Genomic DNA, 72,089 nt, shown 5'->3' with positions numbered 1-72,089 from the left:
CCAGATTTAATCTGATGCAATAGTTTCTTTACTACACAAGTATTAATAGTTGCTTTTCTGTTTTCTGAGTAGTTTAAAGGTCAGAAACACAGCAGTTTTTTGTCCTTCTGGAGAAAAGAAAACTTGTCTGATTTAACTTTAATTTGCAGCTTTAATGTGCTAGGATTTCATTTAAATTTGCTTTGCTAGGTTTCAGTCAGTTCCCACGTTTGAGTTAAAATACTGTACAAACATGCAGATGCTCGTCTTACAACACGTCTGAGCTGCTCTGACTCCTCTCTGCTCGGATCATGACCCGACTCGTGTTCACTGAACTGAGGAGCAGGCGAAATAAACATTAAAATGTATCTGGAGTTTAATGTATAATGTCTTTAAACAAAATAAAACAAAACATGAAACAGAATGAGTCTTTTTAAATACTTTTTTGACAATAATTACGGTGACGGTAAGAACACCATGAATAAAACGAGATTTACTGCTCATTGGAACGGCTTCACTGAGATCTAAAGTGTCTACTGTTTCAGTGGTGTCCAAACTGGGGCTGAGGGACTCTCAGGGGTCTCGGCGGGGCTATACATCCAACACGATGCTGACAAACAAAACAATAACAAACTGGTCCCAAAAAGAAAAAAAAACATAGCTGCAGATTGAGAAATATTAATTTTGTCAATTGAGTTAATTTCATTTCTGAAACACAGCTGGATTACTTGTGATCATAAATTGAAACCATGAATGTTTTCATAAAGAGCGTCTCTCTCAGCTCTTGTGTAAATGTGTGTGATTGGCTGAAATCAGCCTGAATTCATAACACGTACTGTTCTTGTGCCTGCAGTCCTTGAAATGGTTGAACAAATATTTTGGGGTAAAAAATGACCTCTTATAATTGCGTTTAGTTCCCGTTTGTGAAGACTGTTTTCAAAGGTTACTGTATTGTACTGGTGTGTGTGTGTGTGTGTGTGTGTGTGAGACACAGAGAGAGAGATCTTTGAAAAATATAAACAGCAGCCTGATTTTCTTGAGCTCGGTAAATCATTTCAGACAAATTGAAAGTGTAATTTGTCTGCAGCCACTGAGCTGTTGGATGCAAAACTCTTGTTCTACATCTCATATTCTGCAGCAGCGTCTCTAAATCACCTTTTATGTCCTCCTGGAGATGCAGCTCTGAACCGTATGGACGTTCCTGAGCAGATAATTGTTTCACGTTCCCTCAGTTTTATTGAGATGTTATTGAAATTGAAGAGTATTCGCAGTGGAGCCCACAGTAATAACTGTGGTAGTCATATTCTAATGATCAGGGTAGAGTGAGTGTATTCTCCTTTATCTGCATTAATGCTTTAAATGGTTCACACAGAGTTCATTCACATCAATGGCCAAAATATATTTATTTTACTTGGGGCACCTATGTCAACAGTAGTTACAGGAATTACTCTGGATGCGATCCCATTATAGGATGTCAAATATTTTGATGCCATTGGTAAATGGCAGAATGGTGCGCGGGACAACAACTGGATGGCAATTCTGCAATTCCTGGATCAGAATAAAAAATATACAGCCTGTCTGCTCACCTTTGCAATCTCAGGGCTCGCCCCAGCCGGCAATGTAATACTGAACAATGAATTTTAAATAAAGTCAAACATTTGCTTCATGCTCCTCCACAGTTTAAACAAGACATTTCTGATGGAGACGTGTGGATTTATTGTAAGTAAGAGATATAAGAGATAACTTAATCCCCAATTGGATTGTAAACCCCACCTCCACTTCACATGGCTCCACCCCGCCACACCGCTTCCTTGACCTTTTGTCTCATTTCTTGGTGGGTAATGAATGTTTTCAGACTATTTCGGACGAAAAGATCTTGCACATAGTCCTGAGCATTGGAATGTCATATCAGAAAATCACCCAATCAGCATGCTGGTGTTGAGAGCAAACAGAGAGCGAGGCCGCAGCACGCACTGAGCAGTGGTGGACTGGGTCGTCTGGATGTCAATATAATAGACTGGCTTATGATGTGTAAATAACACACCACTTAATGGTCCTCTCCCACTCTGTCAGAGCATTTTGATTCACATGGAGGGCAGCGTCCTCCTCTCCACAGGGTCTCGTCGTCCACTGTTCATCCGGCTCGCCTCCTTCATCCACAGGATATTAGATCAATAGCTAGGAGACAGAGTTTTTACAAACACGATGGCTATGTGAGTTTACAGTGATATTACAACATGTTCTGAGAGTATATATTTATTTTTTACGGTGGTGGGATGGAGGTGAAATATCCTTCTTTTGTGCTCTAATGTGAGAATAAAATCCATACTATAATTATTTCTACTACAGTTTCACCTATTCCTCTTTCTTTTTATCTTTTCTCGTCTCTCGTCCTTTATGACACAACAGTATAAAAACTAAATTATAAGATACATCAAGAAAACAAAGAAAAAAAAGGGAAAAAAACCTGTTTTGACTTGAAACTGTTGTATTAGTAATTTACATGTTACAAAAAAAATTCTAAATGAACTTTTTACAGCTTTTATGCATCTTTAAATGATTGTTTGTGAATTCATTTATGAAATAAACTGGAATATTCAATGTTGTGTCAGTGTTTAAAATACAATTAGCATTTGTGCTCTTTCCTTTTCCACATTTTGCATAATTCATGTTTAAATGTAAATGTGTTAAACGCCGTTAAAAACTGAGTAAAAGCACTTTTATTATTCACTTCTTGTTTTGCTTCTGTACTTTTCTATTTGTTGTTTAAGAAGAATAAATGCACCTATAAATAAATAAATTCCAACTCCCTGAATGTAAACATTAAAATCCAGCATTTACTAAACATCATAATTAATTCTGTCAGATGAATGAAAACAGGATGGCAGACACATTTAAAAAATATTTACAAAACAAATATGCCCCAGAGACATGATATGACACATAAGGTAACATTTTTGTGAATTAATAATTACAATACACTTTTTTTTTTTTTTTTTTGCAAGTGTTTGATGTTGGGTGAACTTACAATGGTGGAAAACACCATGACATTTATTACAATAGCCTTGAAATTACAAGACGAAGTCAATGACACTCTCTCACTATGTATTTGCTTTATTTGTTTACAAATTTGAACAATTTTGACATTAATACAATGCAATGCTTTCTGTGCTAATTTCACACTCTGCAGCATAGAAATGAGCCGCCGCTCTCTGTAGTTAAAAGTTAGAGGAGGGCGTCTTCTGCTGTCCTGTTTACTCACACTAGAATAAAAGTATGACACACACACACACACACACACACACACAGATGATGCTAAGGTGCTGCAGAGTTAATACACACAGGTTTAAGTCAGTAGTTTAAGATGTAGTCACTTGCATAATAACTTCCACGGTGACAAGTCATTCTCACCTGCTGATGACATATATCAAGCGTTATTGCTGTCTCTTCCATAATAGACCTGCTGTGTATGTGTGTATGTGACCCCCCCCTTCCCCGCTGTAATAAATAGATGTGACCTCAGTGAACGTATCACTCATGAGCGCTCTTTGATTTGGTCACTATTTCCGTCAGACCCAGGAGACAGCAGCAGTTCCCACATCCACTGACCTTGGAGTCTCTTTAGAGCTCTTTCCAAACCCGCTGCTCAAGGTTGCATCCAATCTGTCTGTTGTTTTTCTACATTAGTGAGCCTCAGCCCTCCTTCCCCCCAGAGCCCCCTCTGGAAAACTAACACCTGAGCATGAGGGATGTACTGAGAGGTGGCGTGGGAGTGCAGGTTGAGGGTGGGTCAGATAAGGTGATCAAAAACAAAGCAGAAGGATAAAAAATATAATTTTACCTCCCCCATAATCCCGGGCTTCCAAGAGTGACCTTTGATCTCGCAGCATGTGTGGTATGTTGAGCCGCCTGCTCGTGCTGCATGCCGCTCTGATCCTGGGAAGCAATCACCAAGCGCGCTGCTATCAGAAAGGCTGCTGGGGAAACACTCTAAGCCCGAGTCTGGAGGTGAGCGCCGAGCAAAAAGCAAATGTGCAGGGATGGAAAAAATAACCAAGTGCAGCCAACCACAGAGAAAGCCTGATGGGCCAGAGCGCTGCATGATAAAGGTAAAGTGGATACTGTATCTACAACACAGCCTGAGGCCAACTGTGATTCAACACCATACAAAAATGGAACAATCTTAACTGCTGAAATATTGGCTAAGAGAAGAGAATTATTTCCCACTTATTTCAATTACAAACCACATTACTACACTATTTGTAAAACTCGAAATGGCGACAAAAATCTCACTTATTAGCATGTTTTACTTATAATGTTTGTTGTGGTTGAAATAACTTTAAAATATGTTTTTTTTTTATTTATATTACCTATATGATTAACTGCGAGATATAATTCTTCAGTGTTTTATATGTTTTCAAAGGTGTCAAGTCCAACCAGTGAATCTGTTATCACCGCTTCACCATCTCGGTGCCTTGGGCATGGCAAATTCCCTGCATGTGCGTTTATTTGATTGTTTAAGAGCGATTTCCGGAAACCAAGTTTCGGACGGGCAGGAGCTGCCTTGTAACAATTATGGGGTTAAATGGCAGTTGGCCACACAGGAGGGCATTTGCCTGCTGGCAACCCCTTCCTGCTCAGTAGGGTCAGAGGTCATAGACTTTTCAGGAAAAGTCCATTTCTCAAACACCCTGAAACAGGTGGAGGCCCAGACGGCCCTGTTTACTCAAACAGCACAGGCAAAATGGGCAAGATTAAACCAACATATACGTATACTCTCTGAGACCAACTGTACTGCCGACTTTTTTTTTCTTTTTTTTAAGGCTGTTTTGCTCACTTATATGTAACGACAGACCTGATACTGACACTGATTCATCAACATCATCTCTTCACAATCTCTGAATCTCAGGAAATGGTTTTCAAACTTTCCACAAGCCGTGGTTTCATCTGCGTTCAGACTGACTGAGATGGATTCACTTGGAAAATGAAGACATAGCTGTGAGGATACGAGCGCCAGTAGCAGAGTAATAAAGACTGTGAAGTGTTTGATAAATCAAAATAAAATCAAACCTGTGTTTTTACAACTGCATCTATAGATGTTCAATCAATGGGAAAGGGTTAATACACTGAATTAAAAGAAAAAAAGGGCAAAAGGCAACTCTGTCGAACTCGACCCTTCAGTGCTCTCACTATTTGGATTGGTTAAATCGCTGGGACCTGGAGCTGAACCCATCAGGAAGGGCTTAAGTGTTTAGGATTAGGGATCTAAAAGGCATTTGGAGGCCCTGAATCAAACCCGCAGGACCGGGTGGAGGGGAGCCTTGGTGTTTGGCCTGTGCTGTAATCAAACAGGGGGAGCTAGGACCTTAGCACACCTGCAGGAAGGGCCCACAGCAAAGAAAAAGGTCCCAGCAAGAGGGGCAGACGAGGCTGGGGCAGGGGCTTTTTTCCCCGGCTGCAGAGTGACAACAGCTGGGGCGGTGTACGGTGGTGTGGCCCAAGGGCAAGGTCAGCCCCGCAGACCGGGGGGAACAGCAGGCGGATTGTTTTCACTCCACTAGTGAAAACAGCAACCGTGGAGATGCTGAATGTGCCAGCTGTGGTTGTGGATTTCTAGTCCACAGCCTGACCCCATATTAACACTATGAAGGGAAGCTGGATCGCTAATGACCAGTGGCCTCTGGCCTCACCTGAGCTCCTCCCATGCAGCAACCAGACCTGTGGACACACTGTGAGTGCACATAGGCAGATTCACGGCATTTAATGCATCAGACTTGTATTTATAAATTAGACATAGATAACTTTAATTGTAGGATTATTCTAACGTATGTTTATTTTGATAATTCCTCAAACGCTCCCTGTACTTTAAACTAGAAAGTACTATTACTCTACACTTTTAATCCCACTACTGCTGCTGCTAATTCTACTAATAAAAATAATTTCATGTTTTTAAAAATCGTGGTAAAAAAAATGTGATTTAATTTCTAATTTTCTAACTACATTTCTGGGACAGGCTGGTGTGTGGTGGCAGCACACAGAGAGTCAACCTGAATCCATCCATGAAAGCGTCAGGATTCACACATGTCCTCGGGCCTAATTGGTCTGGACAGTTAACATCAAAGAAGCCGGGCTTTATATGTAATCTGCTCGCTCCTCTGCCACATTCTCATGCCAGCGCTTTTTTATATGTTCAAACATTGTAATGAAGGTCATTCTCCATCAATTCACTTTGATCTAAAATGACAAAAAATTTAGCATTTTAATAAAAAAATTTCCTCAGCGCCTGGTTTGCTGTCCTCTCACACGCTCCTTCCTCTTCACTTTTAGATTATTTTTTTCCTCCCTGTTTCTTCTGCTCTTTATTTTTCCCTCCCACAGTGTGTGAAAACAACTCGTGCAGCCTATATAGGGTAAATGAGACGATTTTGAAAAATAGATCACAATAAAAATATGCTGCGAGTCTCATAACGCGGCCTCTGACATGCCCTAACACCTGCAGCAAGTATGTAATTAAACTGTGAGAAACTGCCATGCTTTATAATGATTAACTACTTTTATGGCTAGTACAGAGTCAATTATGTGTAAAGTATAAAACTTTTTTTATTCACCTCTGTGGAATTTCCCTCATAGCAGACTAAAGATTATCATTTAGCCTTCTCAAATTGGGGGGGAGGTTTGTTGACTCTGTTTATTGTCACGCCAATCTAAATCAGTGAAAAATGACTGTAATAGTCTTTTGGAATTCCCTCATAAATAACACATTTGCTCGGAGATGAAAGTTGCACTTCGTGGCATGCTCAGGCACCGTCTGCTGCAGCTGTGTGTTTCTATCAGTCTGCTATAATGAGAAATCAACTGTCTGCAGATCAGCTGCTGAAATGCTGTAACGAGCCATGAGAGCTAATACTTGAGGATCAGTTGCACTGGATGAGGCGGCTTTATCCAGTTATTAGGGTAATGTAATGGAGTCTCCTAATCCAAACCCACCAAACCCTTCCACTGTAGGGGGCACAATAGTGAGGCAACACGTTATTCCGGCACAAAGCCGACTTCCCCGCTAATATAGCAGGACACTGAGGCTCGCGGCCTGTTCAAACAAGTCCTTCACAGTATCTCCCATAAAATGATTTTCTCTCGTCTTTCTCTCTCTCCCCCCTTTTTGCCTGCTAACAGTCTCCCTCCAACAAACGCTCTGCTGGCAAGGCATATTCTACGCTCCTTAATGCCAAATTAAACCCCAACTCTTTTATTTTAAATGAGAAAAAGCAAAAGAGAGCACTGACAATCTTGATTAGGTCAAAGAGAAGGAGGGGAGAGAAGAGGAGCAAAAATTAAACGGTATTAAAAAATATGGAACATTACATTAATGCCGTCCGGCACAATTGGTGCTAATTGGCAGATAATCCAGGAGCTCTGGGCTTCCTAATGCCGGGCTGAGTGCAGGAACAAGCCGGGCCTCTTGTCCTCTCCCACCACAGAGTCCTAGAAGCCATGGGATGGGGTCAGAGCGCGGTGGAGGGGGAGGGATTAGCACTGGCATTGTTGGCTCTTTCCAATGGAACATGACCTTGACAAGAGTTTGGTTCACCCCCCTCCTCCTTCTTCTTCTTCCCAATATTCCAGCAACATGAACTTTAATAGGAGCATAATGGGCAGTTTCAGGGTGCCAAGAGAAACACGTGAAACACAGCGACACCCCAAATAAAACCTGACATTCCAACACCTTTGAAATTGAAGCCACTTGGGAAAGACCTCTCGGAACAGAGTTCGCACTATACTTACGCAACCCCATGCTGCAAATAGCTCCTCAAATTAGGATTATGTGTGGATTTGAGCGGAGTAAAAAGGAAGATATAATTTATGCACGCACACAAGCTTATAAAAGAAAGAAACTAAATTCTGTTAAAATGGAATGAAAACAGTTTATCCTGGATGCTACTAGCATTAGAGCAACAATTTTAATAACACTTTGTGCTCAGAAACAGCTGTTCCATCTGTAACAATAAAGTTAAAGTGTGCCAAAACAAGAGTGCTGATCCAAAGTGCTGTGGGAAAGCCAGTAAATGTTATGTGTTTTGAAAATGGTTCTGATAATCTTTATCCTAATCCCTTAATTGGGAGTCAATGTGGTCTCCAGTGAACATACAAAGCCGCCGGCTGGAGGGAACGCGGGACAGAAAGAAGCCCTTAAAGGAGACCATCTACACCTGGGCGCTGAGCGTTGCTTTTCACTACTCTGAGGAGGCTTTCAAGCAAGTCCTTGGCTGTGAAAGTTCCCATGTTAAAAGCACTACCTATTAAGGTACATCCGAAAGAGATGTATTTCCGCGCAGTGTTTGAAGATTTCCCATTTGCATTAAAAAAGGGCCTCGGCAAAACTGTAACTTGTGAACTGATCAAAAGCCAGAGGCCGTTCTTGAGTTGAATGGCTTTCCCCCTTTGACACGAAAGAGGCTCTCTTGAGGCGCCTTCGCGGCGGTGGCCTTGGAGGTTAGGAAAATGTACCCTCTCAGACCATACGGGCCTATTCTCTGGAGTCTGGACAACACTTGAGGCTGCAGCAACATAAGAGAGCCGGTTTGCCGCGGTGGATCAGTGCTACAATGGGCCTCACTAACATTCCACAAGAGGGCTTTTGCTATTCCTATAGACGGCCTTTCATGTCGAGAGGAGCGCGTCTGTGTCTGCATGAGTTTACATATGCATATCTATGCATGCTTATGGCCGTGTTGTTCTTAACGTGCTAATATTATTTCAAAATTATAATAAATCACACAGCAAATGCCAAATTTTAAAACTATGAACAATTTAAAAATTTTAAGATTGCTTGTGTTGGAAAAGTCTTTGCTAAACCTCTTGTTAAGAGGTTTGAAACACAAGAAAGTGGAGCCATGCAAAGGAAAATAAATGTCTTAATAGGGGTCTTTCAGGTCACTCACACACACACACACACACACACACACACACACACACACACACACATCCTCAGCTGAATGTATGTTGGCACAATCCTCTCTTGCAAACATCTTCAAAGTGGAGAGGAGAGCGATAAGAAGCCGGGGCATTTGTTATTCTTTCCAGGTCTATTGAGTGTGTTTTGACTGGATGCTTTGCCTGGGAGAGGAGCTGCAGAGCCGCTGAGCTCCGAGGCGTCTGGGTGAGGGCGGCGTGTCCACTGGACGCCGCTCCAGACTGATGGGTAAGTGAAGCTCAGCGATTGTCAGGCCAATCCAGCCTCAACACCGAGACCCCACTCCACTCCCCTCCAGCCCTCTCCCGCTCTGTGACTCAGCTGGTTTCACTTAGAGAACATGGAGAGAGAGGGGTGGGGGGGGTCACAGGGTCACACCATGACCTCATCAAATTAGCCCCAACCGAGTGAGGTGTTTAGCACGAGTTAAAACAAGTAATCTGAAGGACATTAAATGCAAATGCGACGACCATATGCCCACTTCAAACACGGACAGCTCCCATCCAGCCGTGCTCCCCCCTCTGCCCTCTCACACACACACACACAGCAGAACCATTCACATGTCTCACAGAGTGGGGGGCTGTTAAGATGACAATGGGTTTCTGTCATGCCGACCAGGTGCAACACATTTCAACCTTAAGCTGTTTGATATCTGTTAAAAGAACATTCGCAACCAAAAGTCTGCAACTGAATTACTCTTTGCCTTTGAGAATAGATATCTCTTACACTTATATATTATGTGCATCGATATCACTTTTCATCTTGACCTTAAACTTGGAGTATGGAAATAAAGGGGGAGATGCTCACAGAGGTTATCCTGCAGTTCAGGCAGGAGTGATGAAAAAAAAAAGGGGGAGAGAAAACGGCGGGGTTATACCTCCGCTGTGCTTCATAAACGCTACGCCATGTGGCCCTGTTAGTGGGAGCGAGGGTCCTGGTCAGGCTGTGAAGATTATGGGTGAAGCCTGATTTTGCCCCCTCGGGCGGTGGCTGGGCTGGGAACATGTGGCAGCTCATATGTGCTAATAAGCACCTGTGGAGAAGGGGGGAAAGGGAGCAGAAAACCCCCGCCGGGCTCTACAGCCGTGCCACCTGCACAGGCCTCCACTGAGGGCTGAGAAACCTGACAAACATAACCACCGCTCAGACACAGCGCCGGAGAGCTGGAAAAGTTAGCAAATAAACTCCACTGATGATAAATTGAAGCGGTAATCTGGGTTTTATTTGTAAGATTTCTTTGGCGTTTGCATGTCCTTGTCGTTTCTTTTCCTTTTATACTTTTGACTTTCAACAGGTGGAGTTGTTTTCTTTTGGCTGCCACGGCTAATGCTAACAGGTTCTGGCTTTGTCTAACGTGTGCAAACATGACGCAGCAGCAGGAAAAGTAAGTCACATCACTTCCTGTGCGACGTTCTGCAGAAACGCCACTGTCCATTGAGCAAAACTCAACTGGACTTAAACGAATCTGTCACTGATTGATTTAAACATTTGCAGCATTTTGGACTCAAAAACATGGTCGACTGACACTGATGTGACTGTAGCATGTGCTGTGCGCCGACACAAAATAACACGTCTGAAATGTGTCATGAGTAGCACATTCAGTCCTGTGGAGACTTATATAAAAGTCCCACTTGTTCCAAGTCGATAGTGTGTGTGTGTGTGTGTGTGTGTGTGTGCAGCACAGATTTTCAGCCTTCATCTCATTCAAAAACGGTGCACAGCTGCTGACGAGGAATGTGAGAGCAAAAAGAAGACATTGTGGGAGAGCGCTCTCCTGTCACTCAGAAGAAGTCTTATTAAATTTGTTTAAGCTGTGAAAGCATTTTGGAGAAAAGACAACAATGTTCTTCATGTGTTCTTCATGACCACCAATCTTCCTCTGTAAAGTTTCCAATCAGACAAATTTTTCTTCAAATTAAGGTGGAAAGAGGATTAGATTTATTTTTTTCCACTTAAAAAAAAAGAGAGTGTAGTACATCACCAACACAACCTAAGTCCACATGAATGGATTCTTTCTTTTTCCAGCCTTGAAAACTGATAAATAGATATGACTGTGCAGGAAACGGAGTTCACACAAATGAGTTCTTCACATGCTGCGTCTCATGTCAGTGATGTATCTCAGCAGCACATGTTTATATGTGCGAGAAACAAGGCAAATACCTAAATGTCGACTTAAAGAATCAGCCGTCGGTGTCTCCGCTTTATGAATCCTGAGCGCTCTGTGAACCACATTGGAAGCTGTCACTGTTTAGAAAATATGCAACTCTGTAATCTACAGAAATCTGCTTTGAGCCGTGAGTGATGTACTTATGCATTTTTTCAGTGACCAAATGTAAAGAGCTCATCAGCCTGCAGTGATTTATGGGATTTCATATTTTTCACATCTGGATATCATTTATAAAAAAAAATATATATATATATTTAAAGCACCACTTCACTGCGCTCTGCATACTTTATTGACAATTGGGCTGCATCGCCACAAATTTCCTCCTCTTTACGACTCAGGAGGAAGTAGAAGACGGGCTGTTCACTGAGAGCAGCCGCTACTGAGGAGGCGACTATCACCGACGTGAAGAAATAACACACTGGAAATGACTCTGAGCTCCTCAGGCCATTTCAGACGAGCTTTATAAGCAAATGGAAAACATTTCTATTCAACATTAGAAAGACACTTTAGACTTTTATCCAGAAACTATAACTTTGCCAATTCTTGTTATTCTTAAAGTCAGTTAAAACATCATTAAAACAATTTTTAATTTGAATTTTAATTGAACAACAGAGCACTTGAGAGTGAAGCTGATGTTAATTTCTTCTCCGGTTGAGGATGTTTGAGGAAATTAGCCTGTGTCAGCACAAGAGTTTATCACCCATGCACATTATAAGATACTGCACATTGGAGCTGATGCTTCTCAGCTCTTAACTTCCACAGTTCAAGTGGGAAACATTACAAATACACACACAGACACACACACACATCATTACTGGGATGAATTCACATCATCAGGAAATTACATAGTTTAATTCTCAGTTTGGCCTTAATCATTAACATGAGTTCTTTTTTTTTTTTTCAAAGAACCGTAAACTTAACAATTTATCAAATAATTTATAGTCACTCCATCCTCCTTCTCTCCTCGAGTTATTGCTGACTTTGTCAAACTCAAATTGTTCCTGCTACTTGATGGAAAACTGCAGCGAAGCTTCTGCTTCTGCTTCTGCTGTTTTGCACCTAAGAGATACTGATGCAATTAACTGCATGAACACATTTTACCTTTTAATAGATACAATGAGAAAACATTAAGATTTTAATTTGGCATGAGTGTAACCCTGCTTGTACAAACTTTACAGAGTGCAGGGAATTTTTCCCCCCGAGATGGTGCATTGGAAAATTACCAGAAATAAATAATAAATGGCACAGAGCATGTGAACATATGCACATGTGCCGTAAGCTGAATTATTATGTGTACTGTCAAAGATGCTCCAGCTAAGAAAAGCACTCTTTGATATTTGCATCATTATATTTTGTTATTAAACTGATTTCACACATTTTCCAACAGTGTCAGGTCCTCAGGTGAAAACAGAAAACAGAGTTTTTTCTCCTCTCACATTATAAAGTATTAAACACTGATCTCACACTAATTGAGAAGTTTACATTCTAAGCAACCACTAATAAGAGCCCTTTGCTTCCAAAATAATCCCTCCTGAGCCACCGTTTAATAACATTTCTACAAGTCTTTCATTAACTAAACAAAAGGACAGACGTCCCTGGTTTACATGATGCTGCTGTATTTCTGTGAGAACCACTGAGTTTATACTGTGGACTGTATTTGCTGTTGGCTCTAAAACATAATAAGCCTCACACATCTCAAATCCCTTCACTGAGTGTCTGTGGGCTTTTGCCCCTTCAAGGAGCAGAAGTCTTTGATAGCGACTACATGTTTTAGACTAGAGGCCCCCCCCCCCCCCCCCCCCCCCCCCAACTTTTAATAAATAGCTTCAAGTAAGGGATGCTGATCAGCGCTTTGAGCAAAGGAAGCATTGCAAGCGCATGAGATCAACCCCTGGATTATTCTGCCCTCCACTGAAAAGCAGCCCTCTCCAGCTCTTGGCCCGGGTATAATACCCATTGGTTGCTACTATTCGGATTAAGTGGTGCCCCTTTCACATCAGCAACAAGTGACAAAGGAGGAGATTGGGCAACTAACCTGCTGTTTAGATAAATAAAGGTACTCTATCAGCTCTAATAATTGCTAACCCCCTCTCCTCTTGCCCCATTGTCCACGGACAAGTGCTGCTTGGCCTCCGTCTAATTGCTGACAGATTTGATTTTTCAGCGACAGCAGGAGCTCTGTTTGTGGCCTTTGCATGGAGTAATTACTCTCTCCCTCTCTCCCCACTGCCACCTATTTTCTTCTGTCCTTTTCCCAAATCCTCCTCTTCCTTTGCCTCCTTGTGAAGCTAAATTTCCCGCTCCCTCAAATCCCTTTAATAGTTTCCTTCCATGTGAATAAATTTCAGTTACATTTAGAGATATTTTCAATAACTGGTTCTAATTATCCAGCATGAGCATGCGCAACCTGGACCCGGTCTTTATTAACAGATGTGATCCTTAAAATATAAACCTGATGGAGGAGAACTTTAGCTTGGAAAGAAGCACAATTAGAAATGATGCTGAATATCATCTGCAGGTATTTATAAGCAAAATCAATCAGCACTTCTAAATATGAGTTTTGCATTAGTTAAAAACTGCAAAATTATTATGGACAAACTACACTGACAAAGAAAAACAAACAGCAGTGTGACATGCAGTGTTAGAGTGGGCTGATAATGCTGCTACATGGCATTTAAAATAACAGCAGTTTGTCTGGGTTTGTAGCGATTCATTGTTAACTTATTTAAATGCACATCCTTTCTAGTCTATTGAGTCCTGATTTTAAACAGAACTGACTTTTGTTGTCTGGGGTGGGAGCTGATGAAATTGTGCATTTATATACGGAAAATTATAAAAAATGTACTTTAAAAGTGTAAAATAGTGAAATAAGCTGCTGAAAGGGGCTCGAATAACCACATTTAACAAGTAGGAGCAACTTGAAAATGATGCTGTGCAATTTACTTTTAGCTTTGGCCAAAACAACACTTTGTCTGGCAGCAGGAGCTGTTACTCCTGTACACGCTAGTCTCTTAATAAGTGTCACCCCCCCCCCCCCTTTCCTCTGGACTGCAGGCTGCGGTGTAACAAGCGCCACTACCCCGTGGGAGAGCTAGAGGGCTCACTCCAAAAGCAGTGGAGCCCAGGAGAGCCTCCACAATCACCCTCGCAACATTAAAAAGCTAATTATCCCAGGAACAAAAGTGCACTTTATTTTCACTTAACACAATTAGTCATAAACTGCGTTTCTGAGTTCTACATCTACACAGGCTCCCATTCTCTGCCAATTATTCATAGTTTCATGTTCATATCACATTCAGAGTTTCAAAGCAAACATATTTTCAGTGCTGGTGTCTGTGTTAATCATCCCACCCACACATTTCATGGATTAGTCATTCACATTGCATGAAATATGAACCAGAGTGCAGCTCTGCCAACTATATACATACGTATTATCCTGAATATTTCTATTGGGGAGTTTGAAAGGGTTAGGTAGACACTATATATACACTGAGAGACAGAGAGAATCAATGATTCCTAATCCACTCAAGAGGCGGCTGAGATAATTATGCATTTCATAAATGATTAGCAAAATACAGGAATATTTAATCCCTCTTTGCATTGATGTTCTTTAAACAGCTCTTAGGTACACCAGGGCACATGATGAGCATCAAATTGGCCTTTCTGCTGGAAAATAGCATATTTGTAGCAAAAGCCATGTTTGAATGTGACTGTTTTTTTTTGTTTGTTTGTTTGTTTTTTTGCAGGCATTAGAATGAGGTTTTTAACATATTCATAATTGAAAACTATTTACAAACAGATGGAAAAGCACGGCACCGTTATCACAATCAATACAAATGTGAGGGATCAGCTGCCAGGTGAGGCAGGGTTCATGCATCATCGGTGGTCCCAGTGGGGCCAAACTGGAATTTTTGGCTGAGTACATTGATTAACTATCTCACCAGGGGTCCTGGGTGGTGACGTGAAAGCCGTTAGTAACCGTGTCTGTGTGGGGGTTTTTGTGAATCACGCACCTCAGCTGACGTGAATAAAAAATGTCTCGCGCAACCTTAGATGCTTAAAAACTCACGCTGCACGTACAAAACCAGTCAGTGTGACACCAAGACATCACAGTACAGTACAGACTGTGTACATCACAAAAGGTCATGAGCCTCAAATTGCCAATCACAGATGGCAGCGCTGCTTAATGTCATCTGTGTAACCTTTTGTTACCAAAAAAAAATTAGACAATACTTCAGCATTTTTCCATCAGAGACCTTGACCTTTGTTGTCACAGTAACAATGTAAGAATGATTTCCACAATTATCAGTATGCCATCACCCCTCAGAAGTAATATCAGTATAAAATACACTTCCCCTCTCACTGGTGATAAAACATAAATGAATATAGGCTAAAAACAAACAGCAAGCGAACGTGCAGGTGAATGTGCTAAAGCTGCAACATCTGGCAGACACGTTAACCCATGCGAGGATGTTGTGTGTGGAGATTAGAAAGTGTCAGTGATGTGTCCCGGAGAAGAGGAGGAAGAAGAGGAAGAAGAGCAGGAGGGATGATGACAGAGCAGCAGTGTGTCTGACCTGAGCGAGGAACGACTCCGGGGAACAATGACCAGATACCTTCAGCAGACTCCAGTGACTCCACATAACATGTTTTACTGGGATCATGATTCTGCTGCAAAAAAAAAAGACATAAAAACCCAAAAACAGGCATTGAAATGTGTCTTTATCTGCTTCTTCCTGTTGGAACTCTCGATCACCAGGGCACTGGCAGCCATGATGGCAGATCATGGCAGCTATTATCTGACCTGACAAGTCATCCATAGTGTAATCTGTGAAATGTGTCATTCCAGGATGTGGATGCTCTCACTTTCTTGGCCTTTAGCAGAGTCAATACAAAGGTCATCTATTTGGACATTTGTTAGCCAGAGATGGAGCGACATTATCTCTTTGTTCACGACCTTCCTGACTCCTGCACTGCCAGGGAAGCATTTAGGGCAATACTGCAGCTTTTTGACATCATTTGTTTGAGCTATTAGGACGTAATGATGCACCTGAAATGTCTCACTGCACACATACACACAATAGCTAAGAAAAGTTTCATTAACACGTCTCTGATAGATTAATCATTCAGGTGCAACATGATACATTTGCATGGACTGTGTTTAGTAAAAGAGGCTCAACAAGATGATCCACAACAACTGGATTTTAATTTGTTTACTACAAACACACACACACACACACACACACACACACACACACACACACACACACACATATATATATATATATATATTAATATAAAAAATATAACAACTGCAGAGCAAGAGCACAGCAAGTCCACATTTACAGTGACTTCTAGCTGCACAGTCTCAGTCTGTGAATTATGTAATTACTTAATTAAACAACATACTCACTGCTGCACACTCACTTTACTAATTTGATTAACAGTTAACCTGGACTGTTATTAATGCACATGTCTTAATTGCCCCTATCTCTGTGTTATCCACATCTGTAAAGGTGGCAGGTGGTTTCACAGTGCAGCTTTTAAAGCAGCTGTTTGTGTGTTTGTTAGCAATACACATTCTTACAAAAATGTTGCATAATTATTTTTGGATCAGCCCCCCGCCCAAATAGTTTTTCACATCGTGTGTGACATGTCATAATGTAATTAGTAACCAATATGCAGCCTATTTAATATGAATTCCCATTATCTGTTTCATTCATTGTGCTCTTGCAATCAGATTTAGATGACATGTTAATCTTAAATTAATTCAGAGTTCGGTGAGCTAGTGGTCATGTGTCTGAGTTAGAGCAAACGTCATCATGAATGTCAACCACTTTGAGATCCAGACCCAGATGCACATTACAAACATATTTCACAAGCAAATTTATATTCTATTTTTAGATATTGATGAATTGTCTTCTCATTCGGTAAATGCTACCACTATTTACATCTGTTTATTCATACATATTTATACAAACCGTCATTAATTGTGTTTTTTTTTTCCAGCTGCACAGGCCCAGTGTCCCTACAGGAAGTTTCATCTTATCTATACACCGGTCTGACTTTGACACGTTGTGTTGAATGTGTATTTGTGTGTAGAGGAAAATGTTAATTCGATACTTAATATAGGCAAATTGCTACAAAACTGTGCAGTCTGAGTAGCTGTGTGGGATGTTTATCCTTGTAGAAACTGGTAATAAGCTGATTCCATTCTGCCCCAGCTTTGAAGACTGGTAAACGTAATGATACATCCCACTCACTTATTTCTGTAGGGCTAAGGTAATTCTACTTCATATTTTTGTGATTTAATGCACAGTCTCTCCAAATGCAATATTTGTTTTACATTTAAATGTTTAAAGAGATGTACACACATACTGTATTGGCTATGCAAATGCCGGTGCACTATAAGTTCCACCTTCCTAGGGAAATGGAAATCAGGAGAGACTCATTTAGAGCATATTTTACATTCATTACTTTAAATTACTGTAAATAATTCCAGTTGCGTTTTTTTATTTTGGCTGTGAAAAATTCTGTCTTTAGCAGCAGGGTTTCACAAAATGATAAAATAGGACTGGAGGAAGCCACACAGGCCAAGACAGCACAATATAATGCGAGCACCATGTGCTACAAAACCACCAATTTCATTTGGACATTTGCAGGCCCTCTACATGGATTACACAAAGATATAAGGAGACTGAAACGGCCCAACCTCTGTTCTGCTGTTCCCAATTCATTCAGGGATGACAGTTTTTCTTCTCTCTGCGAGCATGTTCTTGTCATTAGCATGCCTCTGAACTTTGCCTCACAATGTCTCTTCTGAACAGTTCTGATGAATTATTTCATCCTGTTTGGGGCTGACTGCAGGGCATACACATGTGGGTGCTTCCTCTGGCCTGGGTAGAGTCTTTCCATACTGATACAGGACGAACACCTGTTCCCCTGCCCCTCTCAACCTGACCCCAGAGTGTGCTGCTGACATTAAACTGTGCATGTAAGAATGCACTAATTTAGAGGCCTGTAGGGACACAGCAAGGCTACTCTATATTTCTTTTCTTGCATTTATAGAACGTAAAACTAATTTCTATAAACAGCAAATGCTTAAATGTTTTCTACACTACACATTTACATATGATCTAAATTAGATCCCGTGTTTTACAGTTCTCTGGTGTTTCTCTCTGGAGCTCTAGTAACAACAGGTCAGTGAGCCAATCAGAAGAGAGGATCTGAGCCTCTCTTCTGATTGGCTGACTGTTTTCTGAGTGTAAATAAAAATATAGCAGATTTCAGGTAAACACTCAGAGAAACCAAATCCTTTAAGGTTGGATGATGAGTCCAGGTGGATTGGACTGAGAGTGGTGACTGCTTTGTTGTGACATCACAAAGTCAAAGAAGTCCTGACAGCTCATTTTAAGGCTCAGTTTCTGGATACAGGCTGTGTGCATTTCTCTGTGAACTGAGGCTTTGATACTTTCACAGTATTAATATAGAACCTAGACCTGCTTTATAATAAAAAAAAACACATGAAAATCTGCCTTTATACCATATGGGACCTTTAAGTTAACTAATTAAAGTGCAACACATGTAATGATTATGATATGTGGGAAATATGATCTGTTGATGTTTAGTACAAACCTAAATATTTTGCTGAATAAAAAACAGCTAAGTGTGGAGCAGAGGTTCCATTCAGAGCTCCTTCACCCCGTCAGCGAGGGTGATCAGAAAGCCTCTGAAATCAAGCTCATCTCAGCTGTTTGTGTCTGTGATCTTGTTCTTTCAGTCACTATTCACAGCTCATGGCCAAAGGTGACGGTTTGAATATCAACCAACCAGTGACTGTCTTCACTGGGGCGGAACAATTAATCAAGATATTATCGAAATTGCAGTATGGCCAAGTGCATTACCCAAATCGCAGGAGTTGAAATTTGTTTGGTAAAGTTCAAATAGGTCACAACAAAGGAAACACTGTGGTACTACAGAGATGCCCTGACCTACAAATCATATTCTCCGGAACATGTTTGTTTGGTACAAGACCCCAAAAAATCCCATCATAATCATTTTTATATTTTTTCAGTGAAAGTGAAATGCAAAAATGAGAAACTGAAATTGTAAGTCATATTTCACAACATATTATTATTATTATTATTATTTTTTGCATATCAGTCAGCCCTAGCATTCAAACAGCAAAAAGCAAAAATACAGTCTGGAGGTCATCAAACTCTAGACGCTCTCCACTCCTGAGCTGCACCTTCAGCCTCTTTTCAAGAAGATCACACAAAAACACAACTGTGTCGCTGAAAATGCACACACAACAATTGTTCTGGTTATACAAGGACTGGATGGCGTGGAGCAGCAGCCTGGTCTCCACAACACACCCCGATAAGGTCCTGCTCTGCAAAGGCAGAAGTGGAATGTACCACAGTTTTACCTTAGTAACACAGTCAAATATGGTCAACCAAGCTAGAGGGCATCTTGTGTAATTACTGGTTACGGAGCGGCGCGCTGTGCACGTGGCATGATTGACACACAGGAAGAAGCACCTCCTGCACAAACAATGCTGTGCTAATTGGATGGTTGGATTCAGAATAAGTGAGTGAGAAATTCACTAATATCACGTAAATGCTGGTTAAAGCAGTAGGTTTGGATTTCCCTGTTGCTCCTCTAGATGGTCACTAAACAATAATCACATACAGAGCTAATTGACCTGTCAGTTGTGGATGTTGTAGCTTCTTTGGTGCTAGTTTCACTCACTCATTTTGAGGTTATAAAGTAGAAATCACAGGCTTTAGGGAGTCACCGGCCTGACATGTTGCCCCAGCTTAGCAGCCCCTTTTTAGCTCTGCTCGTCACGCTGTAGTCACACATCTGCACCTATATATCAAAGCCGTGCACAGAAACATTCCTGAGAGCAAAGCAGAGGTGATTTGTGTGTCTTTCTCCTTCGTTTTTTATTAAAATTCATCTGTGATCTAACTGTTCTCTCGGCTAAAAGCTATACCTTTTAAATCAGTCATCCGTCCAGGACCTGGACCTGCACCACATTAAGACCAGCACTGACATCACAACTGTTTCCCCTCTCCCTGCCGCGCCTCATGCTGCTTTCATATATTTTCTCTCGTCCTCAACAGATGGACAATCTTGCAGCCAGAGATTTTTTAAAGTGTTTAATAAATGTAATACAACCTATATAGTGTTGAAGAAAGGGGACTAAACCAGAACCATGTGCACGGAGCGGATGGCAGCCGTTAGGGGCCACAGCTAATATGGTCCAACATGTGGACCAGGCCATGCAGGCAGGTTCACTCACATGTTGGACAGTTTATGACCTTCAGCATAGTTCCCTCAGAGAGTAGACTGGATACGTTACAACTCTCTAATTTATAGCGTGATGTTTTGTTTTTAAATGCACCAAAGTATTCTCTTCGAGAGGAGAAGTAATAAAAGGATACAGGTGATGTTGGAATGCAGTGTCTTTCATGTTTTATCTCAAAAAGGAGTCGTACAGTGGTATTGTGTGCCTATAGAGGGTAATATATGAAGGTGTTTGACTTATTGTCAAATTAAGGAAGGGTGTCATGACCCTGGTGGTGTGTACGCATGCCTCTGGTCGTTATTTCATTCAGCTCAACCTGACACTGCTAACCGCAACAGATAATAAAATCTTCCTGAAAAGGAATGTGAGCAGTGATGGGACTGGATAAATCACAAACACTTGGAAGTCGAGCCAGAGCTGTGCAGTGTGAATACTTATATTTCACATACCTACAGTGAATACATGCAGTTTAAGCATATTCCACTGTGAAGACAGAGAAGACCTTTATCAGATCTTGTCTTCAACTTTAAACAACTTACTTGTCTTTAAACTTTGTCACTGTTGACTACCACACACTCATCAGCAAGAGCTAATCAAATCTTCCTGATGACTTCCTGTAATTATATTTTGGCCCTTCTCACAGAACTTTGCTTTAAAATCCGGTAACAGTGGGTAATTTGGATAGAATGATGTGTCACGGTAGAAGTAATTTTCTATTGCAGTCAGTGAGTGAATTTTCTAAAGAAATAAAACAGAGAAACTGTTAATGGATAAAATGTTTTCATTCAATCAAATGAATAAAATATTTGAAAAATCCTCTTCATCTACTTGATCACATTGGTGTCAGAAATATAGTAAAATCAAAAATGGCCATAAAACTGTCCTGCTCACTGATTCACAACATTACCCATAATGGCCTACCCTCAGGGGGGAAGGGATAGCTAACATGTTAATAATGGTACTGTATCATCTTAACGTACGTATATACAGTAGCCTCATGTCGCCCAACCCTACAAATATTTCAAGCTGAAGTTTGGGCAAATGTGTATCAAATGACGCACAAGACATTTACAATATTTCCATTTAGTTAAATAGAACAGCTATAAAACAGAGAACTTGTATATATCATAAAGCTTAAAAGATGCTTAAACATATATATATATACTTATTATTATAATAATATATATACTTACACAGTGTATTGTATGTCTGTGTATAAATATATATATATATATATATATATAATATAATATATATATATGAGAGTCAACCTTATAGATATTTAATTATTTGCAACTATGTATAAATCAATATTACAATGTATGTCAATTATTTATTTTAAAATAATGGTTTATATATTAATCAAATATTGACCGTTTCATTTCAGCTGAGATAAAAAGTCATTTTCAAACACTAATTGTTTCATAACCTACATTTTGCCACATCTACATCCTTTTTTCAGTTACATGGGACATTATACTGTAATATTCACCCCATGTTTATACCAAAAGAGTGCCACAAATGTATTATATGCTATCTGACTCACATTTTTGCACAACCTAATATTTCACTAAGCCTTAGCATTTCATTCAGAGATGTACTCCAGATAAGTGCAATAATCTCAGTTTGATGGATGGCCCAGTCGGAGCCTCAGGCCGATGGTGTGTACATACTGCAGTGGTTGCTGCAGAACGATAAAACCAACATAGGCAGGTGTGTTTGGTTAAGATGCACTTGTCAAGAGGGGTGACAAGCATGTCTGTGTTCATTCAAGTGAACCCCTTATCTGCACCTCCATGTCCCACTCATGAGACAAAAGCACTTCCCATGTTTGTATGATTTACCTCTCAAGTAAAGTGCACCCCGAGCACACACACACACACACACACACACACACACTGTGACACGCACTTACACAGCCTCATCTTACAGAGTAAAGTGTGTTACCTAAAATTATTTATATAGCCTCTCATCACTGCTCACTCCATATCTCAAAATACTAGAATACATCATTTGTCCCTCTTATTTTCTGTAGCTTCTTTTCTTTTAGACCCACGTAGTTTTTATTTAGATGTATTTATTTTTAAGGTATTTAGTTGTTGAGGTTTCTTGTTTATTTTATAATCCTTGTAGCTTCTCTCGTTAGGGAATTTGTGCTTGAGCTTGTACGACCCTTTTTATATACAGTCTATGGTACGACCACCTTTTTTTTTTTTACCATCGACAACACTTTCCCCGGTACAAGGAGGAAGTGACGTCGCACCAGGAAGTAAAGCTCGCCGCTGTCCGACAGCAGTGAAAAGCAATGGGCAGCAACAGCAACAATTAACATTAGCTGACGTTTGTGTCAGTAGCCGTCCTATGAATGTGTCTGTGAAGCCTGTCTCCGATGAGCTGAAGCGCTGAATGTCCTTCTAGAGTCGCTGAAAATGACACCGAGGTAAGCAGCTGTGTGTGTGATGCTCTGTGTGCTTGCTAGCTCAGTAGCTAGCCGCATGTAGCTAACGTTAACCTGCAGACTGACCGAATATAACAACAACAATAAAGCTTAATGTAAACCTCATAACTAAGTCGCTTTAATGTGTTAGTGGACTGTGTCAGCTGAATAAAAACTGAGCTCGTCATGACAAAACCTGTGAAAAGATGCCAACCTACAGGTAAATTACACTTCAGTAGAAATCCTGTAATTGTGTAATTTCTGTAATATATATAGCCGAGTTTTCTTCAGTTTTTCTCCAGGCTGAAAAGCAGTGACAGACTGTAGATATATTCTCAATCTCAGTCAGAAACCCTGTATTCATATAAATTAATTCAGATTTTATGTTGCATAACAATCATGCTATCACTGAGTCAGTCACTAATTTAGTGACAATGGACCAACACCAAAATTTGTCACTGGGTGAGATCATCCATTTCTGTCTTGATACTCCAGCCTAGGGAGACAGAGACATATTTATAGACACTGTACTAAATCATATACCAACATCTAATTTGTGTGTGGCTCTTCATATTTCTTGAAATTACCTAAAAATCACATGTTGGTTTAAGTTACTGCCATCAAACCTGCCTGAACTCATTGGTTGGCTTTACATCAGCCCACATGAGTCATGTCATGGTTCTGGGAAAGACAGTGATGCTCTTTTTCTTCCTGTGTTTTTTTTCAGATGACTTACCAGTGGCTTGGACATCTGTGATTTGACAGAAGATGAGGCTTGCTCAGTTTGTCAGACTTGTCATTGCTTGTAATGATTGCTACTGTACGCACAAACCACACTGACATGGACAACAAACTATAGTTATTCATGACTGCTGCTTTTTGCACATCACACACACTCACACTCACCCACACACTAACTGTATAGATTATCATTCAGTTTGTTTTGAATGGCTTTCAGTAAATAAACAGTGCTGACAATGTCATTGGGTGAGCAGTCTCAAAAGTGGTTTCCAACCCATGTCCAAGCCACTGTTCTTCAAGCAAACGGTTTACAGCCCAAGGGCAAAAATGGCACCAATGATGCCTACACCATCATTCAGCTGGGCAAGGAGAAGTACTCGACATCGGTGGCAGAGAAAACGCTCAGTCCTGTCTGGAGAGAAGAAGCCTCCTTTGAATTGCCCGGCCTACTTTTGGAGGGCAACCCTGAAGTATATGAGCTCTGCCTTATCGTGATGCATCGATCCTTGGTCGGGATGGACAAGTTCCTGGGTCAGAGGTCCATCAACCTGAATGAAATATTTGATAACAAGGAGCGTAAGAAAACTGAGTAAGTATATACTGTAGCAGTAAAAGTCCTAGATGTCACCTCAGGGTACATAACATCACAACAAACCATACAGCTAACCATACATCCATCAATACAAAATTAGAAGATAAATGCCTGCTGCATAATTGTTACCACGATTATTTGCTTGCATTGTTTACGCCAGCTTGTTTTGGGGATATGCCAAAATATTTTCAAACCAAGTAAATGCTGATAATCATAGCAGGGCAGCATGAAATCAATCAGTGAAAATGAAAAGCAACAAGTGTGATACTATTAATGATCCGTTATCTGTCTACACTCATTGTAATGTAATTAGTTCACAATATTACACCTACTAAATAAAGATAATGAGCCACACATTGGTTTGTATAGTAATTGGCATTTGGACACTGGGACGTGTCTGCTGTAGTTGAGTTACCTGTTTTTCTTAAATTTTGACATAGTATCTTTAGCTTCACATGTACAGTATTTGATCTCTATCTATAATCTCCATCTATAATTTCCTAGCATTCATGTGACCGTCAGCTCCAGCTCACAGTCTTGTATCAATGTCCTGTTGGTGGAACAGACTTTTGAGAGGAAGTGGAAAATATTTGCTGAACTCTTCCAGTCAGAAGTGGATTACAGTCTGGGATATATTAGTTGCTACACATTGTCACATTCACAAACATGTCTCATGGGTTATTTGCATATGATCCTACATATGTGAACTTAATGACAGTGTGTTAAGTTGTGCGTGTTACATTCTGTACTCTGTTCTCAGTTAGGTTGATGACCTAAATTGAGCTAACTTTTTTAACACCACATGATGAAAATACCATTTCATTGTCCTTTTATTCTCTTAATGTAGTTATTTTAGAAATACATGTTATAAGATAGATCTGTTTTATTCTAAGGAGCAGAACTAAATAGTTTATATCCCAGTAGGTGAACTGTTAACAGAGTTTTTTCCTCTTCAGCTTTACAGTGTCTAACACACCTGTTACAAATGAGGTAGCGCATTCATTACAGATTGGTTGAGCTTTAGTTTTTCCATCTTGTTGACCATCTATTGTTTGAGGCTTAGCAATGAATTTGCCAACATTGTTGAGAGATTATTTTTAGCATAATCACTGACATGGTGAGCTCCAGTTGGCCTAATTGAAACTAGTGGAGCTGGCCAAACATGTCTAGTTAGTCACTCCTGTGCATCAACTTGTTTTCAAAGGCGTAAGTGGGATATGGCCTTTTCTTCACAAGCAAAGAGAGCAGGGTTTGAATGTTAACGTGTTCTGTGAAGAGTTCATTTGTTGTCCTTGTGTTTTGGACTGAATGCTCTGAGTGCGTTCCTGAGTCCAGAAGGAAAGTTAGAGGAAGTGCAGACTCATAAGTTGCCTGTTAGCTGTGATTTTTCTAAACCAGTACTGGGTGACTGTCTAACTGAGTCAGACCTTTCTTAAACAGGTGACTTGTCTGTGCTGTTTATCTGCCTCACGCCCAGAGCTTTCTTGAATACAGTTTGTGTCCTTGTGAAATTACCGTATAAGAGGCTTGAACAGAAAGAGAAAATAAATCTATGTGGAGTAAACTAATCCGACATACTGTATATAACATCACATCTTGTTTTAAACTTGGCTAAACGTGGGGATGTTGACCCTTACAAATCCAGCACACACATGTTTCTTAATCTACATTAAGCAAACAGGAACAGAATAGCAAACTGGATCTGGTGCTAATTAGCTCGCTGCACATTTCAACATGGAAAGACATCAGCACACTTCCTCTTCGCCCATCAGGGGGGAGAATCACAATATGTTATAATCAGTGTGGATGGGTTTTATTTGTTTTAGGTGCCTGAGCTGATGCTTCTCAGGCCGTGCACTTTTTCAGCAGAGGTTCTGTAATGGATATGCCTGCGTAGCTTGTTGGCCTAATCCCACACTGCAGGCATACTTGACAATGATGCCGGGACCCTCGATACTATATCCACACTCCACTGTGGGTCTGTGTTCGCTGCGGGCCCATCTGCAATGTTTTTGAACTGACATATTGGGAAGGAAAGCCTGTCTTGATATCTGAGTAGGCAGCCCATAATTATTGCACACCTGTGTTTGTTTGATTGTGAGGAGTTTCCCAGCGGTCCAGGCCCGAGTGGGAGGATTGTGGTTCCAAGCACATAGAGGTTTATCTTGGCCTTGAGACACACGTGAGGTGCAGCCCCGGCCCCACGGCAGCGGCATGCTGTGGCTGCTGATCAGACTGTGCACGGTGCGCAGCCTGGGAATTAGACCCAGCAAGGCCTTTCATGACTGGGCTCCTGGGCCATGAGCTAGACGGTGTAGAATAGCGTCCAACAGCTGCGGTTTCTAAAAGGCCAAAACCAAGACATTTTTTTTTTTTTTTTTTTTTTTTTTTGGGTTGAACTGATAACTGATATTTAATGCTTGAATTCAAATGACAGTGCAAATTTCCATCTACATCCAGTAGAGTAATATCAGTAATGATACTAAAACAAATATGATCATGCAGATATGTTTCAGTTCAAGGATTGTCCATTAGATTGAATATTTTATTATGTTACAAGAATGGTCATAGATGAGTCTGCAGGCCAATATTTAGGACACACCCACGTTTCTTAGATTTACATAGACTGAGAGTTGTTTCATCCTGATGCTGGTTTCCTGTAGTCATAAGCCCTATAACATAGTGGATATATATTATTAGCATGTACAAACTGTTGGGTTGCCCTGCAACATGGCTTTGCAATTTCCCCAATTGCTTGTTGTTGCATTTCTGAACAAAGGCCAGATTTGTGCAAATGCCACTTCATTTCGCTCAGAGTGAAGGAATAAATCCCATTACTTCCAGTTGAAAAAGCAGAGAGGTTAAACAAATAGAAGCTGAAAAGCAGCCTGAAATGGTCTATATTATTCAGCAGCACCCTGTTTCTTAACGTTCAATTTGCAAAGAATAATGTTTATCCTCTGAATGATAAATTGTATTCTCACTTGTGTCAGAAAAAGTTAAAGTCAGATTTAAGCCCCTGCATTTGTGTGTAGCTTTTGGATTAGTCTTCTCAAATTAGCCTTTTCACTGCTGTCCACAAAGAAGGAGGTAGAGCACATTAGAAAGGATGTGGGCTATTTTTTCCATTTGTCATATTGTTTGATAGTGTGAGGACTTTTACTGCTCTCTGACTTTGTATACCTGTCTTCCTGAATTATGCTGAATTATGTGCAATCAACTCACAAGATTTTCATAAATCCTGTTCTTTTTGTATAAATTGTCTCGCTGGCTTTGCTCAGCCTAAGCTCCCTCCACTCTCATTACAGCTGGTATTTGCTGGAGTCCAAGCCGGGAAAGAAGAGGAAAGAACGAGGCCGCATCCAAGTCAGCATCCAGTTCATGAGGAACAACATGACAGCCAGCATGTTTGACCTCTCCATGAAGGAGAAGCCCCGCTCGCCTTTTTCCAAACTTAAGGACAAAATGAAGGGTCGTAAACACGACAGCGGCTTTGGCGACACGTCTTCAGCCATCCTGCCTCGCTCTGCTGTGTGTGACTCGGAGCCCAGCCGTCAGGCCTTTGCCCCAGACCTACAACCCCAGCCTGAAGCAAAGGTCAAGAGACCATTACTCGCTGGGGCCCATAAACTCTCTGCAGCCCATTCCATGTCAGATCTCATTGGGACCCACTTTCGGCCTAAACTGGACTCCATGAACTCCATAGAAGAGAGTGGTGAGGACCAAAGCTTTTATTTTTCAGATGTGTTACACCAGTTTGTTTCACTTTGTTATGTTTGTGCCAGTCAGGTGTAACAGGTAAACTTTAATCACTGCTTGGCGCATGTCTGCAAGGGATCATCAGGGTTTTTGAAATAACACCAAATAATGTTTCTTTACCAAGTGAAGTCAGTGGCGATCATCTCATATTTTCATTTTCAAGGAGGATAGTGGTACAAGCAAGAAACTGGTGTCTCAAAAACTGTGGTATTGTGTCTTTTAAATGTCCCATATTTTACACTTTTCTCTGTTTTATTTCAAGTGTTGATCTCCATAAGAAGATATATTTGTGGTTTTAAGAACCAAAAACCATCTCAGTGTAGTTTCACATCTCCTCTCTCAGGCTTCTCTCTTGAGTAACAACAGGTCAGTCAGCCAATCAGAAGAGAGGATCTGATCCTCTCTTCTGATTGGCTGACTGTTTTTTGAGTGATCAAATAAAATACAACAGATTTCAGGTAAACACTCAGGGAAACCAAATCCTGCAAGGTTGCATGGTGGGTCCAGGTGGGCAGGGCTTTGGGCGGGGCTGAGAGCAGTGACTGCTTTGTTGTAACATCACAAAGTTGCAGTAGTCCTGACGGCTGGTTTTAAGGCTCAGTTTCTGAATACAGGCTGTGTGCTTTTCTCTGTGGACTGAGGCTTTGATGCTTTCACATTATTCATATAAAACCTAGACCTGCTTTATAATCAAAAAACACATGGAAATCTACCTTTATACAATATGGGACCTTTAACACAATGTTCTAGTTATTTACCTGTTCTATATTAAGTATCTCAGTCTTATTGACAGACTGTTAACATGGGATACTGTTGCAATTTCTTGTGGCCATCAGTAGGGGTCAATAGTAGTCACAGAGCTATAGAGACATACTGTACATATAAAGATATTGACAGCACAAGGTATATAAACCTGTATATAAAGGTATAGTCATTTGTGTCATTCATATCAATCTGGAGCCTTTATTGATCTCTGTTGCTCACCAGTATGAAACTGAACTTTCCGGCTGCACCAACCTCCCATTTACTCCCCTGTCCTTGTATTAGTGTGGCTGGAACCAATGCAAACAATAGTCACAAATTTTATGATTTTTCACAGTTAAGATTGGGGGAGACTGAAATGTCTCTTAAAAATTACTAAACATAGTTATCTGATGGTGACAGTGTTCTGGTCAGATATTGATTAGTAACCCTTCAATATGGTCATTTTTAAGAAGCACAGTTCATAGTTTCGCCAAACAATGCTGCGAGCAATCAGGCAACAATCCGAACTGTCTGATATTCATTACCATCAGCCCAAACTTTGGTCTCTAACAGTTCAAATAATCACAAAGGGAAATAAATAAGCATCACAGCCCACTGCCTACTGTATCTTTACTTCCTGATCTCCACCGCTCAGCTATCTGAGGCAGCTACAGTACAATGGATTTGACTTTATCTCACAAGCTACTTTGTGAACCTTCAGTTTGGCAGGCTGGAGAGAGGAAATTATCCAAAGATGTGAAGGTAGGAGGCACACAAAATATCAGATCTGGAGGGTATAAATAATATAACAAGTTGTCCTAAATTACTGCTCCCAATTAAATGTTTCTTTTGTGGTGTGGAATTAGTTCGACTAGTGTCAAGGCCGACCTGAAAAATAACACGAGTAAACACCAAGTGGAGATCTTTACATGTTCCTTTAATTGTGTTAAACTGTAAAAAGTGTTTATGAACATTAGATAGTTTCGTCCCTAAAAAGCCTGATCAGGTCGCCCAAGTTCCGTCATAAATCATTCCATTAAAAAAAACAAACAAACAATTGCATATTTTACCTTTTTAAGAGTGTGATTAGTTCTTACAGATATTTTTATCGCAGCTCTATCAGAAGTTGATGTAATGCTTTTGGCTTCTCTTCAGGGAGTACAGGTGGACCTCACAGGCGTTCCCAGAGCGAGGTGCCAGGCTATCAGGACGGTGAGGCACACAGTGACCCTTTCACTGATATCAGTGACACCCTGCCACAGAAGTATGCCACGCTCCCACGCAACCGCAACCCATTTGAGGGGGAGCATGGGCAGCTGTGGGACCGCGCAGAGCGGAAGGAGAAAAAGGAGAAGGTCAGCCTACTGGAACGCGTGACGGGAAAGAAGGAAGGCCGCAAGACTAGCAACGGGGGGCGATCGGGCAGCTCTGGAGACCTGCGCTCCCCCAACCCTTTTAGTGGAGAGTCACAAGCAGACACTAACCCGTTCAGCTCCAATTACAAAACCAGGTAGTTTCCTTTTTTTGTGTGCTCTGTATGATTCATCAAAATGTGTCATTCATCACACAATTTATTCACTTCACAAAACATTTAATTTTCTCTCCTTCGTCAGGGTGGTGCCTGAGGTCGTTTCTGGTTTCCTTATAAACATCCCTATAATCGGTGATTGATCCATACATCACCCTAGATACATAAAACAATATTTAAACTATATATTGTTATTACTCTTAGTGAATACAGAATAGTCTAATAGAAATATAAATGATAAAACAAATAATATTACAGCCACCTTTTCATAATTTCTACAGATACACAGGTTTTCAGCGTGATCGGAGACCGGTCGATCACTCTCAGATATCCCATTCTGTTCTGGTCAAATTCACACACAAGCGCCACACAGTGGTTCACACACAACAGCACAGACACAGCCACGTGCACACAACATGGTGGAAGTCGTTTACAGTGAGCGAAGCAGACACAAAGCTCGCACATTGTGAAACCTGTAAGTTCAGAGTGGGCTGTGGAGGAACGAGCATTAAAAAACATTCAGAAAAACAGACTTGATCACTTAAAACACCATCACCTCACTGAATGTGTCCAGTTTCAAGAAACTAGCAAAGGCAGAGCTTCTGAAACTAGACCCATGCTGCTGACCTGACCTGGGCATGGCGCCTACCTGATGAACGGCTGCTGCTCACACACATGCGTCACCACTGCGGGCGATGCTGCTAATGATAATGGCATCAATAATAATAATGATCATCCATTGTTGATGAGCGGTCTGAAAACTAAAGAGCTGCAGCCAGAAAGCAGTCACACGATTTTTGTTTACCCTTGGAGAGAGAGAGGGAGAAATTCACTTAATATTTAATCGGCAATAATCAATGTTTGTAATGAACATACAAGTAAGTTGTCCATTGAAGAAAAGCTGTTAATTATAGTTCTAATAAAGAAAATTGTAATCAGCCTGAGACCATTGAAATCTGTGCATCTCTAATCTTAACCCATCACTGGGTTAAAAAGTCTAATGTCCATTTGCCAACATGAATGAATAGATTCTTTCAACCTCATTTTTAAAAGAGCAGACTCTAATCTTTTCCATCTCTTAACTAAATGTCCAGTTGTTCTTAAACGCGTCAGCTCTTTGAGAACAAATATAATCCAGAGACGCCACAAAAATAGCTTCAAGTCCAGTTCCTCATTTAAACCTCTTAGACACAAAGTTCCCAGTTTAGGTCAAGAAAACCTCACCCTGTAAATGTCTCGCTCTCTGCTTCACAGGAATGTACAGTAAACGCTCGTGTGTGTTTAAAGTTGTCTTTTCTTTTTCTACATTTAACATTCATGATCATTTATACAGCTGCCAGGTTTTGGTTTGATGTATCTTAACAATCAACAGTTTGTTGTAAACTGGTTCATAGTTTGTGTGTGACTAAGAAACAGAAGTCACTTCCTAATAAGCTCCACTGAAATATCAGTTCCTTCCATGTCTTAAATTTAGCCTCCATCTGTGACCTGCTATGGTTCTTCCTACATACATGTGTAGGATATCACTGCTGTATGTTCCTCTTCCTTTTCCATAAATATCCCACAATCCCAAACTGTGATCTGGCTACCCGCGTGGGACAAACACTGTGCTACAGGATATTGGTTACTGCATTCTCGTAAAGTTTTGAATACCTTGTTGATTGAAATGTAATATCTGATACACTCCCCCTTCTCTCTCTCTCCAAGCATTGTTGTTCAAACATGTCCACAGAACCGGTTACATCTTATTTCCTGTGTTACATAAAGAGTTGGTGAGCGCTGTGGCTAAGTTCTGGTTTATCAGAGTGGAAGGTGTCATTAGAGGCTCTTTAGAGAGCCTGGGCTTGATAACAGAGCCCTCTGAGCTACAGTAATGAGATCCTCTGCAGAGATAGACCACCCAATTAACCACTTATCTCTGTAGGCACTAGTCCATCATCTTTACTGCTGCCTTTGTCATGCAGTAGCTCAGTGGTCATTTATAATGTGGTGCACGGACTTAAAAAGGTGCTTCGGAGTACAGTATTTATTGATGAAACATTTTCTTTTCTCTTCACCATATTCTCTCTTCACCATATTAGTAGGAAACACCGACATTTGAAGACTGACTTTCTGTCTGATTGTTTCACAGTGATAAGAAGTCAACAGGAAAGGAAGACATCACCTTTGGCCAGAAGAAGAAGGACGTCTACGGCAAGAAAAATGTAAGAAAGGCAACACAAACCTTCTTACGAAAGGTGACGTTGTCGCACGTTGTCAGTTTTACCTGACACTGATTGAAATGGGGACAAAAAAAAACAGAAGAAATGACCTCAGCTGTGACATTACTTCCTTTTCAGTGTTGTGTATATTTTTAATTGAGAACTCAAAGTTTCATTTGACATAGCAGCTGGTGACATTGATCTCTGAGGCCTCTGGAAATTCAGATGTGCCATTCAACTAATTAGCAGCTGCACACATCGGTCATCACGTCTGGTCCGATCATAATTTGAAGTGGTGTGAAATTTCAGTCTATAAGGTCAGTCGTGGTGGTGTGTAGGTGCACTGATTCTGTAATTGGAGTGTTTTTTTTTTTGTTATTGTTGTTGTTGATAAAAGGCAAAGAAGTAGAGTTAGATTTTTGTTTTTAATGATTATTACATCATTTGTGGGAGATATTTTACTCTTTGTTGTTTGTATTTTCTTTAAATTCTTCCTGCATTTCCAATTTGAAAAAGGAAATATGTAGACTATTACACAGCAAAATTGGTATTTACGAAGGAAGCAGTGGGAGCAGCAGCTTAAGTGATGCTTAAATGAGAAAGAGAATGCTGATAATGGCTTTCCTCACCTTTCTTTGTGGGTGTTGAGGGCTGTCGGTATCCACACGTGCCCCCTGTGCATGCCGCAGTGCCTCGCAGAAATGGCAGCTCCCATTTCCTCTGCTTCAAGGCCCTAATTAACCACATGCAGGGGGGAGGGAGGGAGGCAGGGAGGGAGGGCAGTGAGAGATTTCAAAGGACTGAGCTTTTAGATTCTCAAAGCTGAGCTCATTAGAAACTGTAATGACACAACTGGAGAATGCCAAGTGTGCGCCTTATCTTCTCCCCACTACTGATCGCAGAAAAATGGTCATCATTACTTTGCCAGTTCATGGTCATTTCCAGGCCTTTGTCACCAGCCACTAAAGCTCCTGATTATTATGCTGTGTGTGTGTGTGTGTATTTGTGTGTGTGTGTGTTTGAGAGAGAGAGAGAGAGCAAGCGTGTGCATGTACACATGCTTGTACGTGAAACCAACCTTCACTTCCATATGGCTGTCAGTTCTCAGATGGCTTAAGCACAGTATCTTTCAGTAAGATGCCTTTTTTTGTGTTGTGCTGTGCTGTGTGTGTGAGGAATAGGTTACTGAGCTCTGTTCTTGAAACCCTCCTTACATTGGACATTTAATCTCTGTGGCAAATATTTCATTTTGGTTTGTGTCGCCCCACAGTAGCCTCTGTGCTGTTGGAAGCGATAAGATACCTGGTAAGCGGTCCCGCTCCAGGTCTTTTCTGCATTGTCTTTAGCCAGCAGTAGAAGCTTGAATGGTGAATGGGAGTGGAAGCTGATAAGTGTGGTATTTTAAACAGGGTGAAGGCTTTGCTGCTCTATCCGTTCGGGGGAGGATGCCCAGCACTGAAGCGATAAAGTGGTCCCTCATTAAAAACGATTACAGCTCCTCTCGTACCCGCGCAATATGATCTGCACATACCGTACCACACTGCTCCGTCCAAACAGATTGTCCTCAAAGAGCAAAGCTGGGCTTGGGTTGCATCCTTATTTTGGCATTTATTAGCCTGACATTTAATTGCAGAAATATGCAGCCTGGCATTTCCCCCTCAAAACAAAGATTCCTTTTCTTTCTTTTTTTTTTTGTTTGTTTTTTTTGTTTTTGGGAAATCTGTCCAGTTAAGCACTGGCAGGCCTCCGGGAGTTTTTGCCTGAACCCTCTGTAGTTGGAGAGGTCATACTTTTAGATAATTAAAACTAAAGAAAAAGGAAAATAACTTTCTGAAGATGTTTGCTGATCATTGTAGTATCACAGTCAAATCCCATTAGAGCTGCTCTTGATTTGTTACAAACACTGTTAGACAGCACTGGATCACAACATCTGCCACAGGATTCAGTGACATGCCAGTGCTAAACCCCCGGAGAACAGTCTCATCTTTAACAACTCCCATTTAGCCTTTATTAGCAACAGAGAACACGCGATAAACACATGTGAGTTTATGTCACATTAGGTTTACACGTCTAATTAGTAATTTTCTGTGTCGCGTTGTGAGTGATCTGAAAAGGGTAGTTTCGCTCCTGCCTCTGTTATCAGATGCTGACATTTCACAGAAGATCATTCAACCATTTTAATCTACTTTTTCACAACATATCCATGCACAATATGGTGATTACGGAGCTTGTAACCTTAAAATCTGCTGGGGTTAAATTGAGCATTTACTTGTTTTTTTTTTTCTTTCAGGAGAAGACACAGGAAAGTGTGGCTGCCTATAGCAACTTGTCCTTTGAGGAAGTTGTGCAGGAACTCATCAAACAGAAAGAAATAGTGAAGAAGAAAGACGCCCACATCAGAGAGCTGGAGGACTACATCGATAACCTACTCGTGCGTGTCATGGAGGAGACGCCGAGCATCCTACGGACACCCTATGAGCCCAAAAAGAAGGCGGGTAAACTTAATAAAAAATAGTGAGAAGCAAAGACAGAGGATGAAAAGTTAATCATAAAGGTTTAGCTCATGTTTCAGTATCATATGGTCAAATAAGTGGGAACAAATGGGATTGATCAAAGCCAAATTCATGATCTTTACTTTAGAACATTTTTATTCAGTGGATGTAGTTTTTACAGACTTTTTTTTTTTTAGATTATTTTAGTTCATGTTTCACGTTTCCTGTTTATCTGTTTTAAAATTACCTTTTGATGCGGTTCATTTTTAGGTACTTAAACAGAGTACGTGAAATTCATTGGTTGATTCGAATCAAATCAACCCTTTTTTTATTTTTTTATTTTTTAGATTAGGTTTAGCTATGTTGAATGCACTTGAGGTTTGTTGCACATACAGCTGCCATCATCTGCCCAGAAGCTCTTAAGGTGCAAATGCAGCCAAATTCATGTTTACCAGATGCTGCAGTCACTGTTTGCTGAAAGATGTTTGAGTGGTTGATGAGATGAAGCTGTAGGTTACTGTGTTTACACTCGAGCACAAGTCTTAAACTTGCCACCTAACTGACCTGGACCCTGCTCTCAGACCCTGAATTCATTTAAAGGTGTTCTTAAAAAGACTGGAAGAGAGTTATGGTAAGAAGTTGCTTGGAGTCTGGTTTCTCTCTAGCTTACTGATTCACAAAAAAACGAACAAACATACCTTCCTTTTATCGGTTGCTGACTTTTCACTCATTCTTTATTTTATTTGTGACGACTATCATGTAGCTTTCTTGGACAGAGGGTCTCATATTTACTCGCTGGAGGTGATAATTTTACTAAGTTTAAGTGCAATAATTATGACTTGCGCTGAGAACACACTGCCTGCGTCGCTGAACTGCTGCGGCTCGCACACATGTTTGCTCACACCGGCTGCGTCGCTGCTACTGCCAGCTCTATCTTACTATGTGGAGTTTGCAGGATACTCTGAATGTTGGATTTCTGTTCATTTTAAATTTATTTTTGATATATTTTTTTTTATAGAAAACATCTCTAAAACACCACTGTCTCCACATGCAGCTGCTAAAATGGTTAAATTATATATTTTTCCATGTCTGTGTTACATTTAGATTCAGCCTTGACAGAGACGACTGTAGTTAAAGGTGTCAGTTTTATGTGATGTCGCTGGTATGATGTCAATACAACATCAACTGGTCTTTTCCCTTTCTATTTTAGCTGCAAATGTCACATGTGAAAAATAGGCGAGAGGTCAGATCTCTAGATCACGCGACGCAGCCGTGACTGTGTCCGCTCTAACCCGTAAACATGGCCGCCAAAATGACATTCAGCAGGCGCCACGCACATGCCCGCAGCCAGTGTGTTACCTCAAGCCTCAAGCATCTTGCTTTACGTTCTGCTGGTGAAGTTCTTGTTTACATTTTAATCACATCTTTGAGTTAAGCTAATCTCTTAATATTGATCTGTATTGATTCATTATAAAAGCTGGGAGTTCTTTGTTACAGCCTCACCTGCCTTCATTTCCTCCTTTTTGCTGAAGATTGTACTGATTGGTACCGAGCTGCACATGTGGATATTTGCTGAACAATCTGTATTTATAAATATGTCACAGCTCATTTACATATGAATGTTATTTTAATGTATTTGTAAGGTACTTTATGGTTGAAACGCTACACTATCCCCACACCACCGCCCTCACCACATGTTTAATGACACTCTATGGGAAAAAAAAAATGTATCAAGGACTTACTGATAAAGTTTCTATTGGCATTAATGTTTACCTTTAATGAACTTCATGATGTACTGTGCCTCAGTATATTTGTATTATTTGTTTTTTTCTTTTTGTGTTATCAAAACAGTTCAAATTCTAACATCATATAAGATCTATATGTTTCTCACCAGTTGACTGAGCACCAGTGAGAATCTGTTCAGATCAGGTCACTGTCACTGGTAACGGTTTTAAAGTTAACTGTCCTCATTTCACAGTTTTCTGTCATCTCATGTGTCGCCTCAATCTGTGAAGCTAAGGTCATAGCAACACATATTGTTTCCACTTTAAACAGCGCTCCTCAGTTCTGTTAATTTATCACTTTCTACTGAACAAATGCTGAGGTGAGCTGTCGGATCCGATCAAACTGCTGGTACTGAATTGAACTAAATGACTACTTCTTAGGTTTTAGTCTCAGAGAGAGGCCATTCCCTATACCTGTGCTTGTGGTAGATGTTCAATAACAGTATAGTCACTTACTGATGTTTAGGTTTACATCTTTAATTGTTCATTTCTATTTGATGGAAAGCAGCTTCATGTACAGTGTTAAATATGCTTTGTATTATCACAGTAACTGTGCTTTACTCCAAGTTGCACACCATTTTTAATGATATATCTTTATTGGGTGATGATCCACCTTGTCCTGTTTGCTGGTATTAATTCTACTATTTATATCTGTTTTGTAATTACTTCCTAATCCCAAGTCTTCAGAATAGTTGACCTTTACACTGTATGATACCAAACCACAGGTGAGACAAAGTGCTACACTGAATGTCAACAGTCAAAAACACTTTTCACACATTTTTCATGAATGTTGCACCACTCGAACGTTTTTATTTTGTCTTGTTTTCTGCTGCTGTGAAAGTAGTTATTTCATCTGTAGGTATGTCATCTCTTTTGGACTTGAAGCCTAAATCCCCTGTTACTGAATGTACTCTGGTTAAATGTATAATGACATACAGTACACTAACAAGGCCATTGAACCTCACTTGCCTTTGAAGTATTTGGTGTATCCAAAGAGATCATCTCATGGGTGTTTTTTTTTATTTTATTTTATTTTTTTTTTTACTTTTCCTCTTTTCTTTGTGTTTAGTTGGACAAAACTCAGACAACTTTATTATGGACAAGAAGTGACATTTGGTACATAAGGTTTTGTGCGATGATGTGACACAGATGTTGAGCAAATTCCTTTGTAGTGGAAAAGACGATCTGATCTGCACATATTATGTAGAGCCAAAAATGTTTGAATCAGTTTGTAAAATTATGAGTATTATGATACTAATTAAGAAGATATGTGGATAAGAGTTTGCTTTCCATGTGGAAGAAAAACTTCTCACTGACTGCCTTCCTACATGTGTTCAAGTGTAAACTCTCATGTTACAGGCTTCACCAACTGCTTCAACTAGTCTGTGTTAGTAGTTAACCAGTTGTTCATGGACCTTGCCAAGCTGTTCATACTTTAAAGGTGCAGAGAGCATATAGTCACTTTGTAATGTCACTTCACCTTCCTTGACTTTTTGCACATTTAGTTGTGCTGTAAAATGTTTGAAAATGTGCTTCATGGGGATTTATCCTGTCTGAGTCCGAGTTCATTTAAATGAAATTTCAAATGGATAAAACTAGAGAAAAGTATTTCTTTGGCTTTTTTTTTAATGGTTTTTGTCTTTTGTCAAAGAAAATTTCTCTTTCTAGCAAAGCATGTATTCCTGGCAGTGACATTTTAGTCTGGCTCATATTGTGTAATACTCACACAGAGTATAGTACAGGTGATTTACACCCATGTCTACAATGTGCCCAGCTGCTTTGCTTGAATGATGAATTTACAAAAGACAAAGTCTGAGAACATTTGATGTTGAATACATTTGGACCCTGAGGTTATTTAGTTCAAATGAAAAATGTGGGGTGAGTACTTCAAATTAATTAATTTTGCCTGTCATGTTTTCTTTTAGCTTGATTGCTACGTTTGCTTAATGCTTTAATATAATTTGGTGTTTTGGTAAATGTCAGACTGAAACACAAATCTAAATGAAAAGCATTTTCAAATCATTTTTTTTCACCACAATGATGTAGAGGGGTACATTTAAAAAAAAAAAAAAAAAGCCTGCATCAATATTGTACTTCTTTTTTGCCTCTTTGCATAATATTTGTCATCCAATTAATGCCTGTGTTTGCATATGCAAAACACTCAAACTGCTTTGAGGCAGAAATTTCCTATAAAGCTCGGCAATGGCCTGTGTCATCATTTAAGTTTATAAAAACTATGTTGCACATTCATTAAAAGTAAATGTTGTAGTGACTGTCTGCCCCATTCCAACAAAACAGTGCAAATCTATGGTGTTTTTTTTCTCCCGTGTTGACGAAGCATGCATTGAACCTTTTGATGAAGATGACATAAAGCTCGAGTCGGATCTCACAATCCTCCTCTGGCAGTCTTTAAAGTCCTCTACTGATACTATGATGCTGCTTGCCATAGGCCACATACAGCTGCCAGACACTAAGACTTAAGCCCCGGCTAAATCCCCTGACGGTGCTTGTAATGTGGCACACAGTTTTGAAGGAAATGATGAGTGCGTTTATAAAAGATCTTGCCAGTTAGCAAAGCTTCATTGAGTTTACAGGATTGTATGGAGACCGGTGCACTGAGGCCAGCACAATCAGACATAATGTAAAGCTGAGGTTAGTGCCCTAACATGGTGGAGACCTAAAATGGCATTTTAATACTGACTACTTCTGAAAGTAGTCGATGTGCTCTGGGTCTTGGAGCCCATTCAGGCACATGCCTTGTGATGTGTTGGGACTGTTGTCATTTCTGCATGTCAATCACATTGTTTGATTATGTAACACTTCATATAATTGCCGAATTATATGGCATTTTCCTGATCTATAAACCATTAATTCCACGAAAGTGGGTTCATTTTCATCAACCTTATCACATGAACATATTGTAATGTATTTAACTCAGAGCTGTGCTGTGTGTAAGTTGGTTACAGTATACTTTAATCGGAGGAGGTAGATGAGCTTTTGTTTTGTTTGATATTTTCACATAATAGCCAATATGCAAGACTTTCATACCTGGATGTTTGGGGATAAGAATGTATGGCTTTTATATTATTGTAATTCTGGAAACACACTGGGCTCTAGATGATGTATGTATTGCAACAACAGTACAATGCTGTTAATGGTGATTGTATGTAAAGTGCCAACAGACGCACTAATTCATAAGAATTTGGTGATGCATTTCTTAATATTCACCCATTCTCAATGTCCTACAGTTTGCAACAATGACTTTTAGATATTGTCATCACTATCATCATTATAATCAAATTCCAATGTTTCACTGGATGTACTTTGAAAGGCGTGTATTGTCCTTTTCAATACACTCACTGTAAATGAAAACTGCTGTTTTGTCGTTGTTCTCTCTTTTTTTTTTTTTTTTTGACGCAGAAAGATCAAACGTCTGTAAAAACATTTTAACCACAAACGAGATCTGAATTTTATAACACGTGTCCTCACATTTTGCAGCAGATCTGTTTAACCAAACACTGCAGTGTAAATCTGATGCAAAGTGGATTCATGTTCCTTTCGTTTAACACCTGCCCTGTCGTTCTTAAGGATAAATTAAAAGCCGCTCTCAATTAACTCTGATCTCAGTGGCAGTTAAACCATGATTAGCGTTTTTAATTGTGCTGATTTGTGTCAGGCTTTTGTTTTCTCTCCTGCTCAGAGCAGCGCTTCCTTTTGTTCTGGAGAAATTCCCATGCCTTTCTGGCAAAAGAGAGAAGTGGCATCATTTGACAACTGAGTAGCAAGATTGCTTGTTAAACTCCACTCTAATTTGCCTATGTGTGCAACAAGACTGTGTGAAATCTTTTGGGACAAGAAACACTTGTGTTGTTTACCGGCTGATGCTTTTGTGGGGCTGGTTTGCATCCCTGTCACCCCGCCACGTAGCAGGTTAAAACATGACCTCTCCCCTGTCACCTCAATCTCGCAGTCCCTGAAGAGGTGCACCTCAACGGTGTAGCAGCTGCTACTGCAACACCACAGCTCTGCATTAGATCTCCTGATGGAGGATGCATTGCAGTTGTAACCACGGATACTGGGAAAATACAAAATTACTAACGACATCATTTTCTCTTCTTTGGATGCTACAGGAGACTGATATAGTGAATTTAGTTGTCAGTAACATTTAGAATCAGCCATGCTCCTGAAGTTAGTTTTAAGACATTTCTGCCCGGTGACAGAATTGGCAGCGTGCATCATGATTAATTTTTTATCTTCCTGCGTTAACTTATAGTCTTTCATGGGAGACACTGAACACAAATAAGTGTGTAATTGGGCTTTATGTAGGTGTCACCTGTTGTATTCATAAGCTAATTGGCATACTCATTGTCATCCTAACACATTCATCAACAGATTGAATTTCACAGGTCCCAGCTTTTGTGCAGCAGTGGCACGTGCCATCTTGAGTGCCTAAGCCATCAGTTCATTGTGCGTCATACCATATTGCGGTAATTTGAGGAAATATCCAACAAACGTGTTATGCAAGATTCTGTGGGTGCAGAAGAGCCCAAGCGTGCCAGAAAGGGCCACACACACAGGTCACCTGCACTCCCCTTTAAATATGGATGGGCGTCATAGCAGGGATCAGTGTCACCCTGCACGCGTCTGTGAATGGAAGTGCCTCAGGCAATCATGGAGAAACTTATATGAGGAGAAGTTCAGCAGATGGATGAGGTGTTTTTAAGGGAAAAACCAGACCTATTAGGGCAGCTGGGCTGAACTTGTTGGATGATCGGGGGCCAGATGTCAAGGTTAACCCCTCAAATTCCCCAGAGTATCAGACCCCACCCACTCATCCAGCGCAGGACTCTTTGTTGGATAGTTGACTAATCTGAATAGGTGCTTGAGATAAATCAGGTGTCAAACGTGCTGCAGATCCCAGCGTTGTGCATTGTATTGATGGTATTGTCTTCAGGTGATAGCCGCCACGCGTCTGGTATCAGGTGAACAAAGACAGATGACAACCAGAGGAAAGAGGGGATCTGTCAACACTGAAGCAAACAAGGGTGAAGGATACAGACTACAACTCATTTAACAACGAAAGGGATGTACAGTCAATAAATAAAGAGTTTAGACTCTGCACATTAAAAAATAAGACCAAAGGAGAGATCTGCCGAAATCCTTTTGCCACTAATCATAAAATCAAACTCTTTATTTGCTTTAACACTGTCAGAGCTTTTATCACAAGCTCAAATAATACAAGAGCAACTGTCAGGCCAGTGAATCATTAAACAAGTCAATAGTGTAGTGTTGGTAAGTTTATATAATAGGGTAAGAATACAGTGTTTGATGAAGACTGTGTGAAGTCCATGTTTTGGGCCTAAATAGTCTTTAGGACTAATTATAAGTCTTTAGTACTTTTATTTTCCCATGTCTGAATTTTAGCTTTGTTATTGGAAACCTTATCACAATTCGATGACATTTTTTTTCCTCTGTATCTTGAAAGTCATTAATATTAGAAAGTAGAGTAGAAAATGGCCACATTATTCTGGTGTAGGTGTCTGACAGCTCAGACCTCAGCTCAGTGTGTGTTCATTGCAATTTAAAGTTACAGAGAGGAGGCTGCATGAAAAGTTTTCAGCTGGTCACTTGTTTAATTCTCATGTAGCTTGTTTGGCGATGTAGCTAGCTTGTAGCTAGTTTACTGTTAGCCACCTGCTGTACGTTAAAAAAACCAAGGTATCTTACCAGTTAGCTCGTACTGCTATAGCTGTGTTTCTGCTGAATGACCAGTTATGAATTACTTGTCAAAACTGTACAATATCTGCCGCTAATACTAAGGTCATTTCACTATAATATAGCTAACTAGTTAGCCGTTATTTAGCTAATCTAGCCGTTTGGGTAACTCGCTAGCTAGACTGTAGCTAATTAGCAAATTTCGCTGCAAGCTGAACTGCTAAAAACGAACAAGATGAACCAAGTGCCGTTATGCTAGCGTTTTATTCTAAAAAATTAGGACAATATAAATTAAACATGTTGTTCATAGTAGCAGACTACATAGCTGAAATTAACATAAATATAGTGAAATGTGAATTGTCTGTTCTCCGCACATTTTTATTGGATGGATGAATTTACACTTAACACTTTACTTTTAGTTCAGCTAATTTATATACAAGTTTAGCTACTTATACACAGGTAACATCAAGAAGTGTTCTATTTTATCCTTTAATTGGACTTCTCCAGGCCGCATCGTTAGCCCCTCTTTCACACTTGGATATTTTATGATTTTTACAGGCCTGGCTGTATTTGGGAACAGATGGAGTTTGAGGAACACAGCATTTCTTCAGCAAGCTGGTATGTGACTGGTCTCAGTATCACTGCCTGTGCAGCACGTGCCTGGGACTTATCACCTTAAAACTAGGAAACAGGAGCTGTCAGCAGGCTATAGGTTTGCATTTAGTCATTCTTAGCCTGTAATTGGTGCCACAAAGAGCCTGTAGAGGGATCACTGTAGTGTGAAAGCAGCGAGAAACTCACTAACTGATGATCTCGTTTTGGTATTTTGAAGAGTGAAGAATTGCATCTAATCATGATCGAGCAGAAGACTGCCATTACACAGTAAAAGCTATGATGCAGTCAGACACTGTGTTAGTGGTGCTGGATAGAGCTGGATGTGCCCCTTGTAGTTTTTTCTGTGTGGAAGTTCCCCTAGTCTAAAAAAAATCTGTCAGTCTTGTTATTGCTGTGGGTTATGATGCTAAGTTCACTCTTCAACTGTGATTTGTGATCATCACAGCAGGCTAACCAAGCAGCAGGCAGGCTGCACAGTTGTAGTTTGCAGTGGATAGATCACATTAGAACTTCACTGCAATAGCTCAGTAAAGCCATGCTAAAACTAGAGTAATACAATCAATCAATCAGTCATCTCCTGACTTCATAGCACAGGAGAGCTCTGCTGGAATGCTGCTAAGCTGCAGATGTACCAGCCAAATTATTCCAGAGGGGAATTACCAGGCCATAAATCCAGACGTCAGGAGGATGGCTGTAGCCTATTTCACGGTAAAAAATCCATGCAACTTGTTTCCATTACCTTCATAAAGAATGTCTTGCTGTGCAGTGCTTATCGCTGCCGACAGATCTGAACATGTTTGCATCCAAACACAGCCTCAGATCATGGGGACTTTAAACAAAACATCATGAGAATCTGCTGTAGTCATTCACCATGTCCTGACAGGTCCTTTAAAATGAATGATCTGTAACATGACAAACTGAGAGAGCAACTAATAATCATCTCCTGCTCATTCATAATCTTCTGTAAATCTCAGGCATGCTGTAGCCTGCAGGTTTTAGCTTTCTCCATGTATAAGCTTAGTTATCGTTCAGTGATGTAACAGGCTCATTCACACTAAATATTTTCATAATAAAGTATTAACTACATTTAAAGAGCCATCATCATTATATGTTTGTTATTAGACCTAATGGTTCTAGCGAAACACAGGATCCTTTGACCTATTTTATTTGTGCAATTCTCATGTAAGTAGCAGGCAAACAACAGACATACAGTCTAGTCAACATGACACAGTAACCACTGGCATCAGATCATTGGCAAGTACCGGGTTTCATTATTGCTAATTAAGATGTATAAATATGCTGTCTGGCACTTGACTTGTCGTTTGCAATGGGCCATTTTTCCATCAAACTCAAAAAGTGCCAAGGTAGACAAGGTGAGGGCACGAGTGCTGGTTGTGATGCTGCAGTGTGTACTCTGTGGGCACACTTCAGCTCAGCTGGCATACATCTGACTGACGCCTTCGGGTGCCAGCAGCTAAACAAGCCCAGGTTTGAGCAGAGAGAGTGGTGTATATTTGGGCTGAGCTCGGCAAAGTCTGCCAATGTCTTTGAGTGTCTGGCTTCATGGTGTTTCATACAGGGCTCCTTGTTGAGCTGCACTCTCTGGTCATCTTACAGATGATGGCAATGGACAGTTTACAGTAGGAGACACAGCCAGGAGGATGTGACATCACTGCATGCTGTACTAATAGAGAGGATCAACCTGTTACTTCGTGAATCAGGATTCAGTCTGCTTGTTGTTTTTGGGCTTAGTTAAACATGTCAGAGACTTAACATCAGTTTTGCCTGCCACCACCTTCAGGTTAGCTGGATGTCACTGGTTGCATGTCACCCCAATGCAAACAAATAATTTAAAAATATTACATTTGAATTGGAAACAAAAATGTATTTATGAAAAGGGCTTTGTTTGACTGTGCTGTCCTGAGCACCGTTACCCACAGATCAAGCAAATCTTAGGAAAGCACACTGGTCTTTACATCTGAAGAGGTCTATGGAAGGAAGGAGAGAGAAAATGAATTGATTTTAGGAGAAATTGTGCTTTGAACTTTTGATTTTCAATTCCCCATCTTGTGTGAGTCTTACTGCACCTATCGTTCATGTGGCCCTGTCTTCTAGCACATTGCTTTATTGTTGTTTTTAATTAGCCTTTCTTATATTATTACCTTTCATGATCAAAATAAGGGAGGATTGCAGAGCATTGTTTTTCCGCAGGATACCCTGTTTAATATGCAGCATGCAGGGGCAGAGGGGTTGTAGACAGAGGTTGTTTTGCCCACATTCATCTAGATTGGTCAGGGATTGAAGCCAGTGGTCGAGGCCACTTTTTAAAACATTTTCCTTGCTGACCTCATGTGGGAAATGCTGTCAGATACCGTTAGAGAGTCTCCTATGAATTTTCCGTGGTAATCATATCTGTGGTAGCTCTTCAGGAAGTATCAGTGTTTGGTTCCCAGTCAAGTCATTTACCGACCACTTGTAGATTTGCTGTGCTTGTCGTGATGGGGATACTCTAGTTTTCTGAGGAGACATTGGTTGTGTATAATGCCAGAGGGACCACTGCAGAACAACAGACTTGAGAGGGAATCTAATATGTGCTTTCTCTATTTTCATAATTATAAACGGTGTTGGTAGAAACAGTGTAAGGCTGTGTGTGCTGCCTCTGCCAAGCAGGTTATGGCTTTGGTGTTTCTGTCTGTTTGTTGCCCACCGCAGGTGTGCAGCATGTGACTAATTTAGCAGTACTTTTTGAACTTTAACAAAACAGCATGCTTTGGTTCGCCAAGTAGCTTCCCCTACACTGACACTGTCAGGGCCTCTCTGGTTTCTACCCTTTCTTTTCTACTTACTATGCATACCAATTTGAAAATGTGTTATTTCCAGGTAGCTCCCAGGTGTGAATGCAAACATGTGCAACATTTCCTCATCCTGCAGATAACACAGTAGGCATTTTTCTGCAAATAAAGTGTGTTCCTACAGCTTGTCTGCTTAGACAAAAGGAAAAAAAATAGAAGTGGTTTTGTGCTCTCACTACATCCATTAGATTTAATGTTATTTACAAACTAGTGTGCAATTTACTACCTTTATTTTGCAATAGCTAAAGAGTAGAAAGATTTTAATTTAAAACATTGTTTTTAACTTTTATTTTTATTTAGTTTTGAATTCTTCAAATACATAATACACTGATAATGTAAATTTTGGCTTGCATGTGGCTTCCATGTATTTGGGAATCCTATAATACAACTTGTGTGACAAGCACATTACTGTAAATGAAGGTCACTGAACAAAGCCTGTTATTCCTCTGCGGTGACTAATTAAGAAAAAGAACAATTAGCCAATTGACCAATTAATAACAATCCTCTAATCTACAAAAAGTGATCGGCAGGAGAGATCTATTGGTGTTTCTCTGCCATGAAAAGAGAAGCTCCATGGGCGTTCTGCACCAGACGAGATTTAAAAGGTCTTTAATCTAATTAATCTGAGATAAATAATGGTTTATGCTATTACAAAATTGCTCATAGAGAGGATTACAATACCATAAAATACAAAGTAATAAGTTTTAATGAAAGAAATTGAAATATCTTTCTCTTGCCTGATTCCCTCTGTGTTTTTCTCTCTCTTTTTGTGATCCACAGTGCAGTCATGTGAACGTACCATATGCACAGTACATTTCATTTCCATTCACCTTCATTCTCAATTAATATTTTCATATATTCCATATAAGTTAACGTAATGATATGATGATACCTTCCTTAAAAGATAAAGTAAATAATTTAAAATAATACCTTTTTTTATATAACACCTTTAAAAACAGAGTGTACAAAGTGCTTTGAGAGCAAGGCAAAGACAGCAACAACAATATGACAAAAGAAAGCTGGACAGAAATGAGTTTGAGTTAGAGAGAAAAAACATACATTACAATATACTTCAATATATTGAGGAGAGTAGAACGAGTAAAAAAGCAATAAATAATATAAGTAAATGTCAGTAAATGTCATAGGAAAATGTTTGCAGATGTCTCAGTAATCCATGACCTGGTTTACCTTTGCTCCTAAAGGCCTAACTCTTTCAACTGGTGAGTAAACTTCTTCAGACTGTATATGTATGCGCTTGTCACCGGGCTTCAAAGCTTCACTTAAAAAAATTTATATATATAAAGCTTATGTTATAGAAAACCAACATGCCTGAGTTCATAATCCTCACTGCGTGCCTTCAAGTGCACTGGTCACAGTTTGTTTTTCAAATATTATTTCACTGTAAATAGTTGTGAAGCACTTCTCCAAACAGCTCAGTGTGTGACCAAAGCAGTGCTCTCAGCCATATGGACTATCGTCATTAGGACTTTGCATGTCTTTTTCCAGCCTCCAGTATTATGGAATGTCTCCACTGTTTTCAAAGTGTCATGTAGCTCCATGAAGACCCATCAAGCCTTGGCTGGTGAGAAGCTTGCTAGTCTCTCCGGACTTCGTTTTAAGGGGGGTAAAATACTCGCAATTTGCAAGTGAGATGAGATGTCAAGCTTTTGGAGACATGCAGGTGGCTCAAGTTGTCTCCTCTCGCTCAAGCAGAGAGTATTGGCAGAGTGTGGGTAAAGCTCTACGAGTCTTTGTGAGTTCAGGGAGTGCTGCAATTAATTATGTCCCCCAAGTTTTGACACACTTAACATTATGCTGTCACTCCCTCAGAGAGATGACGTTGATGCCTTTATCCCTCGAATGTAATTGCCGGCTGTCTGTTACTCTTCACACCAACAGCAAGAAAGAAAGGTGGGCAGACACGTTTGATAAAACTTAGATCAGGAATCCAAGAAACAGTAGTGTAAAACAGATTTCTCTTAACATGCAAGTGATGAATGAGACATTAAAGTAATAATCCATGACATTTTTATATAAATACATGTCTTTTTTTTTAGCTCTCTGACAGAACTTAAACAACAGCCTTAAAAAACAGTATGGATTGGGAAATCTTCAGGGAATGATGTGTTTTTACTGTAAAGTAGTAACAGCAGTTCCTTTAGAATAAACAACAAGATTAGTTATAAACTTATTATATGGCTGGACGATATGTGGGGTGAACACGGTGCAATTTGTTTAGTCCAGGGCAGAATTTCTTTCCCAGTCTGACCGTGTGTACATATTAAAACTAAAGGTTACATTCTAAATTAACATGCCAGAATGAAATCTCCCTCTCAGTACCTTGGATAGTTACACTCAGGCAAAACAATTTCAATACTTAATAGAAAATAATCTCAAAATGCAACAGCACAATGTGCTGTCAACATAAAAATAAATAGGCTATTGTCACAGGAGTGTGAGCGCTGACAGTGAAAGTCTATTTCTGATTTTATTGTACTTTGCACTATAGACTGACCATATTTGGACTGGCCGGTCAGAAAATCAGAAACAGCAGCGACTGAAATGAGATAATATGTTTACTACGGCCTGTCAGCACAGCAATAAAATCCTGTTAATAAATAAAGGGTATCTGTCCACTGAAACACTAGAGCACTTTTAATTTGAAACTGTTACAGGAAGTGTTGATTTTGTGTTAATGCAGGGCAAACGGGAGCAGATCAAAACGAGGCATTGTACTAAAATATTGACCAGTTTTACAAACCAAATATTAGACATTAAGGCCTCTGATGTGAGCCTGCCTAAAATAGAGGCCTGTTACCTTCTGCAGCTGAGGTAAATAAGGAGGAAATACAGGTGAGAAAACTGTTGTGGATCCACTGTGAATGCCTCCTGATGACGTTATAGAAACTGTTAGTGCCATATCATTTTGACAGAGCAACGGCCAATGGGAAAAGTCCAACACTCGGCCAGCCGACCAATGGTGTAGCTTCATCAGTCACTGATTTAATGCTGCCCTATGGCAGGTCCAGCCAAAAATAACTGGAGTAGTTTGCATAGTCCTAAAATGATTAGTCAATTAGTGATTAATCGATTAACAGAAAAATTATCAGCAGCTACTTTGATAATTGATTAATCATCATTAAAAGTCTTTAAACAGAAATTATCTCAAAACCTCACATATCTTCTCATATTTGAAATTTTGTAGCTTTCATTTGGGTTTTAAATTGGTTTCAAGAATTATTATTGCATTATTAGAAACAAAAATAAAATTCATTATTTTCTCATGTCTTATGAACCAAAGTGATCCAGGAAATAATGGGCCAGGGAATGGAAAATGAAAACAATTGTTAGTTGCACCTTAGCTCAGTGATAGGTGACGCAGTACAGATCAGAGATTTATTTTAAAAGTGAAAATAGCTATGACATTTTTTCTGAGGTAATTTAAAAAATGCTTTGTTGGCATTACATAATCCTGAAAATTCTGCATTTTTCCAGAGTGTATTTGACATGGCGAGTCTGAGGATGAGGAGACGGGAGTTTCAAGGAGACAGCAGTCGTCGAGAAGTTGTTAGGCTAGGTGCTGGTTTGTCTGGGGGTACGAGTTTGGAACATGCAGTCCCCTCTCCTCAAGCGGTGAACCAGAACCAAGTGGAGTGAGGCTGGTGGGCCACAAGAGCGCCATTGTTCCTCACATTAATCAAACTGAGGAAGGGCAGGTAGCATTTCCCTAGCCCACCCCACATGCACACCCTGCCAACCTCCATGAATGGACTGCTTTTTTAGCTGGCAGCGATTGGCCATCGGAGCTCCGAGAGGATGTGTGTCTGTTTAATTAGTGTGATGAGCTCAGCGGAGTTTATGTGCAGTGTCGGACACCAGGTATTAACCCCTCAAGTTTGACCCTGCGAGGGGGGTGGCCGACCTCAATCTTGACATGTCTTTCTTTCCACTGTTCTCGCTTTCCTTCTTTTCATTAGAAAAAGACAGATTATACAGGGGAAAGCAGACTGGAAGAGGGGGAGACTGGTCGCAACCTCTGCCTTCGTTTTTCACCAGCCCCTCTTTGTAGGCTTGCCCTCAGATGAAGAGAATAATTACTGCTATGATACTTCTAATGATGCTGTCATTAGGATGCTGAGTTGTGGTCTGCTGCACTGCTTCTAGCCTCCCAGAATTTTGAAAGCTTTTCACTCTAATGCTATCACATGTGTAAATACAGACATATGTTGCTGATTTCTTTGATGGGTTGAAGTGCAATAGAAGCCATTGCCAGTGTGACTTAAATCATCTCAGAGTTATTAAAATGAACCCCCAAGACAAAGGAATTGTCTAGATGGTGAAAGACACATTCAAAACCATAATTAGAGCTGTGGTCTCCTTCACTCTGTACCATAAACAGCCATATAAATGACACATAGATCATCCACTGGCAGCTGCCTTACAAACGCCTCGGATGAGAGAGTGCAACGTGTTAACATCACCCAGGGGCACTGTTTTCTAATTCATTTAACCACCGCAGTGTTTTCCTAACAGCTTCAGCTGGCAATTAAAAACCATGAAAAGATACGAAAACATTCTTACCATGCCAGACGCACTTTCCACAAAGGTAAAACAACCTCTTCAGGCGCAATCAAAGCTTAGGATATCATCCTTTATCGGATTATGCACTTTATTAGTTCAGTGGAACAAACACCAGCACTTCAGGGGTATCTACTTCAGGATTATAATGCCTCTTTTGCTCACAGATGGGCAGTTTATGCAAGAGCTATTAATTAGTAAAAGTTTTCTGTCTTTCTAATATTCTGGCTAATGATCCAGAGAAAGTGACAGGGTCCATGCAGGAGCACACATCCAAGAAGTTAAAGGGCACTTGGAGGACACTTCCACTGATGAGTTATGGTAATGATTTGAGAAACTAGTTTGGATTAATTCTATAAACGGCTAATTTGTTAAACCATCTGGCAATCATTTAAAAGCTTTTAGCTCATGTGGCCCCGTCCGGCCAGGGGTTTTTATGGGATTACAGCATAAAGACATCCTATAGAACACATTATGCAAACAAGTGCAATACACACCAGAGTGAAAGGTAATGGAAGAAGATATTTTGTGGGAAAGAGTGAAATTAAGTTTAAATACTTCAATATTTTCTTGACTTTTCACTTTTTGTTTTTAATTTTACCAGAAGACACAAACTTGGTTGTGTTTATTAATATCACCCTTGCTACTAAGGGAGTGAGGAACAAAGAACTAGAGTCACAGCATGTCAGCTCTGTAAAAGCCAGTGTTTGCTGCACCCCCTCTGAAAACACTTTATTAATTGGATTTAGATATTTGCAAAATGATCTATTTAATGGGATTACCACTCGTATAATGATCTTATTTATGAGGGAAGCAATCCAAGCTTTGGGGCGGGCTGATAATGCATTTCCAGCTCTTTGGCAGTTAATGTTGTGTTACAAGGGAAGATAAAGTTGAAGTCCCATTGTAAATGAATAGGTAAGTTAGCCCGCTGAAATGGAGCTGGTATGGTAGCAGGTCAGACGGGCTTGAGTGGCCGCGCTCGCATTCCAGAGGCCTGTCTGGACGGTAGGCTCAGACCTGCTGAACTCCTTACAAGTTCAAGGCAGACGTGAAGAGGGAAGGAGGAGGGAATGCTGAGAGATAGAGACACCACCACCACCGCCACCCCCCCATCCTCTGCAGCATAATGGCCCTTTCTTACATCTTTATCCACCTCAATATCTCGCTGAAGCTTTTACCGACCCTGTTTCCACTTAAATGCCTGGAGGTAATGTCGTACCTCTCTCCTCTCCTCTCCTCTCCTCTCCTCTCCTCTCCTCTCCTCTCCTCTCCTCTCCAGGAAAAATCGATTCTGCTCGTCAGCAGCAGTATCGATATCAGAAAAGTAAAAGAAAGTGGGCAGAACATACACATATGTTGGACAAAATAACACAAAGAGAATATTTGCAGTTGTTTATTGTAGCTCTTTAAATGGATGTTTCATGTTTGCCAAGACACTTAAGCTGTTGGATGTTTTCCCTCATGGAGGTTTTAGCTCCGTTATGTATCTTTTCATGTAGTGTTGAGCCACTAATGCAAAAAAAAAAGTATATATGTAAATGCACTTCTTTTCTGCAGAGCACACAGACTTTAAAACATTACCATTTCAATGTAACATTTGATTTATATGTGTTTAAAAAAATAGGTTATAATCTCTTACTTTAAAAGGATGTATTCTCAAATGAGATTATGCTAATAGACTGTAATTTGCATAAAACGGGTGGAAATATTAAACCAGATTAAAAATTCTGGAAATTTAAGAGTTTTATTCATGCTGTTAGTCAACAAATATATTCATTCTCCTCGAGAATATTAGAGCCTAAATGTGACATTGAAAAAAACAAACTGTGTTGCAGTATGATCCCCCTGAGTGAGTAGTTTACTTGCTTATTACTAAACTACAGTACACAGTATATTACACTATAAAGAAACATTCCTTGTGAAGTGAATTACTATTTTATTTGTCCCATTTGTGCTGCTCAGCTCCGTGTGGTTTTAGGGTCTTTTGAGAATTAGTCTCAGGTGAGGGCTGAGCCACGATATGACAAAGAGCCTCCATTCAAGACATTAATCTGCAAACAAGTGTTTTTTTGTTTCTCTGAGTCTTATTTTCATCGCCATCAATTTAGTACATAGATTGAAAGTGATTTGGGTTGTGTTCTCGAGTTCCACAGCCTCACAGCCCCCAGCTTCTGCCCCGACCTTTCCTCAGCCTGCAGCCCCCTCAGTGGCTCAGCAGTAACCCTACAACTCCTGCACTCACACTGTAAATCCATGAATGACCAAGCAATGGCCCAGTACAATATATAGCTTTGTGTAGGTTATTTATAAATATACAGTGTATATTTAAAATACAATAATAAATAGTAGGCTAAAGGAATAACAAATAAAATATCAAGTAATGTGATCTAAAGAATAAAGTCAGAAAAAACGTGCTGATATTTTTTTTATCACAAATATAATAACAACCACATTTTCTTAAATTATAGAAAATGCGCCAAAATAAAAAAAATAAGTGTTTCTCATATATGCGTAAAACATTGCTAACTAATCCTCTAATTTTTCAAACTACTCTATCTGTAATCAAATATATTATTTCTTAAGCAACACACACACTTCCATTGTCTGCACTGTACCCGTGAAAACTTATTTCCTTTCCTTTGAAACAATCTAATCTGGGAAATTAAAAGAGAGAGCGAGACGGTCTGTTAATTCAAATAAAATCCATCCACTAAGAAGCTATTAATTGGTCATATAAAATATTCAGCATTCCTCTCAGCCCATTTTAATGGCATATTGAAAATTAATAGTTTGCCATTTTGGAATTAATGGACTATTGCTCAGGTTCCTTGTTAATATTAGTACAGTATATTGCCCTAGGAACATCATATTAACAGTGCGGGCTAGAGATCAACAACAACCTAGGTTAGAAGATTTTTACAACGCGCTCGAGGCTCCCAGCGACACACACTGCAATAAAAACACTGACCCCTTTGACCACGGGCCTGTAAATATCACACAAAGAATCAAATGCACTTAAATATAATTGTGTTAAATGATGCATGCACATTTTTATTTGAGTGGTTTCATTTGTTTCAATTGTTTCTGTGTTATCCTACCACGAGCAGTCATGGACAAAACTGAGCCATAAACGCTTGATAACCTTAAGTGACTTCTGTGAGCCCACCCCTGCAGTGAATCAAATATGTAACAGCACTGCAGCCCTTATTTGTCATGTACTGCACACTGCCCCTTGTGGTGCGCTACAGACTCAGATTGAGATTGTGACTTGGCAGCAAGATCCTCTCTTTGCCCTGAGGCTTACACATTTGTACACTCATTTATTTATTGGTTTATTTGAATAGCTTTGCTATTGTGAACTTTGGATACGTTTTTATTTTGGTTTTGTCTCGCTACAATACAGTCCGGAGTGATATTTCTTCCATCTGGCAGCGGCGCTTTCTGTGACAACTTTCCTGCTCTGTGCTTTAGAGTTAAAAATATCTGGACAATATGTTATGCAAAAGACCCCTTCTCATAATAGCTGGGTCAGGAAGACCCTGTATTAAATTAGTGTGAAAACTTGACATCCCTTTTCCACCTCATTGTAAATTTGTGAGGCTTTAATCGACTGCAGATGTCTGTGTGTCTGTTCTTCTTGATCATGGACTTATTACTTTCTAAATAATTGCTCAGTGGGTTACTCTTAATGTATATGTGAACCCTGCCTATTTGACCTGCACTCAATTTCTTGAATTGAAGCAAACATATTAGACATATTTGCTATATTGTGTGTTTTGAAGTTTCAATTTTGTTGATATAGATTTATGAAGTGTCGGCGACTGAGGTCACTGCCCTATTAGAGATTTATGAAATGCCCATGAGGCACCATCATTTAAGCTCAATAAATCATGCCAACCACTTTTATTATGGTACAAAGTGCCATAAGCCTGATCGAATACACCTCCTGCTTCCAAGTCAAAAGTGATAATGCAGCTTTTCTGTTTCAGGTCATCTACTCACAGCCTTTCACCACATTTGTTAAAGCAGAGTCCTCATGAAATTCATTTAATCACAAAGCATTAATGTTTTTCCGAGTCTTTTGTGCTCACTGTGATGGTAGCCATCTGAGAAGTCCCTAATGATACAGCTGCTATAAACCTCATAGCCCCCAAAGCCTTTTTATTTCAAATGTGGCTGCATATGAACTGAATCATTGTAAAGTGGAGCTTTATCCAAACATCCTGCTGGCAGTTTTCCTGAAGTCTGCTGAATAGGAACATCAAAATTTAGAGAATTGCTGTAGATTCCCCACAAAAAAACAAAAGTATTGCTGTTTAAGTGAGAATTTGAGGAAGGTATGTCTCAACAAGGTGGAGGTTATAATCTTAAGGTGACGGGGGTTGTAGATGTGAGGTGTGAAGGATGTGGATCAGTTTTTTTATCACTTGCACAGGCTTATAATGTAGGTTTCTTTCACTGGGAGCGGTGGGCGTAAGTGTTGTGTTCTGGTGGGCAGAGACAGTTAATGTCCCAGATCTACAGTATGAATAAAGTCATATTGTGAAGTGTGTGGGCTGATATGCTTGGCAGTCAACCCTGACAAGTAGATTAGCTCTTACTGGGCCACCTCTGAATGGCGTGCACACGACTCAAGCGTTTCCAGTCACAACGCTACATATCAAACATCTAACGCCCAGCAACACAGATGAAAGCACATCAAAACAAGAAAAAAAAAAAGAAAACCTGCTGTATGTTCTGTGGCTTCTCCACAGCTGCAATGGTTAACAGGAGTCAAAAATTGGCATGTCTAAAAAGTGGGATAATGATTATAAATGTGACAGGCTGAAAACTAATTACAATTGTCTCACTGTGTTTTCCAATAATGCCTCTAACATTTCTATAAAACTCATTTAAATCTTCCACAAGTCCAAAATTCAGTCTTGCTCTAAAGCCATTTGGCACATTTTTCTTCAGTTTACATTTAGAGAGGATTAGCTGAAGAGCTGAAAATAATCATGCCAGATGTCTGCTACAGCGAGAAAACTGCCTTCCCGGTGGGCATTTGATTTTATTGAGTTTTTATCAGTCTTAAGTGAATACACTCTGGGATCTCCATAATGCACGGCCTCATGTTGTGAAGTCATGTACAGAAACTGAATCTCATGTCACATTTTACAATAACAGTAGAAAAAAACAAAACAAAAAACAAACACACCCTTCGCTCATGTGAATGTATGAGGAGGAGTTCAAACAGTCAGCAACAGTCTGTTTATAGCCAAGTTAAACAGACAACACGTAGCTTAGCTGGGCAGACTGGTGGAACAAACAGCATTATAAATAAGCCAAATTCAATGACAGGTTTAAACGCTAAACCACATCTGTGCACTTTATAAAAGCCATGGTAAATGTCACTGTCTTTAAAAACGTGTCTGAAATTCAGCTGTCAGTCACACTGGCTCATTAAAGTTACTGAGATGATGAGCGAATGGAATTAAGGATTATGGGAATTTTTGGTATTTCTCCCTTCATGGTGCTGTGTGGAAGAGACAATGGAAATAATCAAATTATTTTAAAAAATAGATCAATAAATAGCCATCATTTGCCGTGACCTGTCCCACATATTTCATGGCCTTCCTCTGAGACTGGGGCAGTGTTTGTTGGATTTGTTTTTTAGCTTTAATGAGCTCCACTGGAATGCAGTGTCTCCCACATGTCTTGCGGAGGACGGGGCCATCTTATTGCTGCCACATGTTGGGCTTCTAGTGACTCTTCCAGGCTTGTGTGGTCAGCCAGTTCAAAGAGCCCAGGCTCATTTGTTATACAACTTTATGTAACAATGAGCCGATGCTTCAGCGTGTCTGAAGAGGCAACAAAGGAATGCCGCCATTCTTTCTTTGTCCTAACTGGCTCTGCCCAGAGAGACTTTCAGATCATCTGTTTCTCTAATTAGCATGTTTGCTGGACAGTATGGGTTATTGTATTTCAACATGGTGCAGAAATCCTTTATTTAAGTCCGTTCTGTGTTTGAACTCTGACAGTAATGTTTGTTGGATGGCTATGGCCAACAGTAGTAGTTGATCACTGTCATGGCCAGAGTGGTGCGCCGTGCCACATATGGCAACAATCTGGCATGGTAATCCAGTCTTGATGTTATGAGTGACTAGGTGTGGGTTCCCTGGATCAGACCGACCTCATCAATTCCTCTGTTAGCCACGTCTGTGCAGGAGTCAGCGGCGGAGCCCCTGCTGGTGGTTGACAGGACATATCAGCAATGGCACAAAGTCAGGCCTCACTACACTCCCCTCATGCAGTTTCTTTGTGAGTGAAAGTAGCATTTTCACTTATGACGGAAGACGGAGGAAAGCTAAGCAACATGTCAGTTCAGGTTCCTGCTGTTTCCCTGCAGCTCCAAACCGGCTGATCACTGCTTTGTTTGAAACTCCCCTTGTGCGCCCGAGTCAAGTTCATATTCATTTGTTAAAGTGGACCAAATGAAAAAGGGTCTTGACCTCTTTATACCACACACTTACTGTAAATAACCTGTTTTTCCTTTTTCACACATCGATTCCCTGGGGATGTTTTCAGCTTCACTAGACTGGCAAGTCTTCAGGGACCAGGTCCACTGCATGTGCTGGCTAGTAGGCCATTTGCAATAATCTCCTTTTTACCGTTTAGAGGCTAATTATGTAACATTACACCTGCCTCCCTGAGCCTTGGCTCTGGCATAGTGCAGAATGAGTTGCTTTTTCCCCCCACTACTCATAGGGGTGGTTAGAGTTTCTTAATGAGATTAGCCCAAAGCTCAAATCTGCTTTGTGTCCCTTGCTATATGGCGAGATACTGGATCAGCGGAATCAAAGCTAAGAGGGGGAGTCATTGGAAGATGCAGGCGGCCGACCTCATTTCTGTCTCCCCACCAACCCCCCTGCGTGTGACTTGGACGGGATTCGTCGCTATCACACATGACATTGTGTGTGAGCTTTGCATAAGAAATATCTTTGTCTCACTGTGATGTTTGCTTGCTTCAGTGTTTTCGTGCTTTTCTTTTATCTTGCTGTCCAGTTAATATTTGCTATTGGATCAAACTTCTCAATAGTCATTTTCAGAATTGAGGACAGATGGGTTAAATATTGAACAAAATAAAAAAAAAGAAGAGCTTTTCCACCAGTCTGGCATATAAACTTGTCTAGCTGTGGCTGCTGTACTACTGTCTTTTTGCCTTAATTAACTTAAAATATCTTGTATTTTACCACGACTTCTAAGGCCAGGCTTAACGTCTTATTTGTCAGTAACACCATAATGTGCAAGACAGAGCTATATAAAGACAGAACCACACCACCCACAACAGCCCATCTACAATGGCAGCCTTTCTTCCTCTAATTTATTGGGACCCTAATGTCCTTGTGACTTTCAACTCAGACAAAAGATGAAAAACCAACAATGGAGTCCGGACAGAATAACACGCGCACACACACTCACCCATGCACACACACGCACACTTTTACATGCACAGCAATGTATGCAAGCACGCAAACAACTTAAGCAGAGAATTCCCAGAGTGAAAGAAAATTCTCAGTGAACGCTGCAAGAGATAACATGTAAATATTTTGCCCACTTGCTCAGAATATGATGTTGATTAAGAGAGTAAAGGTTAAGGTTAGGGAAGGGGCAAGGATTAGTAGTATGGACTGCGTCTAGGGTTACCATAACAGCCCGGCTGCTGGGACTAGTAATAACAACAGAAGTAATAATAATCACAGACTAATTGATTGAACCCTGTGGCTTCTTTGCAAGAGTCATATTTGTAAAGCTTAATGCCTCCACTATAGCAGCTAAAGTAAAGCATCAGTTGCATCGCTTTCAAGTGAGTCAGACACTTTCTCTCTAATATAAAATAAAAAAATATTTTATTTTTAATTCTTGACTTTTTAAATGTTCTCCTCATTACCATTGTATTGACTTATCTATAATTGTGATACTGAGCATTCTGGTCCCTCTGTATGAGATCCTATCATTGCATTGTAGTTTGTTGAATTTACAAAGAAGCCTAGAAGCCCTGAAGCTATATACTGCTACAGAGAGCTATTTGCTCTGCGTCAGCGGAGTATCCTGTCATGGAGAGAAAATCCCGTTTGAAGTATGGCCCCCGTCTTTCACACTGACGATAATGCTCCTGGCTTTATCATGTCCTCCGTGCAAAGCCCATGTCTTCTCTTTTGTCCGGCTCCCTCTCCCCCACTCCTGCACACCCCCTGGCTTTGCTCTTTTGTGTCACTCTCTGTCACATTGCTACCCGTTCACTGCGAGGAGAAGCGGTCCAAACCTTATCCCCCCGAGGCATGCTGGGAAGTGTAGTCAGACTCTGGGGATTGTTGGTTCAGTTTTTGGGACGTTGCTGATATCAGCAACTTGAAACTGATTGTGCAGTCTAATGCAGTTTATACTTCAAGTGAAAGTGCAAAACTGTGATAACTGTGTAATATTTTTCATAGTAAATGCTTCATGAAATTTAAATAGACCATCATTTGCTGTAAACACACTATTATAGATGTTGAATAAAAATGCATCTTTTGATTTTATTTATAAGGTTTTATGGATGAATAAATTCTAAGGTAAATACTTAGCATTTTAAATTAGATACATTATTAGTATTCATTCTGCTCTAGCTGTTCCTAAATCCACAGCTCAAATGCAAATGCACTGCAGTCTCTTCCATCCGTGGCTTTGTTGGCCTCTCAGAAACCTTAAGCCGGTATCTTAAATAGGGGCCTCTCATGGCATATGCATGTGCAGTATCTTATCTGGTGAATATCACAATCATTCCCTAGGACATCAAATATTTAAACAGGCCATACAAACAAGAGACAGGAGGGAGGGCATGGAAACAAGCCTTTTTTCGGGCCCTGTGTGAAAACAATAAATATGCTACCAGCCCTCAATATTTTCATATTCAATGACTCTGTATGATCCATATGATCCCAACATAAAGAGGGTCTGTGAACCCGCTCTCTTAAACTGTAGCAGGCATATATTACCAGGCTTAGAGCTTGGCAAGCTCCGTATCCCAAAATAGATTTCAACAATACTCTATGAGGATGCATTAAATAAATCTCTGCTCAGCTAATCCGTGGAACAGTTCACATTTTCGAGAGAGACACTCCGGTAGGACAAAAGCACCGCTCTGCTCGCCGCGCCTTCATCTGGGGACAGACACACAGAAAGAGCGATATTTAGAGGGAGGGGAGGGGACCGGGGGGTTGATGTGGGGGGAGAAATCCTCCACTAATGTGATGGAGAATCCCCCCCCCCCCCCCCCCAAAAAAAAAAAAAATCATCATTGTGCTCTTGCACTGCGAAGCAGATTCTGTATCACTATATATTTTTTCTTTTTTTTTATTCTTGAGCAAGTGCAATAACTTAATCTTAAAGGCAAAACGTGGACATGAGGGCCATTTTGAAACATGTTGTAGATAAATGTTAATCACATTAGCATTTCCCAGACTTCCGTAAATCTCCATAAATAGCATGCTGAGGTTGATCCCTCTTTTTTGCCCATTGAGGCAAAATTACAGTTGATGAATTGCTTTTGCCATGCATGTAGGCTAATGAAAGCTTTGCTCCTGGGCCTTCCTTAACAAAGGCTCATAATTCTTCCACTTTCCACTAAAATAAGAACCTGTTCCACTTTTAATTAATAGTTTTACCCTCTCCTATTCAGGAGTGTATGCATAGTTTCAAATTAATTTTTTAGGTGAGGCTTGGTTATTAATACTGAAGAAACAACCCCCCTTTTGTGTGAAAGTAACAGGGAGGTAATGTTAGCCTGCAGGTTTATGAAGAATTTCCTGACATGTCACTAACTGATTAACACAACTCATGACTCTGCTCTGAGAGTGAAACACTCGGTGACACGTGGCTGTTTCTTTCACTTGAGATCATCACTTCCACTTTTGTTCAATGAGCTGCAGTGGGACTGAATCCACAGCTACTTACACAAGCACTGTCCTGATTTCACGTTCATGTAAACTATAGCCATAAGCACTGTTTAGATTTTATGGAAACAGACATTAATCAAGCTGCTTTCAAACCTGCATCAGGGGGATTTTTATCTGACTTCTCCTTTAGAGATTCATAGCAGTGCAACCTTGCTTTAATTGTTTTCAACAATTGCTCCATATTATTTATATGTTGCTGGCTAGTAAAATGAATTACCTCTGTTAATGGAAGTATTAGGTTAATAAGCTGCAATTAGCATGCATTAGGGTGCATGCCACACATAATGAGTACTTGGGTCTGATTACTCAGACAGCTTGATGTTTGAGAGAGCAAATAGCCTCATCTAGCTATATGTGGTTATGGGATCCCATGACAGATCTAAGTGAGGTGGTTTGGACATCAAACCCCTGCAGGATCCTCTCACAGCAGCGATTTATTACTGTCATAATCTCTTGTCTCCTGCTGAAAGGCAAAATATTTCTTTGTATTATGAATATATCTGGAAATATTGTGACATCCTGTCGCCCCTTCACTTTTAACAGCTCGTCCAAGTCGCCAAACAGCAATCCTGTTATTGTGTTGAAATCATTTTATGTCATAATATTCAGAATAGCTTCCTTTGCTCGCGAGTGCAAATATCTGCAGCCTTTATGTGTTCATTGATAATGACAGCAAATAGCGCTTGTATTCTTTCCTGCTGATAAGAAAGCAAAAAGCAGTAGAGAAGATTTTCTGGTGAAAATCCATTCCCTCTTTGTACCTGTGACTTAAGCTCAAAGGTGGGCGATCCATATGGCAATTTTGTATTTCTATTTCCAGGCTGTCAAAAGGAATCGGCCATGACATAGAGCAGATGCAGCAAACGCAAGTGGTAGCTGCACTTAAGCACTGTGGGTGATTTCATACCAATTAGTGCAAATCATGGAGTACTTAAGATTATTGCCCAGTGAGTTTAACAACACTTTGACACCTCCTCTGAAACTGACCCCACTGGAGTTTATTTTTCCCCAAAGATTTCTTCTAGACTTCTTTGCGGGACGTAAAAGTAATTCATCCAGGCTGGGACTTTTCATTTCACCAGCTTGAGTTTTTTTTTTTTTTTTTTTAAATATGGCCTCCGGTGACAAATCTGGCTTCCATCTAAGGTCAGGCTGGTCCCCCTCATTTGTCATAAGGGAAAGGGTGGCTGGGCTGGGGACAAGCTAACAGCCCCCTTTTCTGCTGCCCCCTCATCTTGGAGCTTTAGCAGAACTGCTCTGGCATGAAGTAGAAGCTGCCGTCTCCATGGTGACAAGTCACTTCAGCTCCACCAGCTTTACCCAGCACGATCAGCCTGTGAATTGACTGGCTTTAAAAAAAAACAAAAAAAAAAAAAACAACAAAACATTGAGAGAAAATATAGCGTTTCATTCCTCTCTCCATTATGTCGGCTGATGAAAAACAACCCTAATATGGTGCATTGGCTGCTACATGCATAATGGCAAGAGAATATGCACTGAATAGCTGTTCTGCTGGTGAAAAGCTAATGGAGGGAGTCTTTGGCAGTGTGTGTCTCATTGAGGAGGGAGAGAGAGAGGCGGTCCCAGAGGTATGGATGGGGCTGCTGTGATAGTTGTGAACTCTCCCAGTGTTTATGTGTCAGCCAACAGCCTCCGGAAGGAGACTGGAGACATTCTCCACACTGTCTTGCAGACAAGAACTGGTCCCCTCAATTAAATGAGTTAATTTGAAACCATAAGCTTGTCCTTAATTAAGAAGAGCTTAGACATCTCCTGAAATGAAATATCTGAAATGAGCTATATTGACGACATACTGTTCCCTTTTGTTCAGATGTTCCTTCTCCATTAGTCAAGATTGTCCTTATGCAGAGTGCAGTTCATGCAACACACGCAGGAATGCCAAAGAGAGACATAACCTCAGAAAAATGTGTATCGTTTTGAGGGAAGTTTCAGTTTCAAAGTAGATCCATTGTGGACTCCCGCCATGCCTCCTCTCACACAGTATTCCCCGTCTGCCTGACTCTGTGCATCCCCAGTGCCAGAGAGAGGAGGATGAGAGAGAAGGAGAGGGAGAGAGGGAGAGAGATTGTGGCATTAAGTAAATAATTTGTATGATAATTCATTACAGCGCAGTCTTTTTCAACTTTAATTGGTCTAAATGAAGAGACATTTCACACCATTTAGATAAAAAAGAAAAAGGAGGCCAGCATAATGAAAAGGGGCCTGCCTATCGGACTTCAGAGGTTTGCTCTAAATGAAAATGTAATTGCAGGCGGAATGGTACAAGAGGAGAGACCCGCGCTGCAGATCCGGGGGTATCTTCAGACAGCCGAGCAAAAGCTAATGACTGAGCAATTTGGAACATTTACTCACCCCAAAGACTCTCATTAAGTCAATCACAGGCTTAGCCGAGACCCACTCGCAGCGTCGGAGCCGGCCCCGCATTTATTCCAACATCAATCAGGAGGGGCCGGCTTCTTCTTCTTTCAGAAGCCATGAAAAACGCCCAAGTAATTTATTCGGGATCTTTGAGAGGATAATGGCCAATTATTTGTTTATAACACTGGTTAAATTTTCATTAGGCAGATTAATGGAATATCATGTACTGTCAACACTGGACTGAGGGGTGGTGTGTCAGAGATAAACGGCCAAACAGATGATGTCGCTCTGTTAGTAAATTGGTTTTTCTGCAGCCCTTTTCCCCCATATGAAAATTTAAAGGTGGACAAGGCACTGGGGGTTGAAGCTGTCTCCAACAGGAGTGGAGGCTGGGAGAGGCAGAAGGGAGGACATTGTGATGAACTTCATCGCACTGCAGGGTTTTTTTTGTTCTTAATGGTCGGCATTGTAAAATTTCAGAACTATATTTAACCTATTTAAATGTTAAATATTCTACAAAGTTTGACTGTGTGCTGGCTCTGCGCGCATTCATTCACATTCACTTCATCCCCACCCTTAAATTGCCTATTCTATCAATCATGCACAATCCATAGCCAATCCCTGGGAAACATATTTCATACACTAGACGCTATTTGAAATGATAATTTTGGTGAGTTTTTAGAAGCTAACTTTTTTTAATGAACAGGAAAAGCTACTTTTGGCAGTGACTGTGGGTGATAGCTTAATCTGACATTATGCAGGCGACACAAGATACCTGTAAGTGACAGTTAAGAGTGAAATGACAACTACAAGGCAGGCAGGCTGGTGATTTGCTGACCTCATATGATGCTTAAAGTTGATATAAAGCAGTTTGAACCTTAAGTTGTGCTTTCACAGACCTCCACCTGAAAGTGGTCTGGGAATTGTCATTTTGAGCGTTGCATATTTGGGCTTCAAATAACCTCCCTTTTTCCCCAAACGCTGGGTTTTGAGAATCGAGATAAAATATGGCATATCAAATCTTAATATGCACGCTTCACCCACTAGTGTGCAAATGATGCATCGTGGGTTCACAGTCCCAGATTTATGAAACCAGAATTTTAATGACCTAAGGAGACTGATTTTTTTTTTTTTTTTTGTGAAAGCTTATGACGACTTTCTAAAAATGCATGTTGTACAGCTTGGATCTCATTCCTACATGAATCTGTTACATCTGTTATACCCACATTACATTATGATTACATACAGTACATTTCAAAGAATTTATCCATCATTTTTCTCCATGAACCTGCGTCCTTGATATGAGTTAATTTGGACTCCTGGATCGCAATCTGCCAACCTTCGGGCACCCAAAGTGCCTACTAGCTCCCCTATCAAAACAATCATCAGCTGAAGGAGGTTATCGTTGGGCTGGGCTATCTGTCACCCGGACACCGGCAGCCAGCGGGACACAAGGGCCATTTAATTAGGCCTACTGCTCCTCTCTGGTGTGAAAGACTCTCAGACCCCTTTGATTCCCCGCTGCTCTCCCAGCAGGAAGTGGTTGGTGATAATTGACACAGGATTTCCTTGTTAACCAGCGGCAGACTCTGTGGATTAAAGTGACAGAGATCTCCAGAAGAAAGTGGGGAGTAGATAAGGGGGAGCGAGGAGGTGCAGTGGGGGGATTGGTGGGGGCAGCAGCTATTTACCGCTCTTGAGAAACCAGGGAGGAAATAGCAATATCAGACTGGTGCGCGGTCCTGCCGCGAGATGTAGCTCCCACTTATCTTAGCCATTTCAGCTTGGCTGATCAAAGATTGGTTTTCCTTAAAATAACCTGGGCCCAAGGTTGAGTACATGCTTCCACGCCACGGGTTTTTTTGGCAAATTATCAGTCTTTTCCAATCCCCCCCGTATAAAGCTGCATGGCTGTTTGTGGAGGACTAGAGAGATAATCTCATTTCATTTGTACAATTATACACTATCATGGAATAAAAGCATATTTGCAAATGACGTAATTTCCCGCTTTGTACCAACTGGGTCACAAGCCTTGACAGAAGCATTATCATGCAGACAGGAGAGGTACCCAGTCGGCTGTAGGGCAGAGATGCAGCTTTCAGAGGACGTAATCCACTTTATTTATTTCTAGATTTCCTCTCCGCTTATCCAACTACTACACAGCTTACCAACAGACATTTTACAAGTGCTCATTGGAAGGGTTTAACATAGCTCTTCTAGAGATAAAAGAAGAAGAATGAGCTACTGTACTCTCTACTTTCTGTGAGTCTCCATCAACTTGCCTTACCCTTGTATCAAAGATATTCAACATACACAGTAGGGATGGCTTCTACTTTGACTTTTTGTAATCATACAGTTTGTAAACTTGTAACACTTGTTTAACGTAACTGTTTCACTGGGAGCAGTCCTTCATAAATCTCTGGCCGTCGTGTTACGATTTAATAAATGAGGCTGCAAGTACATGCATGCATGACATTTTTACTTGTGCACCTGACAAGAGACTCCACTCTCTGCCCAGAATGACCCAAACGTGGTGTAAAATGTTGTCTGGTCACTTTCAAGCACCTAATGATAAGTGAATGGGGTAATGGCAAGCCTCCAGCAGCAGGACTGGGTCAAAGTCAGGTCCATCATATAAATCAAAGAAGAAATTCCACCCTCTCCTGCCCCCCAGCCAATACATACATGCAGCTGTGGATATGTGAGAGGAAGAAAAAAGGAGAGAAGGAAGCTGCTGCTTTATTACAGCGTACCTGTATTGTACCTTAGAGAGTTATCCTTGCTGTGATTTTAGGTCAGATGATGATGATGATGTTCAGAGTACTTTTAGCAACACCAACACACACAAACCATGTAGAATATTATTGTATATGTCTTAACATTTGGACAACAAGCCCTCCAAATAATATACAATAATAGTCACCATTCAGTTTGGCTTAGATACAAAAACTACTTGCTTAGACTCTGTAAAAGATTATGGTTTGGGCTAAAATAAGAACTTCCTGAAGATAAGAGGACCTTCATCACCATGGTTACAATAATAAACATGCAGTTAAGGTTGTAGAACAGCCATGGTTAAAAGAAACAACAACGACTATTGATTTCTAACAGCAGTCTCTTGTGTCAAATTGCTGTGTTTTGTGGACTCCTCCATCCACCCCCAAAGTGGACTAACTCCAAACGTTGACTTACAGCTGCAGGTCACCTAACAATAAAACGTGACTCTGGGTCGTAACAAGCTGCTCGCCCAAGAGGACGGTCTAAGTAGAACAAGCTAGCTTAAAGTTAGCCTGACAGCTACTGAATTAAACATAGCATCGTTTGATTTAAGGCCTTATAAATCCTGCCTCAGGTTCTATATGTATATACTGTATATTTGTATATTTTATGATAAACTTTATTATAATGTGCTTCTCTTTCCAATGTGACTCAAAACAAGGAGACACTGAGAAATGTGGCCACAGTCTGACACAAGGCATCTTACCAGCATATAACTCATTAAGAATAAAAAGCATTGTTATTACCATGACACCATACATTTGTCAGATGTGGTGTGGCCTTATTTAACTGTAAACGATGCAGAGTGATACTGGTCATGAAATCAGGTGGCATTGCTTCACTTGTTACCCAAACTCCAAAAAGAGCCTGTCACATGCAGATCTTCATTTAACCACTACAGTGTGGCTCCTTATTCTTCATATAAGTATATAAGTATATTTTGAAAATGAAGCTGATTTATGTATTTTAATACTTTTTGCATAGAGCCTTGAAGTGTCTACTTAATTTTTTCTTCCATGCCAAGTAATGTGCCAGTTCTAGAAAGGTTTGTTAATTGTAGAGTGACTGTGTGACAAATTTGGAAAAGAAAACCAAGAACATTTTTTTAACATGGAATAATCAGTGGTTAGCAAGTTAAATCGTCATATTTCTTGTTGTGTCCTCAGCTTTTGGTCATGATGCTATTCTGATGATACAGCAGAACCTTTTTTCCTTATAGGAAGGGCCACAGTGATGAAGATGTCATACATGGAAAGTGGCAAAAGCTATATAATTACTTAAGATATTACTAAAACTATGCGAGCTTTAGACTATGACTCACCTGAGAATAATGTACACAACAGATGGAATAATGATTGTGAAATATTATTCAGTTGCATTTTTAGCACTAACCTTTCTAAACCTGATGGAGAAATCTCATCTAAAGTGCTCTGTAGTAAGCTCCTAATCCAGAGTTGATTCTGGGATAAATATGTACGTTGCTGATTGGCTAAGCTCAAGTCATGTGCAAAGTCCAGAGATGAGTCGCACCACCTTTGAAGTGTTGTTGCAATATTACACAAACATGCTGCACAGAAACTTCGCATCACTGTCCACACCTTCTTATCTGTGCTCCCTCATAGGTACTGTATCTTAACCATGCTGTAAGACTTCAATAAATGAGCATTAACACGCTTCAAGGTCCTTGATTTCTCTTCAGGAATTACTGTGTGGCAACCAGGAGGAGAAGCTGGAGATTTGTCCGCTTCAGTTTAAAGTAAATAGGATAGGCAGGGGAAGCAATCACATAACCAGCACATGCTGTGCTATCAAGAAAACACAGCAGTCTAGATTAAGATTTTGTCCTAACCAGAATCACTGCTGTTTAATTTTATCTGCAACCAGATAAACTCTTTAACCCTTTCCATCTTCTGATGGCTTCGGAATGATAAGTTCAAGTTCAATCACGGCGTATTGAGCATGTTACCACTTTTAAAAAGTGGCCCACGGAAACAATAAAATCTGCCAGTCAGTAAATGAGCTGTGAGTATTGACGTGGCACAGAGAAGTGTCAGTGTGGCCTGAGCACAGGCAGCGTGACACCGTTCAGACAGAAGATTTACTGAATGGAAAGAGAGCAGACGTGATGCAGATTCACTGACCCAGGAGCAGGTGGTTCAGTGTTTGAAACTGACCCTTAGTAAATCTTTTTCTTCATCTACAGCTTCAACCACTCATCAATAATTCAGTTAGGCACTGGGAGAGTGACGATCATGATGATTACGTGATTTTTTTTTGGCACTGAAGACCAGTTGTTGATCAAACAGTGTGGTCACTAGTTTGATGCCTATTATTATACAACTCATAATTAACACAATTATTTTACCATTTAAAACATCCTCATGAAATTGTCAAAGGAGTGTGGTTGTGATTTGACAGCAGGTAGAACATAGACTGGAGATCGGGGGTTTTCAATTAAAATTCAAAGACGTTCAGTTGGACAAAATTTCCTCAAGCAAAGGTCCAGAGTGTTGGTCAGGAGGAGGGAGGGGAAGCGGGTAGAACTGCAGGCATTATAAATTACTTCTCTAATAATTAGATTTTTTTCAAGGAAAATATGAGAGTAGTACATAACAGAGAGCTTTTGAAAAATGAAATAAATAAAATAGTGCTCAATTTGTGCTCAAAAATATGAAATAAACCAAAAAAGTGTAGCTTCAGTTTCCCCTTTTCCTCTTTTTTGTTTCTCAAAGGAATTTTAACTCGAAAGTAAATGGACTTGGTTATTTGTCTAGGAAAACGTTTCACCTCTCATCCAAGAGGCTTCATCAGTTCATGTTCGCATCTGGCCAGGCTGGTCCAGTCCCAGCTTTAACCGACAGAAAGCTTGAACCTTTTCTCTGTATTTCCCTGTTATATGCCACTTTCCACACTGATTCCTTTTACAGTCTCCTGTGGATGTGTGAAGCTGTATCCCTGTTAGTCTCACGTGACATGATCCTGTTGCGTCAGGCGAGACAAAAACATGGCTGACGCAGCTCCACTGAAGGCCCACGTCTAAAGGCAGATGTGTGGTTGCATTTTGGATTTAAAAACTATGATGACAGCAAAGACCTGGTGAAAAGCCAAACAATGTGTAAGATGAGCAAGAAGAAGCCGATAGTGAAGCGCGTACACCGGTGCAACACATATAACTTACGTAGCTCTTTTTTCTGGAGACGTGTCTAAATTGTTGTTCATGTTAAATTAAAAGGGCATAAATGTAACAGCTCTGGGGTCCATTTGTAATGAAATTGGTATTGTAACTGAAATATCTGACTGAACCGACATTGAATCGAATCAAATCAGGAACTTGTGAATTGGAAATGAATCGATTCTGGGAATCAGTGGCAATAACCAGCCCTGGTAAACATGTCATTTTGTCTTCAGTGATCACACTTAGTGAAACCATAATCATTAGAACTGCTTTTTGTGTTTCTTTTTTTAAATTTTTTTTAAAAATAACTTTAATTAAAAACTGCTATTTGGCAGTGAAAGGCTTCAAGCGATGGTCAGATGTTCCAAAGAAGGACTGCAGCAGAGTTATTTCAGCAGCAGCCACAGCTGTATCATCTGTAACTTCCTTTCTTCCTCTCTGCCTCTTCACAGTCAGGAAGAGAAGGGGTCAACTTGTCATCTTTGTGCAGCCATGCAGCCAGACGTTGTGGTCTAATCTGTGAGCGTCAGTCTTAACCTCATTATTAATATAAAAAAGCCGGCTACTTTCCATAGCCTTTGTTGCAGTGGAATATGTTTTACAGAGATACAGGGAGTGGGGGAGCCCCAATTTCCTGCAGGGGTCGAGTATTAATGTATGAACTGTTCCTCTGGGACGCTGGGGCTCGCAGTGGAGGTTGTCAACTTTTCCTCAGGCTCATTTTATGTGTTTCCACTTAACTTTAATTCCCTGTAAATAACATAAAATCATATTATGTTCATTGATATTGTTTGGTGTAGGCTTATATGTCCTTAATTGTTTGCTCGTGTATATGTGTGTGTGAGTCTGTGTTTGTCCCATCCTAGCTGTGACTGTGGGTCTAGCTGTTTATAGAGACATTATTTATTGGTTGAATTAGAAGTAGAAACACAGTGGACTTTCAGTTGAAGCCTACAGTGGTTTCTGGGGGCAGATTTAATCTTTGTGTTAAACCACAGTGGGTAGAGCAAAAGAAGAGAGTTTCTCTCACTAAAAACTATTGTCACTGACTGGAAACATAAATCAAGTCATAAAAAGTGATTTAGAGAAAACACTGTTGGTGAGTTATCTGACTTCCCAAGACCCTGAACACTATAGTCAGTAATGACAAAAAGAAAAACAATTTTTTTTTGCCCTTCACCTTTGTCAGTAAGCTACTGTAACGTGTACTGTATAAACAGTGTTAGCAGATGATCAACATAAAAGCACAGGATTATTTACAGACCTCAGAGCGTTGTATTTCAGTCAGACAATCACGCGTTTTGAGATGTGACCACAAATCAGCCTGTCACTTGTCAGGAGTGTGTGTATATGATTATGTGCCTGTATTGGTTGTGTTACATGTTTGGCCCTGATTACAATGACTGAGTAGTTAATACTTGGTCTGCAGTTGTTCTAGCAGTGAATAATGTTTGTACTTAAGCCAAATTCAGGACAAATCACTCAGTTGTTAGTGAACTGAAGTTGATCTCATCATTGAACAGACAAATATCACATCACTAATCAAAGAATCACTGTTTCTGGAGGTGTTTGCTCCTGTAAACACCTGTTTAGGTAACAGACTGATAATAAATAAGAATGTATAATGTACAGAAAGCATAGATAGATTACTCATGTGCTGCACTTCATCAAGAGTGATTAAACAACAACAATACATTCATGACTCCTGATGTCAAATTATATCATAAGATTATCACTTAAGAATGTTTCTAAGCAGCTTGCTTTAACAAATATTTATTTTATAACTAAATTCAAATTTATTCAAATTTTAAAATTGACATTGCTTCTAGTAATATCTAGATACACATTGTGAAATTCCTGTTTCTGTCAAGTTTTAACATAATTGTGGCTGATAGACGACTGTGGAGAAAGCAAGAGGGACTTAGGGAGGCCAACAGTTAACAGCGTGCCACAGAGCTGAGGAGATCCTTCAGAGGACAGGGAGGAAACGAGTTGAAGGGAGGAGAAAGGCATGACCTCTCTTGGCCACACCACCTTAGCCAAAGGATTAACCAAACAGCGGCCACTGACAAACACTCAGGAAATCAGAACCACATGCTTGAAGGGAGGTGTACTGCGATGCTTATTTGTTTTTGCTAAATTAATGGGGGCTAATTGATAATGTCATTACATCATGGGAGGGGCACGGAGAAGGGCAGGGGTAAAAATCAAGGAATGCTGCCCATCAATCCTCTTTGAATACCACAGATGCTGGACTCTGGTCTACCCAGAAGATTAAGATCTGTTCAGTTAACCAGGAGCAGATCTGAGTCTAACCCACCAGTGCACCCTGTGCAGGATATAACACATCACATCTTTCACAGGCCTCACTGAAAGTGGTAATCATGTATTATTTAGCCTCAGAATGAGCTGACTAACACCAGCAATGACCCATCAAAGCAACTGTGTTTATACCTTTTTGTTTTGTTTCTTATGAGTCATCATTTCTTAACATCTGGTCATTTTCAAAATATAATCACCACTACACTGAAATGAAAATGGAAACAAGAAGAATTTATGAAGGTTATGACCATCTTGGTGCTTTATTTACTGTGAGATCAGAATTTGATCAGTAATGTGGCAAACTTCTGCTTTACTAACAAAGTGAAGCTGGAAGTAATGTAATCTGTTTATCAGTCAGATTCTTAGAGACTTTAAAAGAAACTAATTGACCCAAATGACAGAAACTATTTACTATGTTCAGAAGAAAGCCCAGAATGATGCTACATTTACTGTCATATGATATATTATTGTGTGTGTAAACAATGTGTATTAATAGAAATATACAGAAACCTCCAGATGTCAGTGGGAAAATGTCAAACATCATCACTTGAGAAAACAGTTTATGACAAACTAAGTCTGTTATTTACCAAACATGACTGATAAAAAGAGGAACAAATTCTGTCATCATTAACTGAGATCATTTCAAATCTGCAAAGCTCACAATTAAAGACAAAAACGGCTGATAAATCAGCAGTGGACTGGACAGAAGGGCTGTATCTGCTTACAATCAACACCACTTTGTGTAGTTCAGAGCTGCAGAGCAAGTGCAGCTGTGGGAGAGAGGATGGTGGCTCATGCGCTGCACAAGTGATTTAGGAGACAGCGAGGGGGTTTAGAGAAGGAAAACAAGTTCATTACACTTCCATACTTGCATATCACTCCCCAAAGACCTGTCAATGAAGACAGTGGAGAAATGAGCGGGCCTCATCCTCTCCTCTCCTCAGAAAAAGTCATTAGAAGAAGCCCAAGGGGTGAACATGTCATTTA

At 40.3% G+C, this 72,089-nt stretch overlaps 1 protein-coding gene across 1 annotated transcript; it reads left to right on the top strand.

The window, feature by feature from the left end:
* The first annotated feature begins 22,662 nt into the window (after positions 1-22,662).
* LOC139623275 (rab11 family-interacting protein 2) lies at positions 22,663-40,811 on the top strand. Its single transcript, XM_071481368.1, has 6 exons — positions 22,663-22,870; positions 23,595-24,197; positions 27,509-27,915; positions 29,859-30,213; positions 32,363-32,435; positions 34,723-40,811. Exons 2-6 carry the CDS (start codon positions 23,845-23,847, stop codon positions 34,945-34,947), a joined length of 1,413 nt encoding a protein of 470 aa, XP_071337469.1. The 5' UTR covers positions 22,663-22,870; positions 23,595-23,844; the 3' UTR covers positions 34,948-40,811.
* Positions 40,812-72,089: the final 31,278 nt, after the last annotated feature.

This window comes from Trachinotus anak, unplaced genomic scaffold (assembly GCF_046630095.1).
Source record: "Trachinotus anak isolate AG129_WGS33_773 ecotype Australia unplaced genomic scaffold, CSIRO_AGI_Tana_v1 ptg000007l, whole genome shotgun sequence".
In the NCBI taxonomy this organism is placed as follows: Eukaryota; Metazoa; Chordata; class Actinopteri; order Carangiformes; family Carangidae; genus Trachinotus; species Trachinotus anak.
This window is presented reverse-complemented; position numbering and strand designations above follow the sequence as displayed.

What these genes read in the sequence shown, in the direction of transcription:
- LOC139623275 (XM_071481368.1), top strand. Translation starts at nt 23,845, where the DNA reads ATGTCATTGGGTGAGCAGTCTCAAAAGTGGTTTCCAACCCATGTCCAA. An exon ending in AAGGAGCGTAAGAAAACTGA is followed by an intron (nt 24,198 to 27,508) that starts GTAAGTATATAC and finishes CTCTCATTACAG; the next exon opens with CTGGTATTTGCTGGAGTCCA. An exon ending in AGCTCCAATTACAAAACCAG is followed by an intron (nt 30,214 to 32,362) that starts GTAGTTTCCTTT and finishes ATTGTTTCACAG; the next exon opens with TGATAAGAAGTCAACAGGAA.